The following is a 72,089-nucleotide window of genomic DNA, read 5'->3' on the forward strand; positions in this document are numbered from 1 at the left end:
TGTCAGCGTCACCCTGAGTGTTCAGGAACACCTACAATGTCTGTCGGTCCCCTCCCTCCCAGCTGTTTCTGCATCCTCGGGGAGAGGGGGAATATTTGTCACACAGTTCAGCAGCAAGTGCCCACTAGGCTCTCCTACTTTGTGAGAATGAGGCATGCTGGGGTGGACTCTGGTCATGCTTGGCTTGGCAGCATCTGCTTGAGGCGCTTCCCCAGCTCCGGATGGTTGAGCTTGTCTGCCCAGGAGCCTCGATGTGGTCTGCAGGCAAGCACCCTCCAGCACAGCAGGCAAGGCTGATTTGGGTCAGTAAGCCCTAGCTTGCAGCTCCATGCACAGACACCCAATCAGCTCATCAGTAAACCAACTGATCAAAGCACACACACACACACACACACACACACACACACACACACACACACACAGAGTCATAAGAGCGATTTAATAACGGGGCTCGATCAGCTTGGAAATGGATTGGCTATTTGGTCCGTAAATAAATGAATAAAGCAGGCCATGTTTGGATTTTTCTAAGGAGAGAGAGAGAGAGAGAGAGAGAGAGAGAGAGAGAGAGAGAGAGAGAAGAGCGGGCCCTGTGATGTCCTAGAATGGGTATTTTGGGAGAATGGCTGAACTAGTCAACCTTGAAATGTGGAGGTTTTCCTCCTTCTCCCCGCTGAGGCTCTGCAGGCTGCAAGGCACTGTCAGGGTGAATGAGTAGCTCCATAAACCCAGCCTCTGTGGCTTAAACGGCAGGCGCAAAGCATTCTCCAGCTCCTTGAGCCCAGCAGGGTTCTCTAAAATATTTATGGCAAGCAGCAATGTGGCAAGCCAGGGCTTGGAAATCTGGGATGGAAACTAAGGAAAGAGGCTATGAAGGGGCCAGACGGATCCTGTCCCGTAGATTTCTTAAGGACTTGGGACTTAAGGACTCCGCCCAGAGCAAGCAGGAGGTGAGATGTCATTGACCTGGCCACTGGCAGAGCAGTGAACAGCTGGCGCTCTGTTTCAAATGCTCCTCCAGTCCAGCAGCCCTTCCCTGGAGGCTGGGGAAGGCTTTCAAAAGGCTCTTCCAGAAGACATTCCCTAGCATCTCACTTGTCTAGAAATGTCTATAAATCAAAGAAAGGCGTACAGTGAGACTCAGTTACAGGAAGCACTCTGACCCCTGGGGATAGAGCACTTTCAGGCCCACAACAGTTAGCAGGAGAGCTGAGGAGTTGTTAGCGTAAGTGGTCTATGCCACTCAGGGGCTCAAGCCACAGTGAGGGGCCGAAGCTCCCCAAATGCCCTTAGTAAGGTTCAGCCACCGGGCCAGAGGTTGGGGGTGGCTTCATGGGTTTCTGCTGTGTTTGTACTGAAAGCTTTCTTCTGTCTCTGTGAGAATGGGGGATCTGTGTAATGCCCGGAATGGCCTGGTGAGGAGGTGGAAAGTCTTGGATCCACTAACAGGCAGATACATTGACTGGGTCCCGGGAGAGCTAAGGGAATGTCTGCTGTGAGTCTCAGAGCCTTTCGTGGATGCTTGCTTGGTCCACTACTCTGCACACATTGGGTTCAGTCATTTGGAATCCAGTTGCTGGTGTACAGGACAGGCAGACCCCAGCTAGACCCGAAGAACCCATATGGGGGTCTACTGTGTGGGAATCCATTCACCCAGACCCAATACCTGGAAATCTGCTTTTATTATCCTTTGTGTGTGTTTGATGCTTTAAGACAGTCTCCTGTAGTTCAGGCTGGCCTCTAACTCACCACATAGTTGAGAAACACTTTGAACAGGTTTGAACAAGCACAGCTGGCAGAAATCTGCATTTAAAAGTGGGGAGTGCAGAGGCAGCCATGAAACCCCTGTAAAATGCTGCCTGACTGTGTGGAGCATGCATGTGGTCAGAAAACTCAGAAGGCTGAAGGTAGAAAATGGATAATTCAAAGACAATCTTGGGTACACAGTAAGACCCTGTCTCAAAAACAAAACCTGAATGAATAGACTTTCAAAGCTCTATTTAAGGGGTTTTGTGTTTTGTTCTGTTTCTGAAATAGGCTCTCATGTAGCCTGAATGGTCTCAAACTTGCTGTGTAGTGAGATGACCTTGGCATCTGATCCTAGGGTCTCTACCTCCCAACGCTGGGACCACTGGCATGCACCACTGTAAGGAGTTTGACTCGGACAGTAGAGGATCGGGTTGAATTTCCTGGTGTTCATCTGTCTAGGTTGTGAGTTATTTCTCCCTGAATAAACATCTATTCGGCCTATTTGTTTATCCTGATCCTTATTTAACCGCGATACACCACTGTCTCTTTAATTCCTTCCCAGGCGAGACATAAAACAGCGACCGGACCGTCCCTCCTCCTAAGGTCCCAATGACAAATCGAGGCAACATTCCACCGTGTTCACTCTGGACAACCAGTGAGGTTGCTGGGCTTCCGTACAGAACATAGGTGAGGGGCACTTGGGGAGCGGTGGTTACTCCTCCCCTGCCAGGCTGAAACTGAGTCTGTCATTGGAGCCTACTCCCTCATTACACTCCAGCCCCTCCTGGAGGACCCGAGGCCATGTGCAATTAGGGTCTGGTGAGAGAAGGGCTGGGTACTCAGGTGAGGGTCGTAGGCCTCCCACGCCCTCCAGATAAGCAGGAACAAAAATCAGATGCGTTCATCTTTGTCAAGCAGGCTCAGCTGGACTCTTGAAGAGGACAGCAGTTCGCTGGGTGGATGGTCCCGTGCAAAACCCAGCATGCCTAGCTTATGCTGATGGCCTTGAAACACATCTGTGTGTGTGTGTGTGTGCGTGTGGTGTGGACATGTGTGTGTTTGTATGCGGGGTGTGCATGCCTTGTGTGCATGTGTGTGTATATGTGTCCATGTGTGTTGGAATGTGTGTATGTGGTGTGTGCACTTGAGCATATGTGTGTGTGTGTGTGTGTCTGGTGTGTGTGTGTGTGGTGTGTGTGTATGTAGTGTGTGTGTAGTGTGTGTGTGTATTGTGTGTGTGTAGTGTGTGTATTGTGTGTGTGTAGTGTGTGTGTGTGTGTGTGTGTGTAGTGTGTGTGTGTGGTGTGTGTGTGGTGTGTGTGTATGTAGTGTGTGTGTAGTGTGTGTGTATTGTGTGTGTGTGAGTGTGTGTGTGTGTGTGTGTGTGTGTGTGTGTGTGTGTGTCTGTGAGCTGTGCCACTCCTGCTATCTGTTGTCTGTAGCTACAGGGGCTTGGTGAAGAGTGAAGACACCCAACCCACCCAAGCCTTGACAGGGAGCGTGTGTGCATGGGCACTCACTCACCGGGCTTGCACAGGACCAGTTCCCAGTACTCAGGCTCACAACCAACTGCAAACCCAGTCCGGGGCATGTGAGGGTGCATCTGACAACCTGAGTCCCACCTTGCATCCCACGTGGTGGTGGAGGAAAGCACCGATTCCCGCTAGTGGTCCTCTGCGACTGCAGCGTGCTGCTGGCTGCATGGTGGCTTGTGAGCTCACCCCACCAAATAAGCAAGTTAATACAAAAATACAATCCTCAATCCGGGGGCTGCTGCTGAGCCTCGCTGCTGTAGGCTCAGAGCTCCCTAAAGTGAACCAGAACTGAGAAGTGTAACTGTTTGGATGCAAAATTGCATGTTGGGATTTCCAAAGGCGCCTCATAGCTGCCATTGGCTGGGGAATGAAAAGAATTGAGAGATGACCCAGCATCTTCCCGGCAGGGAGGGAGACCGCTTGGCGCCATCGCCCCCTCGCGGCAGCACTTGGGAACTCTCTGGCAACCGCGGTTGACCTGGCTTCCATTGTCTTCAGGCACCAAGGCTCTTCCCAGCTTCCAGGAAATTGCTTCTGCATCCTGCTGGGTCAAAAGGGTCCTCTGATCTGGGTGCCCGTTTGCCCCTGCCTGCCATGTCAGCGACGGACTTGGAACCACAAGCCTGGGACAAAGTTTACTGACATGCGCTTGTCGGGAGTAAGCAGTCAGAGATAATGCGCTACACGGGTAGCTTATCGCACTGTTCGGAATGCTGAGCAAAGCTGGACTTACTCCAGAAACTTTGAAGAAAATGCAGGACAGGGGTTGTGGGTGTGGGAAGGAAGGAGAATGAAGGCATATAAGGCTGACTCTCGATTCTTACCCTTCTGTGAGGGTAGAAGTTCAAGGTTGGTGGTGTGGCAGGCCATGCTGGGAGACAGTTGGGAAATCTAACCAGGGCCCTCCTGGAGCTGGCGTGTAGGCAGAGCTGGTCTCTCTAAAGAACATCTGATAATCCATCAGGCACATCTGGCTGGGAAGCTTGCCCAGCAAGCTGCTGGCAGAGCCGATGCCAGCCATGATGATCCAGGAGGCCCGGGAGGCTGGAAAGGTGGAAGATGAAGAAGCCAGCCAGAGCTGCCACACTCTTGCACTAGGTGGATAACAACAGCCATCTGAGATGGATGGCAACATCTCCTTTTTACAGCTCTGGGGGCAGCAGTAGGTGACCGAAGCCTCACAGCTGGGCAGTAGTGACCGATCCAGGGTTGAGCTGGTAGTGAGGGTGGGGGCTGGTCACAGGAGCAAATCCTGGAGTGGGGGTGGGGGTGGGGGCTGAGACAGGCGGGAGCCCTGGGCTGAGGCCACATTGCTCCCTAGAAGTGGGGTTTGGATGTGGAGCAGAAACAGAAGATAAAGAGATGGGAAGACAGGTCTGACCTGGACCACAGTCCAGGCTGAGGGTTCTAAACCCACACAGAGACAGCACGGCTTAGATGGGAGTTCCTGGGCTGGGTTCCTGGTCCACTTGAAGCATTTTCTCCTCAGCCTTCCTGCCGGTCTCCTTTAACACTTCCCTTGCATCCTCCCTTCCTACTCTCCTCTTCTCTGTCCTCTCCCTCCTCACAGCCAAACAGCTCATCCCCTGTGCTTCCCAGGCTGTTAAGGAGAAGCAATCCTTAAAGCACTCCCAGTTCCCTCCCGTCAGATACTCACAAAATTCAGGGGCTGTGCTCCGTTTATAACCTGCTTGCCTAGTGTGCTAGGGCTCCAGGCCCTGAGTTTGATCCCCAGCTCTGCACAAACTGGGTGTGGTGGGGCAAACTTGTAATCCCAGAACTCGAGAGACAGAGGCAGGAGGATCAAGGGTTCAAGATTGTGCCCAGTGTGATGGCCACACCTTCAATCACAACGCTCAGCACACAGAGACAGGCGGATCTCTGTGGGTTCCAGGACAGCCAGAGCTACACAGAGAAACCCTGTCTGGAAAAAAAAAAAAAAAGAGGTCGAGGTCATCTTTGACTACATATCGAGTCTGAGCCTATGCTGCATGAGACGCTGTCACAAGAAAATATCAGAATCAGAATCAGCCAAAATCCATCCCGGCCTTTGCACAATGCACACCGTGTCCCAGGCCCTCCTCAGCCCAGGAAGCGTTCTTTGCCCAGAGCAAAGCTCATCCTGGGCTGTGAGGAGCTGCCTGCAATTCCCTGTGGCAACCACACATACCCAGTTTTCATGTTTAATGCAAGCAAGCTTCTAAAACAGCAGCTCTTCAGGATGCAGCTAAGGACACACTGGTGCTGCCCTTTGCGGAGCAAATTCCGGGGGCAGAGCAGACAGGCTCGCCCGCCTTATGGTAATTGTGCACTCATCTGCACAGCTGTAAGCAAACCATTTCTGTCAGAAGACGAGAAAAATCTATATACAGAGGCCTCTGGCCTGGAGAGCCCTGGATCATCTCCACTGTTGTGAGCCTCTTGATGAGTTCAAAATGAAGAGAAAATGAAGAGATGCCAGTGTAAATTAAGGAAGGGGCAGTTCCTCACAAATATTTATTACCATCAACTTAATATTTTAACGCACAAAAGAGAGTGAAATAAAAACTGTCCTAGTTTCAAGATAACTACGGGATTTTTAAACTATCATCATTCATCTTGGACATCAGTAATGGGACACCGATATAATGGTGTGTGTGTGTGTGTGAGAGAGAGAGAGAGAGAGAGAGAGAGAGAGTGAGCATGTTTGTGTGGGGGTGTGTGTGTGTGTGTGTGTGTGTGAGAGAGAGAGAGAGAGAAAGAGAGAGAGAGCGCATGTTTGTGTGTGTGGGGGGGGTGTGTTCCTCTAACGGCACCCAGCTTAGTTTTTTCACACAGGGTTTGTCACTGACTCTGGAACCCTCCCGACTCCACCTCCCCAGTGCTGGGATTACAGACATGTGGCATCGTGCTTGGCCATGATGTGGATGCTGAGGATCCATACTCCAGTCTTCATGTCTCCATGGCAAGCACCTCGCCAACTGTACCATTCATTCAGCCCAATGGATGACTTCTGTTAGACCCATAGCCATCAAATCCTTCGGAAACCAAGCCAAACATCTGAAATGGAAATCCTGTGTGCGGCCGTATTCAAGCCCCACAACTGTGGTGATTGAGGATGTACTCCTTCTGGTAACAGACATTCTCGTCCCTGAGCAAGAGCTGCTCTCTCCACTTCGCCGTCTACGCTGGGTAGTTTTGACGGAATACCAATGTCTTCTAGCCTAGGAATGTGCAGGTTGGGAGAGTTTTGGCACAGCAACCCATCTCGGGCTATTTGGCCCCACAGCAGCGAGTAAAACATTGCCGTGGAATTGTTTTTAACAGGACATATTGCTTCTTAAAAAACTAAGGCACAAAACATGTTAAGTGAGCCTGAAACATCTTACAGTCCAAGGGAGCAAAGAAATACTCAAACCAGACACAAACATGCAAACAACCTACATATATCAAGAGCCCAACTGGACAAAGCTAGAACAATTTTTTGGGGGGGGGGGGAGTCAGTGAGGCAGCACTGGGTTCCCACCATAGTTTAAAATAAACGTCCACAAGTCCACACACTTAATCATGAGAGTGGGACAGACAATCTGTGTGGCTCCTTCACCTTCAAGAAGAAAACACGTTAACTCTCTGAAACATATACACAGCGGTTTGCTTCATATGGGAAGCAGGGTTGGGTTGCGGTGTGGGGGTCGACAGGACAACAGCATGTTGAATATTTACTCTTGATATGAGACAGTGAGATGGGAACTTTATGCTCGTGGCATTTGTGTTGCAAGCCTACAACCCTACTTTAACTGTGAGGAAGACATCAAAGGAATTCCGGTATTGACCAATACGCCTCAAACTTTTTGAGGTTTTACGGAATCTTAGTTGAAGATGTGTTACATTTGTTTAATGATGCAAAAGATGTGTTGCATTCCTTTGCGTTGCATCTGTGCAACTCTGTGAAGCTGTGTTACTTCGCCTGGCTAAAACACCTGATTGGTCTAATAAAGAGCTGAATGGCCAATAGCGAGGCAGGAGAAAGGACGGGTGGGGCTGGCAGGCAGAGGGGGTTGATGGGAGCAGAAGTCTGGGAAGGAGAGATTAAGGAGTGAGAACTGAAGAAGAGGATGAGGCCAGGAACCAGTCACCTAGACACACTGCAAGCCGTGGAGCAAGAAGAAAAACCAACAAACAAAACCAAGGTATACAGAATAGAGAAAAATGAAAGTAGGCAGGGTACTTTAACAAAAGCTGGCTAAGGCAGGGCATTCTTAAGTAAGAACAAGTCTCCACACATCTATTTGTTTGGAGCTGGGTGATGGCCCCAAAGAGTCACAAGAGTAAAACCCAACAACACCAAGGTCATCAAAAATAAAATTCAAGAACTGCTTGGGACACCAGGCCCCACAGCAATGGCCTTCCTGGGGTGTGAGCCTCAGCTCTGCAGGACGTCCTTCTCTGATCCTCTGTGTCCCTTAATGCCAGCTCCCTTTGACTCCTCAGGTCAGGGGGGCTCTGCTCTAATTTTCTCTTTTTGAAAAAAGATGATTACTTAAAAAGATGGTTATCTATCTATCATCTACCTATCATCTACCTATCATCTATCTATCTATCATAATCTATCTATCCATCTATCACCTATCTATCATCTATTTCCTATCTATCCATCATCTATCTATGTATCTGTCTGTCTATCATCTATCTATCTATCCATCATCTATTATCTATCAACCTACTACCTATCATCTACTACCTATTATTTATCTGTCTATCATCCATCATCTATCATCTATTATCTATCTATCTATCATCTATCTATCTAACTATCTATCCATCATCGATCTAGCATCTATCATCTATCTATGCCTGTGTGTGTGAGCCTGCATGTGTGTACACTTGCATACAGGAGCCACTAGAAGGCAGAAGAGAGTGTCTGTGACCAAGGCAAGGCTGAAGATTTGTTTAATCCAACACGTTTTTTAAAAAAAGAAGAGCACCACCAAAGTAATTGGTATGGAGGGGAAGAAAGAAGAAGAAACAAAGGAAAAAGCTCTTGTGTGGTCTCTGTTCTGACGGGGCAGGCTGATACTGTTTGACCCAGAAAGACCCTCAGCAGTGAGTCTGGGAATTGGTTTGGTTAAGCGCTTACACTTCAGGATGTGTTTGTTTGTGTGCGGGAGAAACTATACCAGGCACCACAGCACAGAGAGAGATGGTTCAGTCAGCATTCTCTGTGGTGAGACTTTGTTTGTACCACCAGCTCCCGAATAATAACGTGAAGAGTTCTTATTAACTATGAGAGCTTGGCCTTAGCTTAGGCTTGTTCCCAACTAGCTCTTAAAAGTGAAATTAGCCCATCTATATCAATCTTTATTCTCTACGTGGCTTGTTATCACATACGACTCAGCACATACGACTTCCTCTGCATCTAGCCGATGAATACCCCCACCTCAGATTCTTCTGAGTTCCCTTCTCTGTCTGGAGGTCCTGCCTATCCTGTCCTGCCTAGCTATTGGCCATTCAGCTCTGTATTAAACCAGTCAGAAGGTGCCTTAGGCAGGTGAGGAAAGACAGGGGCATCTTCACACAGTGTGACCAAATATCTGGCAACACAGGATGAAGTAGCCGCCGAGGGAGATGCTTGGTGAGATGGTTTTTCATACACAAACAGAATGAAAAAGGACAACAGGCAAGGGGTTTTTACTGCCCTTTGCTTACTCAACTGTACTAAAATCAGTCAGTAATTATATGTGGGTATCTGTCTGCTTTTTGGTTTTGAAACAAGGTCTCCTGTCTGGCCTTAAACTCCTGATCTTCCTGCCTGTGTTTCCCAAGTGCTGTGATTACAGATATGTGTCAGATTACACTATGAAGCTAATATTATAAATTATGAACACCAGGAAGACTGTCTACTTGGTAAAACCACCACAGGGATAGCTAGCTTCTGCCACAGCTATGAGGGAAATGTTAGGTTAAGACGGGAAGACCCACCTGACTGTGGGAGGCACCATTCTACGTGCGTGCTGCGTCCTGGGTTGCATCAAAAGGAGAGAAGCCAGCTCAGCACAGACGTTCCCTGCACACACACACTATGCTCACACGTCTGTAGCCCCTGCTTCCCTTGCGACTGCACCCCCTCAAACTGTGACACCTCAAATGTGAGCCGCTTCTCCAAACCGAATCTGCCCACAGCACCAGGCAAGTTTCTGAGACATGGGGGCTTCAGTTCCCCACTGCTATAGTTAGTGGCCACAACCGAGCCAGGGACAGTTCATGGCAGCTCTTAGGAGATCTCATTTTCCTTCTTAGCGGCAAGGACCAGTTTTACACAAAAACACAACCAGGAGGCTCGGTGGGTCATTTGGGGTGTAAACTGAACTCAGCCTAGCCATGGCGCTGATGTGAGAACGCGTTATGTGGAAGGGGTTTTCAGTGGCCGCATCTGGGAAGAGTCAAATGAAGTCGACGCTCTTAAAGCCGGATTCTCTCTCTGCCGATGAGTGCTTTCAACTTTTAGAACTATAATTGGGGTCAGATCGCAGGAAAAAGTAACGTCTATCAGAGGAGAAATTGGCTTAAACTTGACAGAATGCAGCATCTGACTGACTGCTGTAGGCAGCCGCCCTGCGCTTATTGTATGAACGGAGTCATGGACCATTATAAAATTGGGTGTGTGGAATTGCAGTCTGGATTTAGATGTGTCAGTGTGCACAGTTGCAAATGTCACTACAGCGTTTTTTTTTTTTTTTTTTTTTTCTCTGATTTAATGGACGATACACTTACTGGTAGCCAATGTCCAATAAACTGAGATCCAAAGTGCACTAATATAACAAAATAATCCACAGATGCCGGAAGGTAAGGGATGCAGGCATTTGTGGCACAGATTCCCACCATATCTCCTGGGGGCCAGGTGGTAACCTCTCTACTCCAATTGAGAAACGGTTATGGAGCAAAGTTCCAAAGTCCTTACAAAGCCTTGTGTGGGAGGGGGGGGGGGTCTCCTCCGGAGCCTGGAATCAACGGTGGAGAGGGTTGCCCTTGAGAATGGTTAGGAAGCAACAGACGAGAGATTCCAGCAGGGGATCTAACACTGAGATTTGTGACCTCAGTGGTGATGGGCCAGATGAGAGGGACCATTTGCTGAGCTCATCTGAAATAACTCAGGAAGCAGCTTCCACTACAGGGTTCTAGCTGGAGATGCTGGTGAGGGGCTCTGGGAAGACAGAGGCAGTCCTCTGGCGGAAACGCTTCCACTCTGCCACCTCGGAGGCTTAACGAACGTGGAGGGGTTTGAGCCTTCATGAATGCATTGCTGAGGTGACCCTGACAAACTCAGAGAAAGGAAGGCCCCTCTTTCTCCATCCCCAGGAAAAGCCAAGCAGAAAGCACCTTGGTAAAGAGACAATCCCATCTGTAGAGCAGAGCAAAGGAATACAGTACTGAGGGACACAGTACCTTGTGCCTTGTCCCTCGAGATGCAAATGTGGAACAGATAGGAGCTTCCGTTGCAAGCCTCTCCCCTTGCCAGAACCATCCAGCATTTAGTAATGTTTGCTGAACATCATGGTTGACACATTATGTCTCTGTTTCAGACCTCAACCTTACAGTGGCTTTCAAATGTAGGGTTTTTAGTGTCCAGTTAGAGATGTCTTCTCACTCCAAAGGGATCATTTAGGAAAAGTCCTGTCGGAGAGCAGAGCCCCACCCCTGGGGACATGGAATGACTCTTTGGGGTAAGTGGATTATTAAAAGGGGGGTCCTGAAGGCAGCTTATCTGCTCCTGAAAAAGAGCTTTTTTTTTTTTTCCTTTAAAAGGAAAAAGTTATAGCAGCCAAGTATAGTAGCCCATGCCTGCAATCCCAACATTTGGGAGGTTGAGGCAGCAGGATTATTGCAAATCCCTGGCTATCCTGGCCTAAGTGATCCCAGGCTATCTAGACTGCATAGCAAGATACCACCTCACTCTCCTCCTTCCAAGGGGAAAAAGAAGACAGAAGGAAACAACAACAAAAAACAAAAAAAAACAAAAAAACCCCAGAAGTCATTGTTAAGGGTTGGGAGCAGTTCCCACGGCGACTCTGAAGAGTTTGCAGAGAAAGGCATGACATAGATAGGGTCTGGGGAACTGGCAGGGGTCAACAGAAAAGTCAAGCATCTCGGTTTAACCAAGAGGTCCATGGAAGCTGAGCTGCTGGTGACACATATGTACAAAAAGGACCAACATGCAATGGCTTTGTGTCAGAAAGGACGGCAAGAGCGAGCAGCACAAACGGGGACGAGGAACTTTTAATAATTCGGAGGCCCTAACAATAGTGTTGAGATTGGAGTGCTCAACCCAGAATTATCTGTGTCAAATTAATTACACGTCCCTCATCTTTTCTTCCCACTGAAATAAAAAGAGATGATGAGCAACACCGCTCTGCAAGATGAGTATCAGCTTTCCCTCTGAAACATTCGGAGCTCAATGAATACCAATTATATTGCATACACACTATGCATGGAAAGATGCCAGACATTAAGGGCTGGGAAAATGCGTGTTTATTTCAACGTCAAATTTCAAAGAAAGACACTCAGAAATTGCCAGGCACATTTGCCTTTTCAGCTTTTTACTGTGGGGGTGTGGCCCTCCTGAACCAAGATCCCAGTGAGCCTCATGTGCAGCAGTGTGTTCAGGGGAAGGGTTAGCTGCTCCGCGTCTCACCAGATCATTCTGTGGGAAGCGAAAGCCTTCAGAGCATCAAAAGTGCTTTTTGTCGAGAATTCCGAGGGCCACGGACCACGAGCCCAAGAGCAAGTGCTTCCTCTGCTTCCGTTTCTGTTGGCTCCCAACACTGAGGCGGCTGGAGGGCGGTGTGTTTCCTGAGCACCACTAAATCAGGACGGACACAAAGGCCACAAGGGTCAGCGCATGTGAGGAGCCCGCGAAGCTCGCAGAGCTCACACTGCCTGCCTAACCTGATGATAAAAACAACAGAATGGTGGAGGTCTCGACAGTAGAGTGTAATGTAAACGGCTTTGTTTGCTTCTAGAATGTCCCATCCAGTTCAGGGTTCTCTAGAAAAGTCTAATCGATTGATCCCCCTCCATCCGGGCCTACTGGAGAACGGAAGGAGGCATGCACAGGTGGACCTCATCCTTCCGGCTTTGAGTAGTAACTATCCACGCTAGTGATGGGCGTGCCCTCTCAGTTTTCTGCAGGAACATTGCTTTTATGATTGCTCTCTCCTCAATTTCTGCTGGAGGCAGAGGCTGTCCGGAAGGGCCTGTGACGCCTGCCCTCCTCAGGGCAGGCAGCTAGGAACGAAGAAGGTTCAGCATTTGGGAGGTGGAACTAGGAGGATCTGGGTTGGAGGCCATTCTGGGGTACACGGGATCCTATCTCAACTACTGCCACCAACCAAGTTTGATCCAGACCTGAGCTTCAGATTTCCCCTTTTATTGTTTGTTTTTTGGTCTGTAGGTTCCATGTAATGTGGCTCGGCTGTCCTTGAACTTGCTGTGTTGCTAAGAGTGTCCTGGAACTCCAGCTCCTCTTGCCTCTAAGCTCCCAAGGCTGGGATAACAGTTATGCACCACCACGGCCAGCTCAGACTTCACTGTTGATCTGAAACACCACTGACTCCCACCGTCTTCCAGCCGCTTCCAGTTTCTCTAAGAGGTCACAACATAAGGTGTTGTACTGTGTTTGTGCAAACGCTAAACTGCCCCCCCCCCAGGGCTGTGGCTTGTCAAACTCAGGAATCACTTCTTGTTCATTTTCTGAGCATCTTGACCCAGCTTCACAGAAATGTCTCCATAAACCCTTGTTGAGTAAACAGAACCCTTGGGTGAAGTAGATGTCTTATTTATGGTACATTTTCAGAAATGACATAACACGGGGAAATCTCTAAGACACTCAGCACACAGGACGTCCACACTCATACAGAGAAGATCTGGGATCCCAACTATCTGGAAGACAACAGTAACAGGAAGTTCAATGGCTACCTGGGCTACAGAGAAGAGTCTTGGCAACTTGGAGAGTGCCTGTCTGAAATGAAGAGAGATCTGGGACTTAGCTGGGTGGTGGAATGTTTGTCCAGTGTAGACAAGGCCCTATGCTCCCCTCCCAGAACTACAAAAGAAAGCAAGAGGTGGAAGGCTCAGATGGATCTTCCTGCGGTGGGGAGAGGAACATGTAAGGAGCGATGTTAAAATTAGGCTTGACCCAAGACCAGCAAAGGCATGCCACTTCCCAGATCCACTGCCATCAAACACACGGGCGCGGCATGCGGCGTTTAGCTTGGTTGATCTTCTGTTTAGGAAAGAACTACTGCTGTTTCGCCAGGAAAGAAGGCAACTTTCAAACGTTTACGTTAATTCTTTAAATTCTCTTGGGATTATTATTTTCCAGATAAATCACTGCAAGACACTTTGCTGCAGTGCGGATGGGTTTTGGATTGGGGATCCGCTAATGGCTTCCAAAAGTGCTGTTTTCCTTAATTTTATTGAAAACAGACTTCTTTCATAACACATGTTCTGATTATGGTTTCCCGTTACTCCCCCCCACCCCTATTCAGATCAGGTGTGGCTTCAGCATGCATGAGACCTCAAGGCCCACTCTCAAAGTGACGCACTTCCTCCAAAAAGACCACACCTACTCCAGCAAGGCCACACCTTCTAACAGCGCCACTCCCTTTGGGGGCCACTTTTCTTTCAAACCACCACAGGCCTACAGGACTAAAACAAAACAACAACATGCCGTTCAGTGATACTGTTGAGTCCATTTTGTGTTGGCCACTACTGCCGGCATAGGACAGACCTTTACGAGCGGTTTGTCTTCTCCGTGAGACTGCCTTCGAGAAAACTGAGTTTTCATTTGCAAGTGGCTATCAATTGGAGGTGGCTCCTGGGTTAGGGCTGGGGCAAGCGTCTTCTCCAGTCTGCTCTTGGACCCCATCTGTGCAGACTTGTGCAGGCCCTGTGCACGCTGCCTCGGTCTGTGGGAGTTCGTACGTGCATAGGCCTGTTGTATCTACAAGGCCCGGGCTCCTTGGTGTTCTCCATGTCCTCTGGCTTTTACACTTTCTACCCCTACGTCCGCAGTTCCAAGAGCCCCACCAGGGAGAGTGTTCTCCGCATATCATTGGTTGTGGGTTTCCATATTTGTGCCCAAGAGGAAGTTTCTCTGGTGATGGCTGGGCAAGGCGTGGATCTATGTCCTTGGGAGCCATTTTATTGCTATGTTCCGTCAAAAGAACAGTAGCATTTGGTTTTCCCCTAGGTCCCTGGGCTATCTAGTCTCAGGTTCTTGGGTCTTCTATCAGATACCGGTTGGTTACGCCCACAGCTTTGTGCCACATTTCCAGTGCACCTCGCAGGTAGCACCATTGTAGAGCAAAGGTTTTGGAGCTGGTTTGCTGGGCTGGTGTTTGTTTCTCCTTTGACTGTGTGCAGGGACCTTCCAGTGCCATGAACACCAGGCCATGGGTAGGTGCTTAGTGAGTTGTGTAGGTGTCTTCAGCAGCGGGCTTTACCATCTTTCTGTTGAAAGCCACCAACGGCCTTGGCAACAGCCTGCGTTGTTTGGGTGCCCACACAGGACCCCTTTGGCCAACAATGACATGGAACCCATTCCTGATACTACGAGTTCTCTTTGAGAAACATCCAGTTGTGGCTGTCTCCCCCATTATTTGCTGATTTGATTTAGATCACTGTCATGTATTTTAGGAGGCCTCTCCTCTACTGGATTAAGTTTCCACACGAGCACCAAAGGCCCTTATTTTACCCCCCCCCACTCCTGTCTCTCCTCCCTTTCCCTGTTTAACCTTCCTGTTCCTCTTCCTAGAGACCCATCCCTCCCCCGAGTCCCTTACTCTCTACTTAATTGTGGTAACATGGATCGTAGCGAGCTTATCAATGACTTAACAGCTAGCATCCATATACAAGTGGATTATACGCACCACATTTGTCTTTCTGGGTCTGAGATACCTCACTCACAACCTTTTCTGTCCCATCCATTCACCAGTTTATTTTATTTCACTTTTTTTAACGGCTGGGTAACACACTCCAAGGTATAAATGTTAACATTTTCATTATGCGTTCATCTGTCGATGGACATCTGGTTTGTTTCCAGTTTCTGGGCATTGCGGATATAACAGCAACGAACATGGTGGCAGGACGAAATGTCCTTCCGGTCGATGCCCAAGAGTGGTAAGGCTGGATCTTGAGGAAGACTGGTCTTCTCTTTCTGAGGAACCACCACTGGATTCCATACCCGCTGTCGTTTAAGATGCTGCTTTCCTTTTTAAATCTATTGGGGGAAGTAGGTAATGGGGCTCCTTGTCACTCAAACAAACCTGCCTGGTCCTTCCAATCCAATAGCCCCAATCCCTTCCAAAGCTTTCTGGGTAACAGATTTTCCTTTTGGCTGCCCACTCCCTCTTCCCAATTAAGATATTTGGACAGACACTCAAGGAAATGCGTAGGTAGGGCTGGGGTCTGTCTTAAATGTCAGCTCAAACGAAAGGTTTTTAGAAGGTTGGAAACATGATTGTTTCCTATGGCTCCCACACACTTTGGGACATGCCTGTCAAGGAGGGGCTGGCTGGGACAGGTGGAACTCACCCAGGGAACCCATCAGACCTAAGTAAGCTCTCCCACGGGCGGGCACCACAGTGACATGCTGGCTGCCTGCACAAGGCGGGCCTGCCACACCCCATCACCGCACCCCATCACCACCGGAGGGGTCCAGGAGGCCTCCTGTTCCTGGAGGAGCTACCTGAATGGTGGGGGCGGGGCTTCTTTTCTGGTGTAACAACTGCCAGGTTGCCCAGCTCAGTAAGGAGCAGCACCAGCAGGGCTCCCGGCAGCAAGTCCAACCCCAGTGGATCAAAAGGAAAGGAAACAGGGCGTGAAAGCAGGGATGGGGGGTGGGGGTGTTCGGCTGGCGGGAGGGGGATGGGAGAAGGTAGAGGGGAGTGAAGATGACCGAAGTGTGTCAAAGAATAAAAACAAATAAATGTAGAAAGAATCGCAATTTCAGACTTAGCAGTGGGTAAAATACTTCCAGTTAGAATTCAGTAAGAAAGTAAGACCATGTTTTGTTTCAGTTACATTGATTTATTTTGCCGATTTCCCGCTTAGTCCTGCATGCACTGTTAGCACAGACCCTGAAGCTGACCGCCCCTCCCCGAGGGCGGTGGGCATACAGTCATCTGAGAGCTTCTCCATCAGCGGCCACCATCAGTGACCTACACGATGTTCATAGAAAAATGTACCAAATATCCTGTTTAATGTAAACAAGGCAGGAGGCCAACAGAGTATTAGTGACAATATTTTACAGGGCCACAGGTAGGGTTATCTGTCTTAACATAGCAACAGTCATGATGACATGCGTATTTTGCAACCCCGAGTCTACAATTACCATATCATCTGTGGGTTTAGCATTTCACTGTAACTTCTGTTACACGGTGAACTTAATAACTAAATGGTAACTGTAACGTAATAAATTATAGAGACGTTACCACGGAAGTACAAAGTCATTCTATAATTTGTGCCCTGTAAAAATAAATGGAACAATCTTTACACTAGCAACAGTGTAAGCAAGCTAAGGGTTTTGGTCCATATACATATATAGACCAAATATGGTCCATATACATATATACATACATTTATATACACTCATGTACAAACACAATTAATATACAGGTAAGCCAAAAAGCTATGAATCCACTCATAGCTTCATATTGCACAGATACATTACAAGAACATTACATAGTTATAAGGTGAACACTATAATAAAAATTGGCAACGACAAATCTGATTTTTGTCAAGTGAATAATGACTCATTACTGAAAATAAACCCAAAGACTACGGTAAGGAAGTTAAAAAAAAAAAAAAAAAAACTGCACACCTATTTCCTATTTTCCCAAAGGCGAAGCAGGCTAGAGATCAGTTTGGAACTCACATGGCAACCACTGGCTAAGGTGGTGCTTTCCACCCACAGAGTCTGTAGATAACCAGAAAGGGCCGGTCTCTGAGACCTCGAGCAGAGTGAGGCGGCGGCACATGCTTCCCCTAAGTCAACTTAGTTCCATGACCTGCGCCGACTCTAGGTCTGAATTAAATATGAAAAAGAAATCAAACTCAGAAGAGCAGCAGGGTCGGCCTAGCTGGTTACGGCAACACAGGGAGCCCTATTCTCAGAAGCAGCAAGCACACACACATCACAGTTAAAGCTTTACTGAGCTCAGCTGCATGGACAGGCGCTAGTCCTGCTGGGAAGTCAAGGGCGCAGTCTGGGAGGTGACCTCATGGCTGCCACACACCTACTGAGCACAAGCAACACACTGAGGCATATCCGATACTTCTCAATGCCTCGTTTTAAATACACCTTCATCAAAGTAGACTGCAGCAACGTTTAAACCCTGAGGTGTTGTGGTGATTCTTGCACAAACTGGTCAATAAATAACAACAAAACGAACCATTTCTCATCACTCAAAGCCACAGAAGGAAAACCATGCAGGCGGCCACTGTCTCCTGTTGTTACTGATTTACTTAACGGATTTCTTGAATGGGCAAAGAAAGATTTGCATCATGTTAGAAAGGTATAGTTGTTTTGACAATGATGGTCATTATAGAACTGAAGCTATTCATAGCTTTCGGTGTTTTGTTTCTAAGTAGCAAAACTGAACTATAAAAGGCTAGTAACACAGACCCAGCAAAGTGTCAGACATGCTCTGAGCACACGCCATGAGCTGGGGCTGTACACATACATTGGGTGACGTCACAGACATGCACTCGCCACGAGTGTGGGCTGCACACACACTTGGTGACGTCACAGAGGGTGAGGCAGGCCCTCTATGGCTGAGCCTCCTAACAGTGAAGAGGAAAGGTCCTGCTGTTTAACACTTCAAGGACAAGGACTGCACCACTCACCTGAAGACTACCAAGACAGGGGGACAGGGTGGCCTGCAGCTGTGCCCTGCAACTCGGCCAACCTAGGCATTCCTGCACTCACACACACTCCCTTTCCTCAAACCCTTTAAGGTGTAAACTGAACATGAAAAGACGTTTTAAAAATCTCTCTAGAATCTCTTAAGACAAAAGGCTGGGAAAAAGATGAGAAACAAATGTAAACATTAAGAGCCCTTGGCATTCTGATTGCTGCCTAAGAGTTATCAGTCCCCACCCGGACACGACCACTTCAGTAAAAGAATCAATTATAAAGCAATTTCATAAAGCGATTCTCAGAGAGGGGATGGGGGAGGTCAAAACTCAGTATGTGTTAATTAGCTTAAAAAAAATACTATTTTAGCGAACATTGCCAATGATGAACATCAATCTAATGCGATGCAAAAAATGACAGTTTAAGTGAACTGGGAGCCACACGTGAAAATCAACCACGAACATGGCCATGTGCACAAAAGAGTAAAGGAACGTTTCTTTAAAAATATATATATATATATATTAATTAATACTTTCTTTATCATAGTAAATTGTTATCTTAGAAAAGCTGAGGAAGTTGATGTCGCTTTGCGTGTTTCATGTTCTAGACATTCTCTTGGTGGCTCCTCAACTACGGTTTCTTTTTCTCATTTACAGTATGCTTAAATATTTTGTATGATAAGAGTCTTAACTTTAAAAAGTTATAAAATTAGTGATTTTCTTTTTTTGCTGCTTATTAATACAAAAGAGTATGAGCATTAGAGTCCCAGAGGATGGCAGATGCTTTGCCGCCTGGAAGGATGTTAAAATAACAGAAACCAACAAAGGGCTGACATGGACGCCAGAGTTCTGCAGCTTTTCAGTCACTGGGGAGGAAAGGCCGTCTCCTCAAGTCCTGATTGCATCCCAGGTTTCAACAACGTGCGATTTACACAGAGCCAGGGGAAGTGACATCAGGCGCGTTCACTCGGCGGATCTAATTCACCTATGCGGTCTTCTGTCCTCTCGTGGCTGGGCATAGCTGGGTCTTTTCGGATGAAATGTACGTACACAGTAATCTGGGTTCCCAGGGACCAGGGTGACTGTGGCCAAGGCATGGTGACATCACTCATGGTGTGGAGGAAGCGTGGTATTTCACAAACGCGATGGCCGCCAGCTCCTTGCAGAACTCCTCTAAGACAATCACCCCCTCTAGCAATGTGATGTGGTCGATACTGGAAAGGACAGACAGAAAATCAGGGTAACAGCACAACGCTGAGCTGTATCAGATTTCCGGATAAAGTGTGTAAAACACCAACTCACATCGGGCCTTCGGGCTCCAAGCCAAGCAGTCGCTTTCTGACCAGAAGAAGCTTGGGGGTGAAGTCTTGAATGCGCTGAATCCGAACCATGAGGTCACCTACAACCTGCACCAAGCCAGAATTCAGCTCCCGGGTGACTCTGCAGGGGCTCTCAGACTGGGGCACCTTCCTTCCCGTCACCAAAGAACCCTAAGTGTCACTTTTATCTCTGACCAACAACTCCTATCTAATCTTCAAAACATTAATGTCAGGGCGTGAGACGACTCAGTTGGCGCGGTCTTGCTGTGCCTGTGTGGGCACTGAGTTCGGATCCCCAGCCCCCACCTATAAGCTGGCGGCAGTGGCGTGTATCTGTAACTCCGGCAGTGGGGGGGGGGCACAGGACAATCCCAGGGGCTCACTGGGCAGCCGGCCCAGCTGAAAGGGTGAAGCTGTGGGCTCAGCAGAAGACCCGGCCTCAAAGTGGCAGGGGGACACCAGACATCGACCTCTGCCCACACAGTCAAGCACACCGGCAAATACACGCGTGCAACACGGGCACATGCTCACCCACGTGCACATGTATGTGTGTGTACACTACATAAATACAACAATCTGACACTTACTACATGTATGTACGTGTACCACACACATGCTTGGCTCCTCTAGACCTCAGAATAAGGTGTTGGACGCCCTGAACTGGAGTTAGGGATGGTTGTGAGCCACCATCTGGGGACTGATTCTGGGTCCTTACAAAGAACACGTGCTCTTAACCCCTGGACCATCTCTCTGCTTCATCAATCAACAGTTTAAATGGATTTTCTTAACTCTGATGGTTCAGAGAAGAACAACTATCTGCAAGCAGGAGACGCATTCTACGTTAAACTAACTGCACACTGTAAGGTCGGACACTGACCTGGCAGCTGATTGATCCCAGAGAGTAGAGAGTTAATGAACTCACCCTGACGATCACAGAGAACAGAGATCTGCAGCCAGAGGCCAGGTTCACATAGGGATCCAGAAGATACTCGTGGATGTGTGGGTGCGGGAAGAGAGACAGCCTGGACAGCACTGAGGTCACCTGCAGGTTCACGTCGTATGGCTGAGAGGAAGCAGAACACAAACACTCATCCTGTGCTTCCCAGACGCTTCAGTGTGGCTCCTCCACAGACCCGCCCCTCCCGGCCTCTGCGAGGGAGACACGGGCAGCTAAATTAGCTGACCATGGAAGTCCGTGCACTTACTGCACAATGCTGAAACTTACAAGACACAGACACCTACAGAAAGACAGAGCTGCAGCACAGCAGACGGCTGTTTACGTAGGCGATGCCGTCAACCCTGCCAGTTTGTCAGACACAGAGGACACAGCAGCCCACCTTCCCAACAAAGCAGGCGTGTCAACTGTTAAACACAGCGGTACAATCTCAGGACCCTTCTCCATGACTCAACATGTGTGTCCCTCGCCAGGCATCTCTTGCACGTAGTACCATGACATCCCTTGAACTTCATTGTTCATCACTGTTACAGGCCGTAGATAACTTATCATAACCAGCGTTAGAGAGGATGGTGTCTTCAGAACTTCCGAAGGGGACCACGCACACCGCTAGCTCTCTCCTTCCAGGCGGACACAGGAAACTGGTGGACTAAAAACTAACTACCTCGAAAGATAGACTTTCGAGCCTGGGACAGTCAGGGTGTGCAGGACCGAGTTGAGAAGCACAAGTGGACCCTGCTTTATTACCATTCACTGGCCACAGCAAAAACCGACGGCCAAACCCTGACACTCAGAGAACGGCTGGCTGGGCACAGGCCAGGAGACGGCAGACGCGTGGATGAGCACACGTTTGGGTACAAGGTACCCTACACAGCTCCTGGCTTTCAGTTCAACTGTAGGCTTTCTTACTCACTATGAACTCATAAACACGGGGATTTTCCTTTGAATCACCCTGTTTCAAAATCCTGCCTTTCTAAAAAAGAAGGATAAAGGATTGAGTTTGAAGTATATTTTCCTAGTTATTTACAACAGAATACACACACGCACACGCACGCGCGCGCGCACACACACACAGAGTCTTCTTTAAGAGACAGTCTATTGGCTGTGGGGATTCGCAGACTATGGACACTCATCTAACAGAAAGACACGATTGGCCAGGATGATTACTTCATGAGTCAGCCACATTAATGTGAAAATCAGTGTCTTCTGATGCATTACCTGATCAAGAATTCTTCCCATTCTGTCAAATAAAACTTTCAAAAAATGTCCTTCAAAGAAGGTGGCTTCTAAGTCGCAGTTCTCCAGTGGTTTGGGGGCGACAGGCCACTCCCAGCGTAAGCAGATGGCACAGTAGTCTCGGAACTGTGGGAAAGCATTACGGATCACTGGGGAGAAAGGACAGCTCAGCTCATCAACAGGCGGCCGGCACGGGGGACACCACACAGCACGGGCACATCGAGACCGGTGGGGAAACGGCGTGTCTGACCTTGTCAAGTCTCTCCATCAGCACCTGCTTTTTCCTGTAAGGGACTGAATCCTTCGGGCATCACGGCAGACTTGGGGAACGCTCATGAGGCAAGGTTCAGAGCCAAAGCCTCAGAGGTGTGTGAGGTGTAACATGAAATGGATGACGGTGCCCCATGACAAGCATGCTTACTGTTCTTAGAACATACAGACACCAGGCATGTCACTAGGAAAGGATGGGCCAATGCTGACCCTCAGAGTCTTGTGACCACCATCAGTGATGAGAACGGAAACGGGAGAGTTAGCACAAATAGCTTGTATATAATCTGACTAGGCAGTTTCATATTGGCCAATACCTGGGAGTTTTTTTTTTTAATTTATTTTCATTTATCTAATAATTCATTCCTTATTGTGTTTAATGAAGTGTCAGTATATGATGGTGGCAATAAGAACTAGTCCTGGAAAGCAATGGTGGCACACATATGTAACCCTGGCTCCTGGGAGGCAAGCAGAGGCTCAAAGTCATAAGCAAATTCAAGGCCAGCCTGGCTAACCTGAAGCCCCACATCAAAAGTAGATAGACAGATAGATGATGGATGATGGACAGGTGATAGATGATGGATAGATAGATGACAGATGATGGATAGATGATAGACAATATATAGATGGTGGATGGATGGATAGATAAGATAGATGATGGATAGATGACAGATAGATGATGGCTAGATAGATGATAGATGACGGATAGATGATAAATAGAAAGAAAGGAAGGAAGGAAGGAAGGAAGAAAGAAAGAAAGAGAGATAGATGATTGATAGATGGTGTCAGCAGACTAAAGTCGTATTTCTCAGGTGAGATACCTCTTTTCTCTGGAGTAATGATTTCTGGTAACTGGATAGAGTAATGGGAGGGGACAATGTGTGTGCATTTTACACCCTCCCCTACCCCAAAATCAGTCAACTTTGTCACGTACCTGCCTATGAGCATCTCTGAGGTAGGTGTCATAGCCAGTGCCCTCAACATGGTAGGATGACTTTGCTTCATCTGGTACTAAACAAAGGAAACTTAAAGGGAAAGGCCACAATGAGAAGTCTCCACTGCGCTCTTATATACTAAGCATGACACTACACAGCAAGCTTAACCAGCTATAAATGCATATGGAAACTTGAAAGGTCAAAGTAACACTTTTAATAATACAATCATTACACATAATAATAATACACATTGTTCTCAGTAAAGGTTTTATTAAAAAATCATTAATCCTGTATGTAACAGATGCCTAAAAAAAACCCTTAATAATGTCACAAAATTGGTTGCTTTATTTATTAATCTCAAAAAATTAGCTTTAAGTGATTGAACTTGAGATATTTTTATGGACTGTAATTTTCACATTTGAGCCAGATGCAATTACTTTATGTCACTTGCCAGGACCAGGCGTGTCACTGACAGCATTAAGAGCAAAGATACTAGAGAAAATTGTCATGAAGAGACATTTTAGAAAAATGTAAAAACACAAACTGACAAACAAAGTTCGATACTAGCACACATGCATAGAGAGCACAATTTGCCAAACTGGTGCTTGCCAATGTAGCTGTAATTGGCAACTGTGTAATGCTGAGTTGTCTCTATCAGAACTCTGGCACACTTAACCATCACCCCTTTTTCAATTATTCTTTCCACCCTCTGCTGCCACGCCAAAGGTCGACGGCAGGAGCAGACACAGGCTGAGAGAAACCCACCCACTTCTCTACTGAGCTGGGATTTTCTCCTGGCAGCAACTGTGGCCCCAGCTCTCACTTGCTACACACTGAACTGTAGAGGCTGAACTCAGAGACATTCCCGTGAGGGCCTAAGGGCGGAGCTGCGGGTTCAGACCCAGCCAATCCCGCAGTGGCTCACCTGTTGACGATTTTATGGACTTCCGTCTTGCCATCATTTTTGGGGTGGTCTGGGCTGGCATGGGGTGAACCAATCCATCCTTGGTTTGGCAGAGTGTTATCTGGTGAAATGTCAGCAAATAATGGATCTTCCTCCAGATCTCTACGTTTAATTTAATGATGTATAAAAAACAACATTTATTATGACATTTTCTAAACCAATAGATTCTTCGCTAGATTCTGAGAAATATTACATAATCTTTCTAATACAAAGAAATATGGACTGATCTGTTTAATATGCAATTTCCCATTTAACACTAACAATCTCCAGGGCTCATTGCTACTTTTGTTAACGGGCTCAACGAGTATTTAGCATGTCCTGACATTTACAAGGAGCGGGCTAAACTCCCTGCGGGGGGAGCCCGCACACTGGCTGCTGAGATGCTGGCACTTACACAGCTCCTGCAGTCAGCCCATTCTCCACCGCATCCTTGTCTTCCGGGCATAAAGGTTTGTATTCCGTATAGTTTCTTTCTTCAAGGTTTCTCAGGACCAAGTTATAAAGGATGTGCTCGTTGGGTTTTTGTAGAAGATGCTCAAACATTCTCAGGGTCATTATGCTGATCTGAAACCAAGGTTGGCAAAAGCCTCAGACCACCAGGTGTTAAAGCCACATAAAGAGACTCGTTTGAAGGATCACATGCAGAGGCCAGTGAGCAGGCTCATGGGTAACGGGGCATGACACCAAGGGTGATTACCCGAGTTCCATCCTGGGACACACATGGTGGAGGAGAAAACCGCCTCCCGAGACCTGCCCTCTGACCTCTGCCAGTGCACCGTGACGCTGCTGCCATCGCGCTGCCGCCAAATTGATCTCAAGTACATTAAAAGACAGCATTTCAAAGATGCATGGCTTACCTCATCAGATATGTGGTCACAATGTTCGATTAACCTATGTCTCAGGGGATGCCTGCTGATTTCTGACAGGGTCTCTGGCTCCCTCTGTTCCCCGAGGATGAAGACCACCATCTCCTGAAGCAGGACGTCCGAGGTCACTTGCCGGACAATGCGATGCAGAAGAGCCGTTGACGACAGAATCCCCATCTCAGAGCTAGGTGTGGCAGACAGGCGGTCAGAGGGAGAAGCGGTGGGAAGAGCGACTACTTCTGTGAGGGGAGAGGGCACTCACGTCTGCATCAGCTGAGGTTCCATGACACCGATGAAGAACCTTTCATGGATGGCTTTGGCCAGAGCAACAGCAGCAGTCTAGAACACACCATGGACATCGATAAATCCACCTGGGCACAGAGGCCAGGACCAAACCCGGGTCCTCTGCACGAGCAGAGGTTTGCTTTTATCCCACCCTACTCTCCCCAAACTAAAAAGAACAGAGGGGGAAGAACCCCCAGTAACTTTAGCGTAATTGACATCTCCCCGTGGGGGAAGCAGAGCGGGGCCATGGCTGCCTGGCGAGCGTTGTGAAGCTCGGCCTGTGACAGACACTGCCCCCGACACTTAAAGGCACAGCTGAGACCCTTTTGGTGTCCAGGTCCATAAAGATGGCTCTGCTTCATCTTGGCTCAAGGTTAGAGAGTTCAACCTTAGTAAGTCGTAAGAACTAAAGGTCTAAGGCGTGGCTATCGTGGGATGTTTGATCTTGGCCTTGGGTGTCTTATCTAAATAACAACAGACTTGGCATGAGGTGTGGTTACTCTTGACTCTCAAGGCCAGATAAAGAGAAATTAAATCCAAGGTGTGGTTACGGAATCCTTGGAGAATTGGGGAAGAAAGTTTGTTCCGTGTACACGATAAAGAAGTCTTTTTGCCATGCCTCCCTTTTGGTTAGGGTATTTAGGACTGGTGAAGAATAAACTTGGGGCCTTCAATATCCCCTGGATTGCCCTCCCAACTCTATCCTGTGTCTCTGTCTCTTGCTTAGCGTCTTTACCAGCCCTTGCTCAATCCACCCGCTCCCCCCCCCCCCCAGGTACAGACCGGGCTACGGACATACGGTGCAGCAAGACGGGGTTACTACAGAGGGCGACCCTATTTTGGAATACTGATTCAAGTTTTACTTAATAAACAATACATTTAAAAACTATCCACAAACAACAAAGCATTCAAACCTTCTGTGCTTCCTTGATGAGCTGATCACAATAATCAAACCAGGAAAGAAATGAAATTAAGGCTCGTTTCCCTGGGAAAGCCGATGCATCTTCTTTATGGCTATATGAGTCCAACCTGCAGGACACAGGGACAAACTGAAACCAGGGCAGTGCACACACAGCCCTTTGCCTCACAAGGAGAAAGGGGCACCTGAATGAACTCAGCCCTTACACAGAGCAGTGCTGGACCCCAGCCAGAGAGGTCAGGAGACAGGGGCAGGAGGTGTCAATGATGGGAGATGTCATTCTGTAAATACGTTTTCTCTTACTGGCTAATGAATAAAGTATTGTTGGCAAATAGGAAGGCAAGATAGGAGGGACTAGAAGACAAGGAGGATTCTGGGAGAGGTAGGACCAAGAGGAGTAAGGACCCTCTCTCTGCTAAGACCGTGTAAAAACACATATATTAGTAATTATGGGTTAATATTTAAGACAGACCTAGCCAATAACAAGCTCTAGACACTGACAGCTTTATAACTAATAAGAGTCTGTGTGTTATTTTGGGACTGATGCAGCTGTGGGACCAGGCTGGTGGAAACTGCTTGTAACATGTCCCTTCAGATAAAAGCTGTAAATCAGCTCTCTCCTTAGGTGGGAGAGGCTGATACAGAAAACCATCCAACACCAGGGACTTGGCCAAGAAGATAGCGGAAGACCTAGGGAACGGAAGGTCTACCAAAGCAGACAGTTCTTTCTACCCTAAAACGCAATGGGCTCATGACGGTAACGAGGGCAGCATGGACAGTCGAAGAGGGAGCTGGACAAAAATGGCAAAAGGTAAATAGACTGGAATACTAGGCTGATCGTAAACTGAGCTCAATGAATTTAAAACAGAAGGGGCTTAATGAGCTCAGTGGGGAAGAAGGCAGGGGTGGTCCTCGGAGGAGCTGGGGAGAAGGTGTGAATATCATCAAAATATTCTGTATCAAGTTCTCAAATAGTTAATACAAATATTTAACTTTTAAGAACAATGACAGTATTAGGCTGCTGGTAGGTGGCATGTTTGTTAATACTTTCTAATAGTTGCTTTTATTTTAAAACAGTTTATAATTTTTGAAGATTTTTATTTTTAGTGCTTGTGTGTGTTGTGTAGACGTGTACGTGTGAGTGCAGGCTCTGTGGAGGCTTGAAGAGGTGATCCCTGGAGTTAGAATTACAGGCAGTTGTGAGCTGCCCTGTGCGGATGCTGGGAACCGAACTCTGGGCTTCTAGGAGAACAGTGTGAGTTGTGAACTTTGAGTTGCCTCTCTAGGTCAAAAATCCTGTTTTCTATTGAGAAGACAGTGGATGAGTATGAGAAGAAGTCTACAGTGAAGCCACAGGACCCTAACCCGTCTAGGGCAAGGGGAAGTTACAGTTCCAGGCCAGCCTGGTCCATAAAGCAAGCCCCAGGCCAGCCAAGGCTACAAACCGAGACCCTGACTCAACAAAACAAAACAGAAGTCCCTTTTCTAAAGATTTCTGTTGTTAACATAACAACCAGTTACTGATCTTGACGTAAACCCTATAATGGGCAAAATAAAAGGAGCTGGACTCCATAACCCTGGGCTGTTCCTACACCACTTTGTCACCCCTAAGTGACGCATACAATATGAGTCTCAAGAAAACACTCCATTTAGTGATGACAGTCGAGCTGACTTCTCACAACTAAGCATCCCTGTCTCCGTAAAGCAGAAGACAGCTGCAGAGCACGGGCACACAGGCGGGCCCTGCGTGGGAATGCAGTGGCGCTTACCCCCAGTTAACGGCCTCCACAGTCTCAATGTCTAAGGGGTCCACTGACTGAGGTAGGGCCTTGTACAGGGAGGTGAGCCTGCCAGTCAGCAGCTCACTCAGGCAGGTGCTCTGAGCAAGGCACTTGGCAGCCGCGGGCTCCGGCAGACTCACCAAGAGCATCAAGCCCTCGCAAGCCTTCACGGCTATCCGGCCGTCCTGAGAAAGAACACACGTGTTATCTGCAGAACTAAACAGGAAAGGATTCAGGGTTCCTTATCAGGGGAGGAAGAATCTTGTTTGGGGAGAGCAAGTCTGTGACTCACAGGGCTCCTCGTCAGGGTCAACAGAGAATCCACTAAGTTGTAATCCTGCTTTGGAGGAAGGGCAGAGGCCTCCGGCAGTGAGGTGACATTGAGGTCGTCCAAGCTTGCAGACAGGTCATCCATCTGGTGAGGGAGCGCATCCTCCGATTCTGTGTGCCCCACCCCAGGAGCACCTGACAGCTCCTGAGGCTGGAGGCTTAGGCTGCTGTCCGCTGACGCAGGGTCCTGACTCTTGGGGGCATCTTCTGAGGTGACACTCAGGAGGCTTCCTCTGGAAGCCAGCGACTTCGACTTGTTCTGGAAAGGAAAACAAAAACCATGCTACAGGGTGAGGGCTGAGGGCCTCCTCAAGTGGACAAAGCCCAGCTCATACAGAAAACGGCCTCCTCCTTCCTTTCTGGCGTGCTGGCGATCACAGGCAGCGCCTCACTCGGCTACACAAGCTCCCGCCATCCCTGTGAGCTACATCTCCAGCTGCAGAAGATTTGGGACTAGAGGTGCTGCTGATGTTCGGGAGGCCCCACTGAGCTGTGCCTCCAATCCTTTCTTCAATTATTTATTTGGAAACAGGGCCTCATTTAGTTGCTCAGGCTAACCTTGAACCCAGGCAGGTCCTGAAATGGCAACCCTACCTGAGCCACCAAGAAGCCTTCCAGTAGCTGCTGTGTCACATCTGTGCCATGAGGCCCAGCATTCCAGGTGGCGGTAAGTGTTGCATTAAATGGAAATGTACAGAAATGTACAGACTCAAACACATTTTAGATGTGAAACTGTAGTCACGTGAAGTTACTGGCTTCCTACAAGCATCTGGCTCTGACCACACACTGAGGGACATTGGCCACAGGTACCCGACTACGAAAAGCTCCAGGACTCACAGGTGCCAGCTGCGGCTTTCTTGGTTACTTAGTTATTACAGAGACATCACCTCAATGTTGACCCCACTAGGGGAGGATGCAAAACCTCCAAAGTTCAGAGGTTGCCAGCATTAGACCTGAGGTTTCCACGGGAGCCTTAAACTTTCCTCAATCTGTAAGAACTTTTTACTAACGATTTTCAAAAATCTTAATGTCTGCTTAGGAAAACATGAGAAACTACTCTGAGGACATTTTTATTTGTGTCTCGGGATTCCATTTGCTTGCCACATCCACACACACAGACTCTTAACTGTCTTAACTGGAGGAAATCCTAAGTTCCAAGGCAAAATATGTCTTGCTTCCCATTTGGCATAGAACAGAAATCGAATTATTTGCAAGGTAAAGTTCCCCTGACGGCAGACTCACCACAGGCCGGTCACCACAGGCACGAGGAAGGCTGAACTGACTCATAGCCGTCCTCCCCAGGACGGTCCTCAGAAACCACTGCCATTTCACTAGCCCAGTCTTGAGACACATGAGCTCGTGGCACACAATCCAAACAACTCCGTGTAGTGAACAACTTGCCAACTGCCCACCACACCCACAGCATGTGGTACTTTACAAGAGCATCACTGGGGCCAGCGAGATGGCCCACAGTCAAGGTGCTTGTGACCTGAGTTTGATTCCCAAGACTCCACAGTGGAGCAAACCAGTTCCTACAACTTGTCCTCTGACCTCCACACCAATACCTCGGCTATGCTGAGAGTTCTAAGCCAGCCTGGGCTACTCAAAAATGAGTGCCAGCCATGCATGCAGGCAGAGGCGGAAAGGAACCTCAAGATCAAGGCTAGCCTGGTCGACTCGGCATGTGGGGGCCAGCCTGGACCACACAGTGAGATACTGCCTCAAAACACGAGCAAGGGGAAGAAACCTCACGGGCAGCCAAACTAACCTATTTCTTACACAAGCATTAAGAACAAAAGAACTATAATGCGGCCCAAGTAACATATGTTTGGAAATCCAGATTCTCGACTAACAGAACCGCTGAAAACGAAGACGGATAACAAAGGCAGACAATAACAGGAAACAGGCCTCCAGCAACCTAGTGCCTCTCACAGAATCAAAGCCACGCAACTGCAGCCGAGGCCTGCCAGCCTGCAGGAACACGGCAGACAGGAACCCAGATCGTTCAACAACAGAAGACAAAACAATACATTAGAATGGCAAGCACCGGGAACCTCACAACACCCTGTGACAGCAGGTCCACAGGCTGACAGGGAGCCAGCACACAACAGATCCACCCTCCCTAAAACACCCCTCAAGGTTCACTGCTGAGAAAACGCGGCCCGGGCAGCGCGAGGCTGTTAAAAGGCTAAGGTTCCCAGCTCCCACCACAGGGGGGGGGGGGGATTTGAGGGGGGGCGCTGCCTACAACCCCTGCACTGGAGACACACGGTCCCTGGGGCTGGCCGGCCACACAGTCTGTCCTAATTGATGAACTCCAGGTTCAGTGAGAATCTGTCTGTCTGTCTGTCTGTCTCTCTCTCTCTCTCACACACACACACACACACACACACACACACACACACACACACGTTTACATATGTAAACATACATTTAAAAAAAATCTAAAAAAAAACCCCAAGGGAAAAAGAAAGTGAACAAAAGCAGAAAGTAGACACACTTTATTTCCCTTTTTAAAGCTGTAAGAAAAATATCAATTAAAACAAACCATATCTTGGGCATGGCTATAAAAGTAGTACAAGGCACTGCAGCCAGCCATCCAACAGGGAACAGGGAAAGGAGCTGCTGGTACAGCCTGGCCTCCCCTGCACCCTCTGGCTGTCTCCCCCCCCCCCCCTCGCTCCCGGGCTCAGAGTTTATCTGGCTCAACTGCATTCCTTGAAATTCTCTTTCCATGGTGATTTCAAGTTGAAACAAACAATGATCTTAAATGAAAACTACTCCTGGTAGGCAGAACCTGCAGACCTGAATTGCTCCTGAGGACGCAATTTCAATTTTAGAAGGAGCTGTGAGCCCAGGAAGTGTAGCGTACCTCCAGAAAAAAGTTAACCAAGTAGGGGTCCTGTTTCAGCTTAGCACACACGATGCACAGGAACTGAATCTCTTCATTTTCCGTTGGCGTTGCAAGGACCTCGCCACAGAGTCGAATTAATTTCTGTCAAAAAATTGTTTTAAACTTGAAAACCCTGTGACATTATGGAGGTAAAGTAAAAAGAAAATGTACAGAACTTTACAGAGAAAGATAAATATGGTGAGATATAAAAAACAAAACAAAAATGTTTGCTAATGTCCATGTTATTAGAATAATTTCCTCCATTATTTTTACTCCTAGAAAAACAATTCAATATTACTTGTATACAGAGTTCAATGTGCTTTGAATCTGAAGTCAGGGAGGTGGATACCTGCACAGGCCTGTGTACGTTGATGTGTGGAAGCAGCGGCTGCCGGATTCTTCCTAGAAGCTTTGTGTAGAACAGTAAAACCTGCTGCTTCATCCCCGGAGGACACTGGACACAGGACAGAAAATATAGGCAGAATTTCACAGCAGGACAGAACAGGTCTGTCAACACAGCCCCCCTCAGACTCTGTCATAACGAAATTTCCCATGGATACTCATGACTGACATTCTAGAAACACAGCTATACACCTGAGACAATGCAGGGCACATGGGCCTCAGGCGATTGATCACACACCACGGCGAGCATGCACTATCGAGACCGGCATGCTTCAGGCCCCGCCAGACTGGTTACCGCTGGGACAACACGGCCCAAGAGAGCAGACTCCCTGCCAGACCAAGGGCGTATCTTGCTACTTACAGCAACGAACAGGTTATAACTAACACACAGACATTAATGAAAGGAGATCTTGTGCCCTGACTCCTTTAAGCTAACTGCAGAGATGCTTGGATTTTAAGCGCCACAAGGGACATTACTAGGAAGTTCTTAAAGCACGCTGGCTACTTTGCTGAAATGCAGTGATGCTGATGATCACTCTGGATTATAGGGACATGAGCCGTCACATGCCCTGTGATGAAGTGGGTGACACAGTCATGAGACTTGTGTGTGTCTGGGGAGCATCGCATACTGCTATCTGGTAACAGCCTAAAATAGAATCTTCAGCACAATGACCTTTATGAGGGGACAGCTACCTTACATTACTCAGATAAAATGCTAATGATATTTATAATCACTTGTATCAGAAGTAAATCTACTAGCAGTACAGTTGCTACCATCTTGCTGAAACATCAAACTAATTCAATTCAGGGTCATAAAACCCCTCACTCCAAAGGATGGGGGCAAGGGAGCAGGACAGGGTTCATGTTATTAGGGGGCAGATTCGCTCCTTAGAAAAAGGTGTACGTACGCAAATGCACCTCAAATAATTTGGGTATCACATAGACGTTGTCAAAAAAATTGGTCTTTAGTATGATTTACAACTACGTGGTATTAAAACGACTATCATTTCATTTTAGCTTTTCACATCACAGAAATTCACACAACCAAAGTTTCTGAGGTCACACAGAAGTACAGGTGTGCACTGGGCAGCACTAGGCAGCTTGTAAACACTACAGTGTCCACACCATGACAGAACCAGCCGACACATTCTCAGAACATGCCCTTGTTGCTAAGGATGCGTGGATTTGAAGCTCTTGTGGCAAAAAAAAAAAAAAAAAACCCTGTTTCTGCTGTAATATTAGATTTGCAAAGACTTTTCAAAATTCAGTAGGCTTAAAATTTGCACTGCATCCACCATGAAGACTCAGAGTGCCACAATAACCAGAGATATTTTAGCACCCCAGCCTCTCACAGGACAACTGTCTGTCCTTCACATTCCCTGCGGTTGTGAGCACATGTACTTGAGTTTATCCTCACAAACGTCACCCTGGGATTCTAAGCAGCTAAGCAGGAGTGTGGTCCAGAGCTCTGGTGGCTCTGCTCTTTCTATGGATGTCCTAGCTGCACAGGACACACACATCCCCCATCTCCCCAATCTTAGGCCAACCACCCCACGTGTCATTCCTATCTTGTATTTGAACTGCCCGCCTGGAGCTTTGCCTGTATTACATAGGGGAGAGGGGTCAGGGACTTACGTCTGCTTTCCCTAAGGTGTACAACGTCTCCAAGATCTTGTGGTGGAGCAGGTATTCCATACACGGCCCCGTCTCTCCAGATTCTCGCTCACTCTCTTCTTGGACCAGTATGTCTAACATCTGATCCAGGTGGGACGGAATGTTCGTATCAGTCACTGGGGCTTTATCATCTGAACAATAGAAAATTCATCATCAAATACTCGAAGAGCTTCCTAAACTTCCTGTGCACAACTACATTGGCCTCCTTGCCCCCATTCCAACCCGACTGAGCCGAATTCTGAACCAACTCACAGTGTGGCTATCCTTGTTAGAAAGAACACAGCCAAACTGTGATCCACGGCCTGGAACATGTCAGTGAATGCTCCTCTATTATCGTTTAGAAATGGTCTCTGAGTTCTGTGCCCTAAATGATTAATGTTCCCGTGCTCCCCAAAAACACTTCTGTCTGAAGTACCCCATGCTCTCCTCCTACGCAGGGGCTCTGACCACTTAGAGCCCAGGTCAGCCCTTGCCCCCTCCGACTCCCTTTCTCTCCATTGTCTACCTATGCCAAGACTCTACCTAACTCAGCATTTGGCCCTCCCTAGCTAATGCGCACACTTGCTTTTGTTACTAGATAGACAAAATCCTTTAAAGCAAGAATGCATTTTCTTAAAGGCCCCAAAAAAGTAAAACAAACTAAAACAAAACAAAACCCACAAAAGCTAACAGTAATATTAAAAGGTGGCTCTTCTCAAAAACAAAAACCAAAAAAAAAAAAAAAAAAAAAAAAAAAACCCTCTGCAGGTTGGCTGCTAAGCACTCAGTGCAGGTAAATTTACTTTAAATCTGAAGGGCCACACCCCAGCCTCCACTTAAGTACAGCAGCAGCACAGAGGACACACGCAGAGGAGACTACATGGAAGGACTAAAGTATGCTTGGTTCGCTAATCCTTAACGCTAATCTCCCATGTCCTGCTCCTCACCGATTAGAACAGCGCAGCCAGGAGGTAATTTATAAGGACAACGGACGGACAGCCGACTGCTGGCTACTCTGCCCTCTGCCCTGTCTCCACGGGCAAATCTCCAGAGGTCAGGCCCCCACCTGAGTAGCTTTCTCTCTTCCCCACTTAGTGGTACTCTCCAACAAACAACCCTTACTCTGGTACCTGCCTTTTCCTCCTCTGGATCCTCTGAAACTTATCTGTCCCTCCCTCCCTCCATCTCCTTTTTAAAATGCTGGTGCTAGAACCCAGCACCTAACTCATGCCAGGTGAGTGCTCTTCGGGGATATTGGGGAGGTGGCTCAGTGGGTAGAGTGCTTGACACTCAAGCATGAGGACCTGGGTTCAAATCCCAACACCCACTTGCAAACGACCCCAGTGGTTTGGGGAGGGAGAAGACGGGTCGGTATCAGGAAGCTGCTGGCCAATCAATCTAGCCAATCAGTGAGCTTCAGTAAGAAACAGTGTCTCAAAAAGTAAGGCGGAGGGCCAACAAGATGGCTCAACAGGCAAAGGTGCTTGCCGTACAAGCCTGACGACCCAAGTTCTATCCCTGGAGAGAACCAACCCCACAAAGCTGTATTCTGACCTCCACACATCCACCAAGGCATGCTTATTCATATCACACACACTCACACAACACACACATACCACACACGCACGCACGCGTGTGCACACACATTCACACATCTCTCACACACACACTACACATCACACATCTCACACACACATCACACACCACACATACACATCACACACACATCACACACACATGTCACACACACACACTCACACATCACACACCACACATACACATCACACACACATCTCACACACACTCACACATCACACATCTCACACACACACACTCACACATCACACACATATCTCACACACACATCACACACACACATCACACACACACACACACACACACGTGAGGGGGAACGACACAGGGGACAGAGGAAGAGGAAGACTGAGGATGCCCGGTATGGTCGTCTGTCCCCCTCACGGCCCCCTCAGGCCTCCTTACACAACACTCCTCAGGAGAGTAAGCCACACACATCTATACATCTCCTACCCAGTGTCTCCTGACTTTAATCACTGATCATCTTTCCTCAGTGACACTCAAGAACACCAGCGAGGGGCTAGACGGACGGATCACCAGGAAAAATCACTCAGTGACGGCCCCTCCAGACAGACACGGCCGAGGGCAACGCAGTCTTGTCTAGACTGAAGTAGCCATCTGCACACACCCAAACACACACCGCCACCCCCATCCTGCCGGCTTCATGTCCCCTTAACACAGTGGACACTCACACAGGTGCTTCCGTTTACTGTGTCCCCGCCCCCAGTCAGTGCTCCTTCAGGGCAGGAGCAGCTGCCGACTGCTGCGTGAGAGAGAGAGAGAGAGAGAGAGACTGTCTACTCAGTTCCCAGACACCATCTAGACTGGTGCCCAACACAGAAGATGTTCAAAGGGGCCAACTACAATGACCCTAAAAGAGGAACCAAAGGTAAAAACTTCTCAAAGTAAAACATCTGAAAACCCATCTTGCAGCAGACCATAGGCATGAACGCTCCTTACCTGAAGTTTCTATGTAGTAATGGGTAATAGCCTTCCAGTGATAAACAAAATCTTCTTGTAATGGAAGAGACGGTGCAAGCTACACAAACACAGAAGACCACAGAGAGTGAGACATTAAAAACTCTGCAAACTTCAACATCACACTTGTCTGTGATGCAAGAGAGGCGTCAAAATGAGGGGACATTATGTCAGATACCAAATAAAATCAAAATGAACTGACTCCAACGAAGCAAAGTGATTTATTAAGAAAACCACCTTGATCAATACTATTATTAGACTACAGCACTCAACTTCCCCCCATCTCTGTTATCACATGGCTTCAAACGTGACTAAACCAGAGCACCATTACTCCATGACTGAGGAGACCGATGGCAGAGGTCTTTGTACCTGGGACTTTGGAAGGGGAAAGGGCGATGAGTAGCTGGCAATGGCTTACACATCAGCGCAGCAAACACACAGCACCGAAACATGCCGTCATAATCAGATTAAACTGCCCCTCCCCCTTCCGCCCTCCCCCCGACTCCCCGTGGCTCTATGACGTATATCTTTTTTCTTTGTAAGCCTGGTTCAGGCAGTGTATATTTTAAACAAAATAACTACACAAACCATTACCAATTCAAACTCTACCAAATGTGTTGCATCGCAATCTCTGAAACACACTTGGTTAGTTCTAAGGCCAGATGTACAGCCCTCCAGCCACCTTGCTGCAAGCAGACCAGCATTAGAATGCATGTTAGATGGAAGAAAGGGGGAGGGAGAGGGATGGGGCACCCTACAGGTGTCTTCACTGCTGGAAGTACAGCTCTGACCCTCTGACCCGCAGTGGTAGAGGCTGACAGGCTAAACAGCATCTCATGCTCCTTCTTGAAGCGCCCAGAGCATCTGTCCAGCCCTTCAAGATGGGGCCAGCTGTGACATCTACAAAGCTCACACTTGAGAATGCAGCTTTTTTTGAGTACACATATGTACACACACAAACAGGCACACACGTGCACACACCTTCAGCAAGTCTTAAGAAGTCTATGGTTTTGTGTTGGGACAAATTCACTGCTTCCCACATCTGCAGGCTGGGGTCACCCACCAAACGACCTGCTGTCAGATCTCTCCTACACTTCCACTTGTATTGTGTTGACCTTTTGGTTTCCCAGCTAGTGACCTTGAAGTTGACAACTCCGTCAACACAATTTCTTAACTCTTGTGCAACTATGGGTCAGTCAGACATGTTAAGTGGCTCAGTTTACAAGGTGAAATGCATTCATGGAAAGAAAATGGAACCGAAGAATTTCAAGCCATCGTTAGCTTCTTAAAGCTGATCCTTCCTACATTTGCCTGTGTGCAGAGTACTTGACGAAGAAGGTGGAAATATCCAGCGCAGCTGTGAAAGTGTGGGCAGACAGCTAAGCTTTGCTTGGCTTCAGGGAGTTACATTGACTAAAATGGGGCAGACCCGGGAGGAGATGGTTGGGTTTTAACGCAGTAACTATCTCACCTTTTAGGTGGTTACACAGTATCCTTCCCCTCAGCAGCCCCACGGCGCAGGTATCCAGCCTGGAGGCTCTGCCAGGTGTGCATGGGTAGCCTTGCCATAGAATGCCAGCAAATCCCAGGCAGGATGGCGCTATCAGGCCAGTGCAGGAGGGAAAGGGTGGATAAGCAACCATCTCATTCAAACACGAACATGTGTCTTTGTGAGACTCAGGTCAACTTGCCTTTTCTGTCACTAACATGCAAACGACCTGTTGGCATTGCGTGCAACACTCATCCTCTGAAAGGGATGTGTAAGTCAATAGCAGGAGATTGTAATTTAACTTTTTCGTATTCGGAGATTAAAGTCTCAGAACTCTCATCTCTATGGCCACCCCAAATTGCCAGGATACCTATCTGTGACTTCCTGTTCACCTCTTTTGGACTTCCTGTTCTCCTACCTAGGACTTCCTGTTACCCTATCTGGAACCCCCTCCTCTCCACTTTGAAGTGCCGCTACTCTGAGGCTCCCTTCTAGCCCTGACCCCCAACTCTTAGCACCGTTTAAATGCTTCTCTCTCTTAGGCTGGGCCTGGACAAGGGCTGGGGTGGTACCATCCTTTTCGTCACTTAGACTCCTGGCTTCAGCTCGGTGATGGCGCGAATAGCAAGGATGAAGGATGGGTGGCCCAGCAGGTGCCAACATTCGATGCGGCGCACTGTGAGGTTGGTTAAGCGCTGCACCAGTCAGGCACACCAGACCAGTGAGCATTCACGGGCAGAGCTCTGGGTCAAACCCAGGGCCTTGCTGAAACCAGCGCTCCATCAGGCCACACCCCCAGCATGCTATTTACGGTTTACATTACAGCTGGGTCTCACTGTATATCGGAGGCAATCCTCCTGCCTCAGCTGCCTGAGTGCTGGGATTACAGGAGTGTGCAACCCCCGCGCCATGCCCAGCCTAAAACGGTGCTAACTTTTTCTCATTTGGAGTTCCACCAGAGGCCAAAAGGCCAACAGGTCAGCTGACTTGCCTTAGGTAACAGTGCTTTTTGCTAGAAACCTGGATACACAATACACTAAAGAACCTCCACCAACAAACAGGACAAGACCTTCCAGCCACCACCTCTGCTTTAAAAGTCAAAAAGCACATTCCAGAAGATCTTTTAGAGTGCCCCTTTCTACCCAGAACTTGTTTTGTCTTTGATTTTGAGACAGGGTCCTCTTGTTGTCCCAGCTGGCTTAAAACTCACTATGTAGTGGGCCTTGAACCCCTGGCCCTCTGGCTTCCAGCTCCTGGGGTTCCAGGGACTCCACAGGCACCTAGCATGCATCAGGTTCATACACATACATGCAAGCAAACTCACACATATGAAATAAAGTAAATCCAAAAATATTAAAAATTAAATAAATAAACAAAACCTTAAAAGGGGAGGCACCTGCTGGTGTCTGACCACCTGTGTGTAATTCCCTAGGACTCACATGGCGAAAGGGAAAGATGTCCTCAGACTTCCACCTGATCGAGTAAAATGGTGACACACACACACACACACACACACACACACACACACACACACACACGATAAAAATGTTCAGGAAAGGCTGGGGTTGGGGTAGAAGACTGTGATACAATGTCCCCCTAGCATTTTCCAAGGCCCTGAGTTAAATCCTCGACACCAGAAACTAAACAGGAAACAAAGCACCAGCCTGGGGTCCCAGCTCTTGGGAGGCTGGGGCAGAAAGAGGAGGAGTTCAAGGTTATCTTTGGTTATTTAGCAAGTTTGAGGCCTGGCCGGGACCTTGACTCAAAAACAAAACAAAAACCCCTAACTCCTTACCTAACCTCATCTAGATAAATGTAAATCAGAGAAGGCTTATGTGACTGAATATGGACACTCAGACATGACAATACCAAACGGCCAGGAAGGACGGAATAGCGCTGAAGATACAGGCAATGGCAACTGAGAAGGGACCCAGTCACCTGCAGGGCCCGGGCTCCCTCCCTCACACTCTGCAAACCCAGATGAGCCTCTTCACTGGAATGTGGCATCAGAGCATACTTAAGGAATGAGAAGACTTGTTTAAGGATTAAAAACAAGCAAAAAAGTTAACATAACCAGGAACTAATCTTTGGAAACAATTCAACTACCAAAGGATGGCTAATTTATCATTACCTAGGAGTTTTTCTCAGGAGAATGTTGAAGGGGGCATCAAAAAGACACACGAGACCAAGTCTATAACCTCAGTCCATGGGATTCAGAAAGATTTACAACTCTAATCTGTTAGCTGACCCCCCCCCCCAAAAAATCAATATTTGATTTTTTTTTCCCCTTTAAGAAGTCATGTGAATTTGAAAGTGATTAGGTCAGGGCCAGCCTGGGCTACATGAGACCCCATCTCAACAAAAAAGCAAAGGGGAGTCAATCAGACTTCAGGAGATGTACTTTCTCTTGGTAAACAAGCACTGAGCAAACAAACCTGACATTTCCACAGGCCACACATTTTCTCCAGCCCCCCCTCCCCCACCCCCCTGTAAACCCACTCTCAATGAGACACCGACCACAGCTGACCAGTGTCACTCAGTAGATGTTAATGATACATGCAATTATAAAAAGATTACAACAGAAAACACAGGCCTTAGGACAAAAAAACGAGTCTATAAACCAAAAGCCCTGGCTAGGTTTGGTGACATGCCTAGAACTTAACACGCCAGAGGCTAAGCCAAGGAGTTCAAGGCCAGCCTCGGAAACTTGGTAACACTAGATCTCAAACAATAAAACAGAATAAATAAAATCCAGTGGGAGAGCTTTTGCCTAAGAACGTGACTGGCCCCAGGGTTTAATCCACATGTTATTCCTAATTATCTCTTATTTATCATTATGTTGTTTGATGATTCTTTTGTCTACGTATAATTCAAAACATCAGTATAACTGTTGTTAAAATTTCTAAATTATGTTACAAATGCTGCTGCAGGTTGACTCTATATTAAGCAGGAAAAGTAAAAGCTGTGTCTTGGAGCCCTGTCCTCTCCACCCATATGTCAACACTGCTCCTCAACTGTCCCCCCCCCCCCTTCTTTCCTGGTTTTCTGTGTCACCAAGGTGGGGGGGGGGTCAAAAACAAAAGATGTAAACTCCTCGTACTACGTAACTGGCACTTGTATTAAAGTTTTGTCTCCATAAGTGAATAATTTTGTTAGCTGACCCTTAACATCGCCATGGTATTTGATTTTTTCCCCCTTTAGAAAGTCGTGCCTGTGAAGTTGAAAGTACTATTATTAAGTCATTCTCAACACGTAAACAAAATGCCATTTTTTTTTTAAAGATGAGCAAGCACTAACTTTCTTCACACAAGGTAATACTCAACCCAGAACCAGCAAGTAAAATAAAGCAACGGTCTGTGCTGAGCAAGGCGTTCTCTTTTGGGGTTCTTGGGGGTCTGTTAGATCTGAGTGACGTCCCTCTGTGTCCTTTAAGACCAGCCTCAAAGCACCGCGGCCGCAGGCTGCACCCAGAGCGTCCGGGAAGCGCATTATTACAGAATAAAGGGGAAACAGAAGGCGTGAGCCGGGCGATCGCGGACCCGCAAACTCCTGCAGACCCATCACCGGGGTCCGGCCGAGGCGAGCCACCGGGCCCGAGCGAGCAAGCCAGCCAGCCAGCACCGGCGTGGCCGGGCCCCGCGGTCCCACCGCTCCTCTCCCACCCGCACCGGAGCCAAAGCAAGCCCAGGCCCTGCCCGCCGTTCCATTGTCTGGCGCGGCGCTGGCCCCTCGGGCCCGGGGGTTAACGGCCGGGAGGCCCGGGAGCCGCCCGGTCCCCGGCGGGCGCAGGCCTCCCCGCACCCCGCAGCGCGATCGGCCGTGCCTCCCCGGCCCCGCCGCCCGCCCGCGCGGCCTCACCGCCTCCACGGCGTGCTGCAGGATGGACGTGAGCTTGGAAAACATCCTGTCCCGGGACTGCAGCAGCCTCTCCCGGGACGACCTGGAGAGCTCCTCGATGCGCCGCCGCCGCCCCTGCTGCGGCTGCCCGGGCCGCTCCAGAGTGAAGGCGGGTGCGGGCGGGAGCGGAGCGCGGAGGGCGAGCGGGAGGCGCGGGGCCGCGGCGGGCGGCTCCGAGGTCACTCGGCTGGGACTCGGGGCCGGCGGAGCTCGGCGGCGGCGGCGGCGGCGGCGCGGACACCGTGGCAGAGGCTCGGGCTCTTCCGGCCGCTGTGCCCGCCGCGGCCTGCAGGGGGCGCCCAGGCCTCCGCCGCCTGCGGCGCTGGCGCTGGCGCTGGACGTGGGGCGGGGCGCGCAGCCGCCGCCCGCCGCGGCGGGCGGAGAGGGCGGGGCCGGCGGTGCACCCGGAGCACCGGGAGCTGGAAGCTGCTGGCGCAGTGTGCGGCGTTTGCAGGCACGCGTTGGCATGGCGCTTACGGGGCAAGTTTGCAAGGCCGCTAGGGAAATGGCAGCATCCCCATGGCCGGAGCGAGCGGTTGGCCCACGTGCTAGGAGGAAGGGGCAGGTGAAAAGGCTCCGCTGCGCTGCAAAATAGCTTAGTCTTGGCAAAACAGGAAGTGCCCGGTGGACACGTGGGACGAGGGGTGGGTTCGGTTAAATAAGTCAGGAGAGTGACTTAGGAGTTTTCAGTGCGTTCCTGGAAAGGAAAGGGATCTTCTGTTGTGCCTACGGGTTTCCTCAACCTGCAAAGAATGTGTGTCTCCCGACTGCAAAAGCAAAAGGTTTTTATTGCTAAGAACCAAACCAGCCCTGGACCTCACTCTACGGGGAAGAGTATAAGGCGCCTGCTTACAATTGCGAACCGTTTTTAAAGGGTAAAGGGAGGCTTGAGACTGCTAGTCTCAGTTCACAAGGTTTCCAAGGTTACAGACGTTTCTTAGAGTTTCTTTACAAGGTCCTATGGATAGGCAAGATTAGAGGGTGCTCTCTCTCTCTCTCTCTCTCTCTCTCTCTCTCTCTTATCTCCTGAGAACAGCATGTGGGCTCTGTACTCTGTAGTCAGGGACTTATCTACTGGCAGAAATTCCTGTTCTATTTTCCCTTCTTGCCATAAACCCTAATTTTTAATTTTCCCATCACAATTCAAGATGCCCGAGACTGAGGAGTGGGTCTACAGTGTGATAAGCACTGAGCTGGACGCTTCCGAAAACACTGCGCAACAGTGTCTTAATCCCAGAGGAAACGCTGACCCGCCTGGACAATTTTAAGATGAAAGAGCCCGGAGAACTTTGCTGAAAGCCGATATTAGCATTTCACCCAGAAAACCGATCGGGGAGTTCTGATCTAGAGTGGAGTCTATTTCTCATAACCATTGGTAAAAATACCCATTTATAGTAGAATCCCCTGAACACGACAAATAAGGGGCAGATGAGGTCCCCCTTTAGCCAGGTTAAGAAGCCAGGCCCTGGAGCTGGGTGTCTTTTGGGGTCCAGCTCTGCCACTCTTGGGTGTGGGCTACACGGGTTTTCACAGACTTTCCCCGTTGTCATATTAGTAACAACACAGAGTATGGGAAACCAAGGAATAAGTCAGGTAAGGGGGGACTTGAGTCTTCTTCTGTTTTTTGCTTGTACTTCTGCTGTGCTCAAAGGCCAGTAAATGTGACCTCATTTTCTGTAAACTAAAATGTCGGCAACATCCTCTATTATTTGTTGAATACAAATTCAAGCTCCTTGTTCCTGCTCCAACCCAGAGTACATAATGTTTGTTGTTATTATCAGTATTATTCATACTATTTAGGAGGTTTGGACATTCTATTAACTATAATAGTTTTCCTGGCCTAATTATATGGCATTTTGTATTTTCATATTGCCTTACAACCACAACTTGTGTGGAGACATATGTTTAAACAGGCTCAGAGTTGTATGTGATGGGCACTTGACTTTGCATACTTATTATAAACACAATAAAACATGTTTGGTTCTGGGTTAATACCAATACTCAATGATTGATCTACCTGGTCCCTAATTTCTGAGATGCACAAGTTAGCTAGAACTATAACTAAGCCAGTGGTTGCATTTCCTATTCTTACCCCGGGGATGCTTGGAATGACACTAATGTACAGCCTGCCTAATGTGTGGGTGCAGTTGGACTCACCTCAGTAACTGATTTGAGAAAACTCAGGAAGAAGCCTTTCTTACCCTTGGAAATGCCGTGATTGTCTAAAATTCCTTAACTGGAGCCTTGCGTGTTTATTCCGTTTACTTAAGGCAAACAGTGCATTGTCCTTATGAAGACTGAAGTGGAGCTGGAGTGACGGCTGAGAAAGCTTGCTGGTCTTCCAGGGTACGCGAGTTCAGTTCCTCTTATCTGCTTCAGGTGGCTCACACCCTCTTGCTAGCCCAGTTCCAGGGAATCCAACACCCTCCTCTGCCTCTCATGGGCATGTGCACATGCGTCTACTTGGAAGAAGCACACAAGCCCAGAGAGCCTGGGAAACTAAAGCCCAAGTATAAAGAAGCGAAGAAGAAGAAGAAGAAGAAAAAAAAAAAAAGAAAAGAAAAGAAAAGAAAGAAAGAGGAAAGAAAGATGATGCTAATTTTCAGTGTTTGGTGATTTCTATTTCAGTGGGTGGATGGGAAATTTACTTCACAAACCCTGCTAAACTGAGTAAAAAGAGTTTCTCCTCTACAAACCCAAAAGGACAAGGAAGTCCGTTAGAAGAGATGGTAGCAGAGCTAGGAGAACTGGAAGGGGGATAAAAGGCAGGAATCAAAGCAATGTATTAATTCCAAGAACTGCTCGTGGTTTAGGAATTAGTAAAAGTGTGGTTTGCATGTGAACTGTTCACCTCTGGACACTTTCGTCCCAAGCTGGTTCTGCTGCTTGGGAGAGTTAAAGACCCTCCAGGAGGCGGGGCTTGTGAGTTAGAGACCCTCCAGGAGGCGGGGCTTGTGAGTTAGAGACCCTCCAGGAGGCGGGGCTTGTGAGTTAGAGACCCTCCAGGAGGCGGGGCTTGTGAGTTAGAGACCCTCCAGGAGGCGGGGCTTGTGAGTTAGAGACCCTCCAGGAGGCGGGGCTTGTGAGTTAGAGACCCTCCAGGAGGCGGGGCTTGCTGGAGGAAGTGCACACTGGGCTGGGAGCCTGGATTTTATAGTTGCCCCCCCCCCCCGCCCCCGCTTCTGGTTTCCTGTCTGAGCTCCCCGTGTGCGAGTGAAACAGGATTTCCTGACTGCTAGGCTGGCCTCAAGCTTGGGCTGTCATCCCCCCCCCTCCCATGACGGTCTGTCCTGCCTGGTACCCTTTCCTCCCTAAGTCTCTTTCCGTTGTGGTGTTTGTCACAACCACTGAAAGGCAACAAAAGAGCAGATGGCGCAACCAGGATCCAAAATGGTGGGACCGGTGAAGTTTGTTGAGAACTTGGTAGATGCCTCCCTGCTCTGTGAGGGGCCCCTCCCTGCCCTTCTGCAGTCCTTGGAATAAGATTGCTTAACTCAAGAGAGGGTAGAAACGCCATATTGGGATAATGATGGAGAAAAGAATGAAGTGAAAACGGACGACGAAATGGACACATCCCTAACAGACCTCTTGTCTCCAAGGATCATCAAATCAGCCTGGTCCCCTCTGTCTTCCAGGACAGTGCCATCAGTCTGGGCCTGCCAGATGGAAGAAAGGAGACTCTGGAAAGACCTGCAGATACTGACAGGGAGCCCAGTGCAGACCCCTGAGTTCCTGCCACATGCTCAGAGAGCTCACTCAGTCCTATGTGCCTCTCCTAAATGGATCAGACACCACAGGGTCATCACAAATACGAGGAATGTGTGTAAGATCCATGATAGAGACCAAAAAGGATGTGAACCAGAGGAGGGGCTTGGAAGAGACAGTTTGTATGGAGCAGATGGAAACTAAAACTCAAGGAAAGACAATGTTACCACCACTCTCCAAGAACAAAAGATATTGCATGAAAAGAAGGAATGATCTGTTTCTAAAAGCACCATAGCTCAAAGAAAGAAGGGTTAGAGACTAAGAGTAGAACACAGAAGTTAAAAACAAGAATAAAAAGATGGAAACATTTCCCAAAGTGTTTCCTAAAGACCAGCCTGGGTTACACAAGATCCTCTTTGTCTTAGGTAGGCTCTCTATTGCTGTGGCAAAACACTGACCAAAATCAACTTGGAGAGGAAAGTGTTTATTTTAACGTGTAACTCTCAGGTACACTCCATTGCTGAGGGAAGCCAAGGCAGGGACTCAAGCAGGGCAGGAACCTGGAGGCAGAAGCTGATTCAGAGGACATGGATGGGTGCGGCTCACTGGCTTGCTCCCCATGGCTTGCTCAGCCTGATTTCTTATAGAACCAACCCAGCACACTACAAAAAAAAAAAAAAAAAAAAAAAAAAAAAAAAAAATCAAAGACAATAAGAACAAGAGGCCAGTTCAGAATTATAGGTGAAAAAACTGTTTTTAATTAGAGGGCCCTTCTGGAGGTAACAATAAAGTGGGGAATATTTAGCAAACAACTCAGTTAATATTAATTTCAAAGCATGAGTTTCCAAGTTGAGAGCATCCACTACCTATCAGAACAATGAATGAAAATAGGCTCAGTCCATCAAACACTTGTAAAATTTCAGAAAACTGATTTCAAAGAAAAATTGTATAATACTTCCAATGAGAGGAAACAAAAAACATGTCCTTAAAAAGCATCAAGGGTCACAGTGACATGACAGTTCCCAGCAGCAGCATAAAGCAAGAAAGTACTGGGCAATGCCTTCAGAATTCTGAGACAAAATTACTTCTAGCCTGAGTTGGACTAAGACGAGGTTGTATTGAGTGTAAGAATAAAGGAAGGCATTTCAGATGCAAGGGACGGTGCACACCATTTCTGGGTGTGCTGTCTCGGGAAACTGAGATGTATCCTATCCAAACTCGGAATATACCAAGTGGGGTGGGGTAAGACAAAGAGGTAAGGAAAAGCAAAGGGAATTCTGGGACAGATCAAAGTCAGTCTGATCAGGGATGACAGCTGCTTGGGAAGGACCGAGCAGTCCAGCTAACAACAGTCAGAAGATGTTGGGGGGTATGGGGATGGAGTTGATAAATGGAATATGTGTGTGTTAATTTGATATTGGAGTATTAATGGATTAAAAACAAGACTGCTAAGTATTGGAAGTGTTGGCAGCAAGAGGAGGAGGAAGTTCTTAACACAGAGTGGTTGGTGCATGTGGTGTTGCAGAATATTTATTTACACCGTAGAAATGTGTCTTTGCCAAGGCGCCTTCTGATTGATTTAATAAAGGGCTGAATGGACACTAGCCAGGCAGGGAGAGGTTAGGCAGGACTTTCAGAGGCAGAAAGGACTCTGGGAAGAAGAAAGGCAGGGTTACCAGCCAGATACAAAGGAAGCAGGGTGGGCAATGTGGAGAGGCCAGGAGGCACTGAGGAGGTCAGGCATGGTAACTGAGCCACAAGGAAGAACATAGATTAACAAAAACAGGTTCAGTTATGGGAGCTAGTGGGATAAGCCTAAGCTGCCAAAGTTTTCGTTTTCTTTTTTAAATGCATTTAATTTTTACATTCCAATCCCAGTTCCCCTTCTGTCCTCGCCTCCCACTTCCTAGTCCCCCCCCCCCCACTCCACCTCTCATCTGCTCCTCAGAGAGGGTAAGACCTCCCCTAAAAAGTCTGCTAAGTCTGTCCCATCATCTCGTTAAGGCAGGACGAAGGCACCTCCCTCCACACCTCCATGTCTAGGCTGGGCAAGGTGTCTCTTCACCCCCAAGCCGAGCAAGGTACCTCTCCATATAGAACGGGCTCCACTAAGTCAGTGTGTGCATTAGTGTCAGATCTTGGACCCCCTGCCAGTGGCCTCGTATATCGTCCCAGTCACACCATTGTCATCTGTACTAAGGGAGTCTAGTTTGTCTTACGCAGGTTCCCCATGTGTCAGACCTGAGTCAGTGAGCTCTCACTAGCTCCTGTCAGCTGCTTCTGTGATTTCCCCCACCATGGTCTTGACTCCTTTGCTCATATAGTCAGTCCTCCCTCACTTCGATTGTACTCCAGGAGCTTGGCCCATTGGTTAGTTGTGGATTTCTGCATCTGCTTCCATCTGTTTCTGGAAGAGGGTTCTAGCTTCTCTGGGGTTGGGGATTGTAGGCTGGATATCTTTATGTCTAATATCCACTTATGAGTGATTACATACGATATTTGTCTTTCTAGGTCTAGGTTATCTCATTCAGGATGGTTTTCCTCTAGCTCTATCCGTTTGCCTGCAAATTTCAGGATGTCACTGTTTCCTAGCGGTGAGTAGTACTCCAATGTGTGAATGTAGCACATTCTCTTTATCCATTCTTTTGTTAAAGGGCATCTAGGTTGTTCCCAAGTTCTGGAAACTATTAAGAATAATGTTGCTATGAACATAGTTGAGGAATGTCCTTGTGGTGTGAATGTGCCTCCTTTGGGTATATGCCCAACAGTGGTATTGCAGGGTCTTGAGGTGGGTTGATTCCTAATTTTCTGAGAAATTACCATACTGGTTTCCACAGCAGCTATACAAATTTGTACTCCCACTAGCAATGGGAGTACATCCTTTCCAACATAAGCTGTCATTGGTGTTTTTGATCTTAGCCATTCTGACCAGTGTAAGATGGAATCTCATAGTGGTTTTGATTTGCCTTTCCCTGATGACTAAAGATGTTGAGCATTTCCTTAAGTGTCTTTCCACCATTTGAGATTGTTCTGTTGAGAATTCTGTTTAGATCGCTACCCCATTTTTAATTGGCTTATTTGATAGTTTGGTGTCTAATTTCTTGAGTTCCTTGTATATGTTGGAGATCATCCCTCTGTCACATGTGGGGTTGGTGAAGATCTTTTCCCACTCTGTGGGCTGCCCCTTTTGCCTTGTTGACCGTATCCTTTGCTTTACAGAAGCAACTTAGTTTTAGGAGGTCCTATTTATTAATTGTTGCTATCATTGTCTGTGCTTCTGGTGTTATATTTAGGAAGTGGTCTCCTGTGCCTGTGCATTCAAGGGTATCTCTCAGTTTCTCTTCTGTGGGCATGTATTTATATTGAGCCCAAGCTTTCATAATTAATAATAAACCTCCATGTTGTTTGTGATCTGTCAGCTCAAATAAAAGTCTGACTGCAACACAGTGTACAAACACGGCACTCAGTTCACATGGCACTAATACACATGGTCAGTGCACATAACATTAATGCACATGGTCAGTGCACATGACATTAATACACATGATCAGTGCATGTAACATTAATACATGTTGTCAGTGCATATAACATTAATACACATGGTCAGTGCACATAACATTAATACACTTAGTTCATGTGGTGCTAATACACTGGTTAGTTCACATGACACTAATATACACCATCAGTCTACATGGCACTAGTGCACATACAATTTACAAAACTGTCACAGTGTAAACTGTGAACACTGGTCCAGTTAAGGCAATGACATTGTGTGTCAGGAAGATGAAAGGATGGCTTGGTGGTGGGATGGGTGTGCGTGTGCATGCGTGCGTGTGCATGCGTGTGTGTGCACGAGTGTGCGTGCGCACGAGTGTGTGTACATGTGTGCATGTGCATGCGTGTGTGTGCACGAGTGTGTGTGCATGCGTGCGTGTGCATGCGTGTGTGCATGTGCATGAGTGTGCATTGCACGAGTGTGTGTGTACATGTGTGCATGTGCGTGTGTGAAGACTGAATCATCATCTCAGTGGGGAAACATTAGCAGCTGCAGAAGAAATGCCTTGGTGCTTAAGAACACATACTGCTTTTGCAGAGAATCTACACACGGTTTCATCACCCACGTGACTGCTCACGGTCAGACCTGTAATTCCCACTCCAGAAGATCTGATGCCTTGTGGACTCTGCTGGCACCTGCACATGCATGCACACATACAAGTTAAACAATAAAATGAGGGCTGGGGGGCTTCCAGAGGACCCAGATTTGATTCCCAGCACCCACATGGTACACAAGTGGCTGTAACTCCCCTAAGCCCCCAGGCATATGAAGTCTCCTTTTGGCCTCCCTGGGCATCAGCCCAGCATACGATAAAAATATATACACACAGGTAAAAAGACAGCCATACACCTAAAAGTAAATAATCTTTCAAAAGTACCATATAAGCATGTTTCCCAAAGAAAGTAAGTAAACAATGACAGAATCCTCTCACAGTGTTGGAAGAAGGTGCCTCTGTGAAACAGGAAACTGGGAGTTGGAAGAAGGACAGGCTTTCATAACATCCTGTAAGGAGCTCTGAACGAAACTGTGCTGGTGTAACTCGAAGTTTGTTTGGCAAGGTCAGGAACTAGAGTCACTCTTAATGCTTCTTACAAAAGTTCAGACAACCTCAAGTTAGTAACTTGTCGGATAGGAGGAGCAAAGTGAACTCGGAAACCGAGCTAAGGTCAACCAAAATTTTCAGGTTACAGAAAAACATGAATGAGAAGGAGAAGTCATCTATTACCGAGTTTCAGCTTGGATGAAGTTAGCACAACTGTCATTATTGAGACAGTGAATATAAAGTCATAGACATTGAGGGGCTTGGGAGCCCGGTTGATAAAGCGCCTTCCACAGAAGTGTGAGGACCTGAGTTCAAATCCCAGGAAACAGAAAAAGCCAGGTGCCGGGTCAGCCACTTGCAGTCGAAGGACTGGGGCGGGGAGAGAGGACGGTCCCTGGAGCTCGCTGGCCAAGAGGCCTCGCCCAGGCAGTGAGCCCAAAGCCAATGAGGAACCCTGTCTGTAGAAACAAAGTGGGGACCTCCTGAGGTTGACCTCTGACCTACATGTACACACGCACGCTCTCCTGCACCACACATGAGCAATACATGTGCACAGAAGAAAACGGAAGAAAGAAGAGGAAAGGATTTTAATATGGAGGTTTGACGAGCTGTACAGTTGCTTGTCTGTAGAGATCCCTGGTTTCAGGTAATAAATTCAACCGAAGAAGTTAGAAGAGAGATTGGGGCTTCGAGAAAAGATATGGGAACCATCTCTAGAAGGCAGAAAATATACAAGAATAAAGACAGTTGGGTATGTGGTCTAGCCAAAGGGGGGGGGGAGACAATACAAATGAGATCCCCCATAACTAATAAAGGACTGGAAAGTAATTCTCTTTTTAAAATGAGAAGTCTGAGACAGGGGAATGTATTTTACGGACGTCCAGAAAGAAGAGTCAGATTTCAATCATCTGGTTCATACTGCCCTGGTGACCTTGATCCTGGCATCAGGCTTGGCCCGCTGCCGGTAACTGTACAGTTGAAACAGGTGTAGCTTGTATATAAACTCCCCCCCCCCAAAGCTCATGCATTTACAGTATGGCTCTGCCCTTGCAGCCAGTGACGGGTTCACGGGGCCTCCAACTTCCTCAGTGGGTCAATCCCTTGGCTGGGTTACTTCATGGTGGCACAGGTATGATGTGAGGCCTAGTTGGACAAAGTAGGTCACTGGGGTGTGCCCTGGAAAAATAATACTTTGTCTACACCCTCCCCGGAGTTCTACTCTGCTGGTCTTATATGTGCAGTCTGTCTGTCTGTCTGTCTCTCTCCCTCCCTCCCCTCCCTCCCCCTCCCCCCCCCCCGTTTCCTAGCTGTGGGCTCTATTGCAGCCTCCATCCTGTGATGTTTCATCACAGGACCACAAGGATGCACCATTGACCTTAAACCACAGTCCCTGCAACTGCCAGCCAAGAGAAATCCCCCCCCCCCACCCAGAAACAAAGGGAAACCAGGAGGTGGATCTCAGAACCATGCGCTAAAACCCCCAAAACCTTGCTGTTGGTGTGACTTCTAATTGCGTAATAACCTTTTTTTACACTGTGAAGAAGTGTCTTTGCCAAGGCACCTTCTGATTGGTTTAATAAAGCGCTGGCTGGCCAATAGCCAGGCAGGAAAGAGATAGGTGGGGCTTCTGAGGGGAGAGAAGAAGGAGATGAATCTAGGTGAGGGAGAGACGCCCGAGGACACAGACAGGAGACAGGAGGGGCGAGATGGAGAGAGGTAAAAAGCCACGACACAAGGCGTAGATTAACATAAAGGGGTTAATTTCAGTTGTGCCGGAATTTTGCCTGCATGTACCGCCATGCACCGTCTGTATGCCTGGTGCCTAGCGAGCCAGAAGAGGGCATCAGATCTCCTGGAGCGGTAGTTACCGGTGATTGTGAGCTGCCTGCCATGTGGGTGCTGGGAACCGAACTCGGGTCCTCTGGAAGAGCAGCCAGGATTCTTAACCACTGAGTCCTCTCTAGCTCAGTGCTCCCTCTCCAAGATGATCCTAAGAGAGCTAAACCGCCACCTGGCGGCCACACTGGGGCCACACCTGGGGCCAGAAGGGAGAGAGGAGCACCTCCCTGGTCTCCTTAGGGAGCACTTCCTCACAGCCCACACAACTGCTTCCCTTCCTCCCTGTGACCGCAGCTAGAGGTTAGGAAAGGAAATCAGGAAATGAAATGTTCCCGTGCGTGCGGGTTTTCCTGTGCCCCGACAGCCACTCCCAAATAACCACAAAGAGACTTATTATTAATTTCGACTGCTCTGCCGATAGCTTAGGCTTGTCTCCAGCCAGCTCTTACGACTTAATCTAACCCTCGTCTGTCAGTCCGTGTGCCGCCCCGAGGCTCGCTTACTCCATCTATGAGCTTCCCACGCAGCGTCTTGCCCTTCTGGCTCCTGACTCCTCAGACCCTGCGCTTCTTCCCAGCATTCTTATAGTCTCCTTCTTCCTTCCCTAACCTTATCCCAACTATAGGCCAGTCAGCTGCTTTATTAAACCAATCACAGTGGCTTCACATGGTGCAAAGGAATATCCCACAGTTCAGTTCTGGGTAACGACCAGGAAAAAAAAAAAAATGATCTCACAAGGTATAGCAGTCAAATTCAATACAAATTTCCCCCTCAATCCAGCAGAACGAAGCAAAGGACAGAACAGAGCGTGACTCTTTCTACGGTGAAAAATGTGAATGGCTTTCAATCAGCCACTAAGAGTCAGAGGGTTTTAAAATAACACCACATTGAAACTGTTTTCCTCGTTTGAGACCGTTACTATTCTTTCATTAGCATTTTTACCAGGGCACCTCCTACGTCTCCCACTTCCTCCCTGGCCCCCTGGCCCCTCTACCTCCATGCCACTCCTTTGCCCTCCCTTTCTCCGCAGACCTGACCCCCCCTCCTGTTCCATTTCCCAGCTTCATGACCTACATACACACACACACACACACACACAGACAGAGGGTTACACAGGGAGAGTTAAAACCAGACTCTCCACACGATGCCTTTCTTATTCTGCGCTGCATCCATTTCCCTCAAAATTTCATTGCTACACTTTTCTTTATATCCTGCTGGGACTTTGTTGTGTATATGTAACATTCTGATTGTCCACTCCTTTTTTTTTTTTTTTTTTAACATCCTGCGACCTGTGCAGCAATAACCCTGGATGTGCATATATCTGTGTGGCACTTAGAATCCTTTGGGTATAAACCCAGGAGTTTGGTTTTATTTTCAAAGCTCAGTCATATTATAGTTCTATAAAAATTTTGCACTATATTGTCTAAAAGGGGTAGATCTAAAAGAGAAGAGATGGGCTCACATAAATAAAAAAATAAATAAGAGAAAATCAGTTTTTGTTTTGTTTTGTTTTTTAAAGCCAGTATAGGGGCTAGGGAAATTAAGAGCATTGACTGCTCTTCCAGAGGTCCTGAGTTCAAATCCCAGCCACCACATGGCCACTCACAACCATCTGTAACAGGATCTGGTGCCCTCTTCTGGCCTGCAGGCAGAACACTGTATACATAATAAATACATAAACCTTTAAAAAAATGCTAGGATAATAATTGTGTCACATGCTGTCAGACTGGTGTCACACACCTTCAATCCCAGCACTCAGAAGGCAGAGGCAGAGGCAGACGGATCTCTATGAGTTCGAGGCCAGCCTGGTCTACAGAGTGAGTTCCATGACATCCAGGGCTACACAGAGAAACCCTGTCTTGAAAAACAAAACAAAACAAAAAAAGTGTCATACAAAATCGGACCAAAGATGCAAAATCTGGTAGAGAATGAAGACCGGACATAGAGTTAAACAATTGCATCTCAAGGAGACATGGTGTCTTGTTGCTGAAGGTTTCTTATCCTGCCTGGTACCGCCTAGCCCACAGCCGCTTTGTCCCAAAATAAGCACACAAAGACTTTTATCAATTATTAAAGTTGGCTGATGACTAGGGCTACTTATTGGCTAGCTCTGTCTTAATTATTAGCCCATTTCTATTAATCTGTGTGTTTCTGTGTGGTCTTGGTTTACCAGAGAATGTCTGGAACTTCTACTCCTTTGTTGACTACATGGTGACAGTCTGTGGCGGGCTCCCTCTGCCTACCTTTCCCAGAATTCTCCTCGTCCCTAGCCCCGCCTATCTTCCTGCCTTATTGGTCAACAGTGTTTTATTCATCAACCAATAAGAGAAACATATATACAGAAGGACATCCCCCATCAGTGTCTGGGCTTACACACTGCTAAATGTATAGGCACAAAGTAATCAGGCAGAACAACATTAGCATATAAATTTGAATCTAGACTGAATAGGAGAGAAAACATGAAATATTTATTCTTCTTAAGTTTGCCTTACTTAACATAATGATCTCCAGTTTCTTACCAATGTCATAATTTCATTTTTCACTACAGCTGAATAAAATCACCTCACCATGCCTCACATTTTCTCTCCCCGTTAAGATGTGGGTGAACTCTGACCTCATAGCTTAATTATTGCAAAAACTGCAGCATTAGCCAGGGATATAAATGCCTCTTTCTGCTGTTGCTGATAACAACAGTGTGCCTGTGGGTACACACCCAGGAGTGGCGTGGCTGGGTCACATGGTGGCTCCGTTATTATTAGTGTTCGTGCTTTAACCGATCACACATCACACACACACACACACGCACACACACACACACACACACACACACACACACGGAGGTTATATCCACCCGAGAAAGATCAATATCGGAAATTATTGTCGGAATATAATGTTATAAAAAAGAGTAAACTTGAGTAAGGGGATGGAAGTTAACTTGGAAAGTTACTATTGACATTGCACGTCCAGGACTGCGGGTGTGGTTTGTTGGTAGAGCGTTGGAGTCGTGTGAAAATTCTAAGTGTCTCTGAGAAAACTCAAAGAAAACAAGCGTTTTGTGGCCTCTGTTTCTTGCTCTCGGAGTGTGTATTTTGTGTCCCTCCCAGGTAGCAGGTAGGAGTGAGTGTACTTTCAGCCGTTGTTAGTCATGTACCCCGAAAACATGTTTGTGCCATGTGTGGCCTGTGCTTGTGATCGCACACTCCACTTAAGTGACTCCTCTTCATCCTCAGAGCATACATCGTTCTGAACGGAGTTGGCTACCGCATGGGACTTTAGCCCACCTCGATCTCCCAGGTTCACACCACGCACTAGGACAGTACTGCAAAAATAAGTCAATGAGTCAGTCAGTAGATAAGGCAGGCAAACGAGGAGGTGTGGAGTGAATAGATCAAGGTAAGCAGAACGCCTCTGCCGGAGAGGATCAATGAGCGCAGGCGTCTGTGATGGGAACGCTCTGGGCATGCCTGAGGAAGCCTGGTGTGGAAGCCACAGAGAAGCGAGTGTAAGCTTACAATGACAGAAGTCACAGCACATGTAACAGTATGAGCCCTGTCAGATCCCCCTTTATGCCATGTAGGAAGGGCGATAGAAACAGAACACATGTATGCTGACATCTTAGGAAATGTCCCATGTTGAGGAATTGCCCATTTCCAGATGCTTGCCAAGAGGTTTGCCTTTGTGCCCCGTTGGTCCAGCCTGGTCCAGATCTTTAGCTCCCAGGCCAAGTGATGCTTTGGGAGGCTCCTCATCCCGTGAGCGTCCTGATCAATAACTCGCCAGATCGAGTCATTTCTGCTGCCATCACAACCATCTCTCCTAGCTTGGTGCTTGTGTGGGTGCTACTGTCCGGCCACAGCATCCAGTCAGCTCCCAGTCGGCACTCAGTGTCTCTCTGCCGCCACACAGCCTAACCCAGCGGCTGACACTGTCTCACCGGGCGCACTTCATCCCATCAGTGCACAGATGCCTCCTTAAACGCCCGAAAGACCCAGTGTGAGCGGGGATGCAAGTGTGCAAATTAAAAATGAGCTTCACATTCCTTCATGTCTATGCCAAGAATGTTCCGACATGTCGGTTTTATGGAATGCTGAACCCAAAGTTCAATCAACCAACCAAGGAAAATGTCAGGGCCTCTCCGGCTACACTAGCACTCAGAGATCAAATGTAAAATCACTCCTAAATGCATCTGTACGAGCACACTTGAATAATCTAACTTTGACTTATTTCCTCCCTAGAGTAGCACTCTTCAAATTCATTGACAACATGTTCCTTGGGTTTTTTTTTTTTTTTAATCTCTATATATTCTAGAAAAATATGGAAATTCTTTCAAAATATAAGCCATATGCTCCTGGGCTAAACTTAGCATTGATTCTCTTGGAGCGTGTTGAGATCTGACTCTAGTTACAAGTCTGGAGTCGTGCATGGGGACAGAAAGGGACAGGAACCTTCCTCAATGAGACCTGACTTCCCCATCAATCAGGAGGCCTTAGATCCACAAGCAAGCCAAGTTTAGGAGAGTAGATTTGGAACTGATTGGATGCAATCATTTGCATTTTAACACACACATAGAGACCTGATTACAATAAAAGGCATGATGAAATAGTCATGTTTTAGAGTCAGCATGAACGTGGCAGCTATAAACATATTCACACAATACTGGGGCATGTTCAAAGTGGTGTGGCCATGGATATAAATATCCATGTAGTGTAGTCCCAGTGATGCAAATTACATGAGTGGCCGTGCCAAGAATAAAGTAATTTGCCAAGGGGGTGAGAAACTTTTGGTAATATTCAAATAAAATAATGTATTGTTTTTCTCACCGAGCAGCACAGTCTTGAAATTTTACTGCATACTGAACAGTCCAGCAAGGGCAAATACTTTTATCTATATGCATATCCTTCCAGAAATTGAAAAGTTATGTAGGAAAAGAGGTGATTATCAATTTATGGGTGGGTACTGTATATTGCAAAAATGGCTCTCCACAGGGTCCCAAAAGAACTGCTAAGAGATGGAAACGCCATCGTCATGAAGCCTGACCAACCAGAGCGTCTCTCCGGAACACGGCATGAAGACTTCGTATTTCATCTCGAGTGAAGCTGGAAGCCGGGGGGCTTTGTTGGTGCTGGTTTCTTTGTCTGTTTTTGTAGGTTCTCAATATGTAGCATAGCTGGCCTTGGATCCTGTCTTCCCCACCTTTGCCTACTTGCCGCTGAGATGGCGGGTGTGTTCCACTGGGCCCCACTTACCGTGGTGGGAGGGCGAGAATGGAGAGCCTAGACCAGAGGTCCCAGTATCCCAGAGTAGTTACTTTGCTGAGAGAACTCAAGGAATGGGGAGATTCAAATGAATAAATTAAATAATAGCAACACATGTAAAAAGAAACTAAAGGTTTGGGAGCATAGCTTCCCGGCAGAGCACTCGCTGCGCAAACACAAGGTCCACGGCTCCCTTCCTAGCTCTGACCATAGATAGAAGCCTACACCAGTTACTCTCATAGTTGCTGCCCTATGGTCAGAAAACACAGAACAAAGGACCTTGCTCTCCTGTTCCGACGCCTTTGCTCTCCCTGCCTCCACACGACTCCCCCTCAGCCTCTATGAGAATGTAGGAGGCCCCTCTGCTGTCAACTAGTGGGCGGCTTTGGAATGTGGAGGCCATGCGGCCAGTCTGTGTGCTATGGGGTTTTCTTCAGTGGCCACGGGAGGCCCGTTTTTGGGCAACACAGATACACTTGAGATAAGATACAAGTGTGGGGGGCATTTGAAATCAGTCAATTAGAACTAGGATTTTTATTTTTATTTTATCACCATTTGAAGAGTGGCCAGCCAAGGTGATGGCTCTTAAAACTGATCTGAGGACCAAGGACTGGGAGCTGGCTCGGTCAGCAAAGGGCTGTGTGAGGAGCTGAGCATGGAGGTTCATATCCTCAGTGACTCAAAGGTAAAAGCTGTAGAGATTTTTTCCATGAGAGCAGAGATCGGGAGAGGTGGGACTGGGAGAGAGGGGTCACTGGCCAGAGAGATCACATGGCTCAGTCCTCACTCCATAGTGGAGGAGCCCGAGGAAGGAAGTGTATCAGTGTCTGAGATGTCTCGGTGGCCCTCACCTCCTGACGCTCACACTCCGACCCCAGGGTCTCAGGATCTGCTTACAGAAGGCAGACCGCAGCGGGACGGGTAGGGAGCTGAAGCTCTTGGTGATGGAGTTGCGAGTGAGCCTCCAGCCCGAGTCACCCCTCAGATGACAGAACACTAGCTCACTTCTCCCTTCCCGTGGCTTGAGACCCTGTGAGAACACCAGCTTACACACGGCTCAACTGGCCTCCGGAAACCGGAAGAATATGCATGCTCATTGTGAGCTGTTACAATTGGAGAGATTTGTTAGGCAGCAGCAGGAAACAACAGAGAGTCGTTGTCATTGACGCAAACCCACAAAGCTGGTTAGCAGCGGGTTTGAAGCGGAGCACAGAGCTTCTGACTCCCAAGCTCTGCACTCTGTTAAAACACACTGTGCCTCGGTTACCTTGCGATTTGTGTCACTGGATGCACTGGCTGGTTTTGTGTGTTAACTTGACACAAGCTAGAGCCATCAGAGAGGAAGGAGCCTCAGCTGAGGAAATGCCTCCATGAGATCCAGCCCTAAGGCATTGTCTCAATCAGGGGAGGCCCCAGCCCACTGTGGGTGGGGCCATCCTTGGGCTGCTGGTCCTGGGTTCTATAAGAAAGCAGGCTGGGCAAGCCAGAAGAGCAAGCCGGTGAGCAGCTCCTCACTGTGGCCTCTGCATCAGCTCCTGCCTCCAGGTTCCTGCCCTGCCTGAGCTCCTGTGCGGACTGCCTTCCTTCCGCGATGGACAGCGAAGCTGTAATGGAACAAGCCTTTTCCTCCCCAGTTTGCTTTTTGGTCACAGTGTTGGCAATGGTTAACATCAGTTGCCAAACCCACACGGTCTAGAGCCAACTTGGGAAGAGTCTCAGTGAGGGATTATCTGGGTAGGATTGTGGGCATGTCTGTGGGGGTCATCTTGATTATATTAACTGATGTGGGAAAAGCTGCCCACAGGGGGCAGCACTATTTCCTAGGCAGGGGATCCTAGATTGGCAGAGTGTAGAGAGTGGGCTAAGCACGGGGTGGCAGGCCGCGGTCCTTCTTTTCGCTTCAAGCTCCTGCCATGCTCCATTCCCGCTGCAATGGACAGTGAATGTGGTGCTGTAAACAACAACAGAAAAAGCAAACAAACAAAGCCAACTCTGCATCCCCTGTAGAGGACTGCATCTTCCCTTAGGCACCTCTATTCACGACAAACCCAAACTGAGGTTTGTGGCCTGGATGAAGTTCAGGGCAACTCAGTATGAGGCAGAACTGCTGATCTAAGGGACATTTCTTTATAACACAGATCTGAAGCATACCGGTTAATAGGAACAGGTAAAGGATGAGGCATGTCCATGTACGGATGTCTCAAGGGGTCGCTCTTAGGTTTCAGATTCCCTGGGGCTGGATTTACAGATGGCTGTGACATCTCTGTGGTTGCCAGTAGGCTTCCCTCCCCCATTTTAATATTACTTCAAGAGTACTGTTGGGAACAAGGAATAAAGGCTCATGCTGCCACCCTATGGCTTCCTCTCCCTCACTTGGACTTTGCATCTGTGGTCGGGAAAGTTTAAACAGAGCTGAGGAAATGATCCATGGGCGAAGAAAAGTAAATCCTATGCCATGCTTCCTCCCGGAGTGCTCGGCAGCAAAAACATTCTCTGAGTCCCCAGCAGATGGCCATGCGTAAGCATTTCTGAAGGACACTTAGGGCTTTGGGGCTCTGGAAGTGTGCAATAGCTCAGTGGGAAGCCAGAAAAGCGTTTCTCCTTGGCTTTTACCCATGGCAGCAGTGGGCTCACATACCTGGGTATTAGTTACGCCTTTTAAATTCTCGTTAAATCTGCCCTTCCTGGACGTCGAATCGATGGCAGGATCTGGTGTCTGCATTTCTGCCCGTGACCCGTAAATGTTCAGAGAAGGGCAGGTTGCCAAAAAGGCACTTTGCGGCTTCTGTCCCTATGCCACGGCATCTGCAATTTGTGTGCAGACGATTGATCGTTATGTCAGGGAAAGGTCTCTCAGATCTGTGTGACCCTTTGACTTCTAGTTTGGATATCAGGTTTAAAAATAAAAATGCAACTATACCACCTTAGTTTCCCCTGCCTTAAAAATATAACTAGACCTGCCTTTAAAATGCTTATCTTTGGCCAGGCAGTGTTGGCACACACCTTTAGTCCCAGCGCTCGGGAGACAGAGGCAAGAGGGTCTCTGTGAGTTCAAGGCCAGCGAGTTCCAGGACAGCCAGGGCTACACAAAGACACTGGTTTTGAAACAAAACAAAACAGAGAATACTTGTCTTTGTGCCCACAGAGGAGTCAGCTCTCAGCCCCACCAGAGAAACCTCTTTCTGAGGTAGATAACGGATAATGCAGAGACTCGCAACTGGCCTGAGCGCAGAGTGTGTGTGATTGTGGGTGCTTAACCCCAATGGGAGATCTGAATCACAGGGTTATAAGGCTAAAGGTTATAAGGTTATACAGGTTATAAGGTGAAAGGAACCTTTACAGAGAGGGGAGTGGAAAGATCTCAGCTAGAGATTGGGAAGAACCTCACAGGTCTTCAGACTGCAAAAGAGCCTTTGTGTGCATGAACTTGAAACCCTAGGTTACTTTAAGCCAATGATCAGGGGAGGGAGGGGCACCCTCCCCCCCCCCCCTGGGAGCTACTAGCCCCTGGTGATTGCTGGGAGAGGAAGACCCATTCTCAGGGAGGTGGCCCCTGGTAGGTTGCTGGCTGATGACTCTCCACTTGTGTTCATAGAGGATGTGCTCATTGGACTCGGTGAGTATGGCTGTTTGAAGAGAAATGTCCCGTCTCGGCCACTTGCATACTTGCTCCCCAGTTGGTGGCATTGTTGGGGTGGTAGCTCCAGGCGGGGAAACCTTGCTGGAGGAAGTATGTCACTGGCGGGGTGGGGTGGGGCTTTGGAATTAAAAGTCTTGGACACTTGCGGTTTGCTTTGTGGTTGAGGGTGTGAGCCCTCAGCATCCAGCTCCTGCTGCCATGCTCACTCTTAGCCCTCGGGGACCAAACGGTCCCATCCTTTCCTTCTATAAAAAATGCCCCGATAGTGGTGTTTTATCCCAACAGTGGAAAAGTAACAATTGCCGTTGGTTATTGTTTAAAAAGTACTTAAGAAATTGGAGAGGGGAAGTGGTGGGGAGTCCTGGAGGAGTTGGAAGGGGACAGGGCAGGGGGTGGATGAATGCAACCAAATTACGGTAGTATGTGTGCATGGAGTTCTTACAGAATAAAAAACGTTACAAGCAAAAAAAAAAAAAAAAAAAAAAAAAAAAAATGTGACTAGGAAAGTATAGCACAAACCAGCCTGGGTTTCAGTGGAATACGCATGTTTTAAAGATAAATTTCAGGGAGTGTAAGGCTCTGACATCTTTCAATCTCACAGAGTTCAGATGTGTCCAATTACCGCCCATTGCAGTCAGTAGTATAATGTGCTGTCATGTAGTCTCAGCTGTAGGAGTCTTGAATGTTTTCCTGTTTTAATTTTCTCTCTCTCTCTCACTAGGCTTGGGAGAAAACCAAAACAAAACTTGTCAGCCTTCCCTGAAAGCACTTATAGTCTTGAGAGTCACAGACAGACAATTTTTACTCCCTTGACATTGAACTCTATCCTGGCCAGAACCTTGCTAATTAAATATTGGATGAGCTTACTTGAGATAAAAATGTCATTTCATATTTCACTGTGAACAAGTTAGTGACAAGTATGTAGTTGAACTATTGGATTACAAATCTACGACATAGTTTCACATATGTAGTCAATAAGAGGGAGATAGGACCATGTGCCCCTTTATCTTATTTCTTACTTTTTAGTTTTTCAAGACAAGGCTTCTCTGTGTAGCCCTGGAACTTGCTCTGTAGACCAGGTTGGCCTAGAACTCAGAGATCTGCCTGCCATTGCTTCCAGAATACCAGGATTAAAGGCATGCCTACCACTGCCTTGCATGCCTTCAATTAAGAGAGAGAGAGATTTTATTTTAAGTATATTAGTGTGTTTCCTGAATGTATGTCTGTGCACATGGTGTCCAAGGAAGCTAGAGCATCAGACCACCATGAGCTGCCAGAGGGTCACTAGGAACAGAACCCTGGCCCTCCGCAAGAGCAGCAAGTGCTCTTAACCACTGAGCCATCTTTTCATGCAGCCCACGCCTTCAACTGCTGATGGTACTAACCTTTCCAGTTGCCTCAGAAAACTCAGATGTTGCTAATCAAACGTGGGCATGTGAAATCTTTTAAAAATAACCCTACAAATGTTTTTCAGCAACAATGTCTTCATTTATTCATTCTATGACATTTGTTGAGTTAACCTATGTGCTGGGGGGCATGGAGGGTTACAGTAATGAGGGAAAAACAAATTCACAGAAATACCATATACTGTGTTAAATTGTAATGAAACTCCACAACGGAGAATATGGCCGAACAAGAGGATGGAGAATGCCAGACCTGGAGGAGAAGGTGTGGCATGTTACGTGGAACAGAGGCGTTCTGGAGGTGAGGGCAAGTGCAAAGGCAGTCACACCATGGTGGGTGGGTGAAGAAATGGTCAGCTGACTTGTGTGGCAGTAGAGAGGTTGGCAAAGAGGAGGTTGGAACTGTAGGGTGTCGGTGGCCAGGATGTGTATCATCTGCAGGTGCTGGTGTAGCGTTTAGCTTTAGTTTGAGCATGTCTGGCTGCTGTCTGAGGAGTCTGAGAGGCTGACTATGGAAGCAGAAGAACCATTAGGAGACTGTGTTAGTCTGGGTCCTCCATGATGCACACATGGCATGAGACACTCAAGAAATGTAACGGGCAGGATGTCTAAGAAGAGAACAAGGTGTCAGACTAGGCTCCTTCTGACTTCGATGCAGGTCTGGCCCCTGAGGAGGATGGAAGGAAGACAAGGAGGGTCAGATGGAGAACTCTGTTACCAGTAGGGGTTTCCTGCCAGCCTGGACCCACCGCGGCGCCAGCCCCAAATAACACACTGAGATTCTGTATTTGATATAACGCTGTTGGCCAGGTACTAGTTTCTTATCGGCTAGCTCTGTCTTAATTATTAACCCATTTCTATTAATCTAAGTATTTCCACGTGGTCTCATCTTACCAGAAATGAATATAGAAGACTGCCAAACCTTGCCAAGTCAGGGTAAGACAGCCATTCTACCTCCGTGTTGTTGTTGTGGTCTGTCAAGTACTCTTGGCCTTAGCCAAATCTGGGTGTACCAACGTTGCTGTGAGAAGTAGGGTGACTGTTCAGGTAGCTTGCTGTTTCTGTCCTTGCTGCACCTTTTGGAAGTTGCCCATCTGCACTTCCTGTCTATCCTAGTATCGTTATTTTCCTTCTCAGGTCTTGATGAGGTTGAAGATTAAACTATCACAACTATTATTCTCTCTTCCTAGTTAGATATATTAGGTACTAGACTTAAGTTTTCAAGCTTAGGACAACTCTATTGTAAACTCCATTATGCCTTCACCCTAGGACTAGATATGTAGGTCGTTTTGTTCTTGATTTTCCTTTTCTTAGAGCACACTTGTTATTCACTGTTTTGTATATGGTTTTGTATCTGGTCTAAATCTTTTCTTTAGACTAAAAGGGGAATTGTAGTGAGATAGGTACATTGTCTCCTTCTGTGGCACTGACCACGCCCACTGGGAGGTGGAGCCAGGGGCGGAAGTGACTGGCGGAAGGAGGTCTGAGGAGGAGCTGGGGAACAGTCTCTTGCTGGCAATAAGAGGAGAGAAGAGCAATCAGCGGAACCTGCTGGTGTTCATCTGTCTATGTTGTGAGTTATTTCTCCCTGAATAAACATCTATTCATCCTATCTGTTTATCCTGATCCTTAGTAAGCTGCAATAGAACTCTTAGATTCTGGTAAGTTCTAAGAAAAATCAGCAAGGCTAACAGAGCCCTTGAGTCAAATCCACACATCTGGGAAGACCCCTTGTCCTAGGAGCTGACCTGCTGTGTGAGTTGGGGAAGCTACGGAGAAAGTTGGCCTCAAGGAAAACACCATGATGGTTTCTGAGTGTAGACACTGAGGCCATGAGCCAACAACACACTCTTTGGGGGACCTGAGAGGTGCGCTCTCTTAGCCTTCACAGAGACCCTTGCTCTAAAGCAGCAGGCAGAGGAGACAGTGGTCTTCTGGAGTATGGTGGTAGGAGGGCTTTTTATCTTTGCTAATGTGGATATGTTCTGAAGGTTAAGGTGACTCCATTTCCCAATAGGTATGATAGAAGGACAAGAGATACAAGTGCCTCCATAATTTTCCATTGTATCAGGAGCATGGCTGCTATTTACTGAGGCCGTGCAGAGAGTGAGAATATTGGGAGGGAGAAATATAGAGTTCACTTTAATCTTGTCTGCTCTGATATGTTGACCAGGCCTTCAGATGGAAAGGTGGGGAAGCCAGATGAATGTACAAGCCTGGCGTCAAGGAGGATATCTAATCTGCAGACACAAACCTGAAAATCATCCGTGCTCACACGTTGTTTGGAGGCTCAGGGTTAGCTTACTTTTAAAATGTGTCTATGGTGTGCCTCTATGTGTGTGCACATGTATGTACGTGTGAGTGTGGGCGCCCATGGAGTCCAGAAGAGGATGTTGGATCCCCCGGATCCGGAGTTACAGGTGTTTGTGAGCTATCCCCAAGGGAGGCTGAGAACCAAACTCAGGTCCTCTGCAAGAACAGTGTGCATTTTTCCCCCCGAGCCTTCTCTCCAGCCCCTAACGCGGTTCCTCTGATATCGGTAGTCAAGAGTTTCAGGTAATGCCGACAGGAAGGAGTCACCTGCAAAACCGGGAAGAGAAGCACCCCGTGGGTACTGTGGGCACAGAGAGCAGAAGTCAGTCACAAACTGTTTCTGGAACAAGAGATGCTCATGATCTAACCTACTGTTTTAATTCTGTGGCTATTGGTCTTAGACAATTGAGAAGAACACACAGGTTATAAGCACGATGGGCTTCTGTGCTGAGTCCTAAACCTACATGTATCAGTCACTGTGTATCTCTGGACTGGTTCCTTAGGCTCGGTCTGCTTCTGAGTCCTCTTTTCTATAACGGGAACTGCAGAATAGCCAGGGACACTGAGTTAAGGATTGTCAGCAATGGCTGAGATGAAATCCAATGAAGTGTACACAGCCAGACCGCGCTTCCTGTCTCGGTTTGCTGACGGGCGAAGCTATGATGAAAGGGTTCAATGGGGTGCTTTCAGATTCCACTGCCCTGCCCTGCCCTGGCTGTTCTGTCTTTCCTTTTTTTCAGGGTGCTGGGGAGACATACCCTGCCCTGAGCTACACTCCCAACCCAAACTCAGCCTTATTTATGACAGGGCCTAATGCAGCCCAGTCTGGCCTGAAACTAACTTGATATGCAGCTGTGGCTGGCCTTGAACTCCAGATCCTCCTGCCTCTAGCTTCTGAGATGTGGGATTATAGGTGTTTGCCACCGTGCCCCGCCCCAGTACTCTTCTTTGTTATTTTTTTTTCATTTTGAAGTAAAAGTAATTTTGAAAACCTGCACACTTCCTTATCTCTGACCTCTTAAACCCAGTCACCAGCAGAGGAACAGTCTCTCACTCTTTCTTTTGAAGTTTTGATTCAGGGTCCCTTTGTAGCCTGGAGAGGCCAAGAACTCACCATAGGGGCAGCAAGGAAGGGTAGTGGGTGAGAGGAATTGCTGTATATGCATGAAGACCCACGCTCCCTCTCCAGTACTTACATGTTAATAGCTGGGTGTGGCCACGTGCATGATGACTGCAATGCTGTGGGTCGCAGAGACGGGCGGGTCCCAGGACTTACTGGCCAGTCCAGCCAGAAAAGGTGAGCCCCTAGGTCAGCGAAAGACCTCGGTCTCGAGGGACTAGAGTGGAGACTAATGGAGCCGGACAGCCAGTGCCTTCCTCTGCCCCCTGTGAGTGCCATGCTTACATGCATTGCCCCATTCACTACATGACCCAGGGTTACCTCCGTCCTCCACGATGCTCTAGCACAAGCTTCTAGAATGTGAACATGGGCCCGTCGAGGTGGTGGCACACGCTTTTAACCCCTGTACGTGGGCAGCAGAGGCAGGTGGATCTCTGAGAGTTTGTGGCCAGTATGTCCTACAGCCAGAGATTTATTTAACTAACTAGAGATTGCTTCACAAAACTCTGGTGTCTGAGCCTTTGTGGATTCTCTGTCCCTTTGGAAGTAAGATGACAGCTCTTCCAAAGACTGAACCACAAAATAAATGCACATACAGTATACAGATGCACACCCAAACAGTTGTACATCCCCATTCGTTTGTACACAAATACAAGAGCATATACATGCATACACATGCCCTTCATATACACATGTATACTACACATGCATAAACATACGGACACACATATACACACAAGGGTATATACACACATGCATACATTCACTCATACATGCACACATGCACACATATACACAACCATGGATGCATGTATACACATGTACATGTGTACATGCAGACATACATACACACAAAAGCATGCATATAAATATATACTTGTATCAACATATATAGAAACAATAACATACACGTATACATACATATACACCTATTGACACAAATACACATGAACACAAACATATGCTGGCATACCCAATATGCATGTCTCATATATACACACGCAAACACACTCATGCATAACACATATGTGCACATAAGAAACCTATGCACTCACAAACATGTACACAAACATGTACATGCATACGCATAAACATTTGAACACATACACAGACACATATATATGCACACAATAAACACATTTACACATACAAGTATAAACACATAGACACGTATACATACACTGGGATTGCAGGTTCTTCTAAAAAACTTTTAAAATCAAATGTATTTAATTGGGGTGATGGTGTAACAAGTGCCGGGTTGTGCACATGGAAATCTAAGGACAGCTGTCAGCTTCGTGGTAGGCACATTACACACCGAGCCAACCCATCGACACCCGGTCATTCTTAATGCAATGACTGACACATGATAGCTTTATTTTAAAAATAAAGTCTCTAATGAACATGTTCAATAATTGATGTCATTATGGAGTTTTTAAAACAAAATTTCTGTTGATTCTCTGCTTCCCTCTTCTCCTCCATCCCCCAGACCTCTTACATGCTTCCTCTCCCAGCAGGTACATGTGTATGCACGCTTGTGCATGTGTGCACGTGTGTGTGAGTTCACACCGTGTGTTTATGCGTGTTTTATCAGTATGCATCAGTTGTACAAAGCAATGTGTCTATTTTAATGACGTTTTCCCACAGGCCACATGGTAGTTGGAAAGTCTTGATGGCCGCCTCTGTTTTCTGGCACCGGCAGGTGGCAGTCTGACCCAACAAAATTCATGGGAGCTGAGCTGCGGCAAACTCTAGTTTAATGTGATACGCAAGTAACACACCTAAGACACTTTAAATACACACACATGGGGTTTTCACAACAGAAAGATACATTCTGAAAGTGCACCAAACAGTGTAATTTACTTCTAATCTACCGTCAAACAAATTCAAATCCACATGTGGTCCAAACTCTAGCAAGCCATAGTGCTTTTTATACTTCCCTGGATTTTTAAAGATGGTGAGTGGTTTTTTCCATGATGCAGCTATTGGTCCTGCTTTGGATTTGCTTTGCACTCTGCTAGTCTGCTAGTCTAGACATCTGATGGTCTACTCTAACATTGTGAGATATCCTGTCAAAGTATCTGTAAATCACACATGTTCCTTTTTATTTTCAAACAGCAATAACACTTTTTTTTTTCTACTTCAAAAAAATTAAATATGGGACTGGCGAGTCTAAGTAGGTAAAGATGTCTTCTGTCAAGGCTTCCTGGAAACTCCATGGGGGAAGGAGAGAAAAGATTCCCCTACCCAGGGTTCAGGTTGTCCTCAGACCTCCACACATGCTCTTGACATCCTCACTTACATACATAATCACATATGAACACAGAAAATAAGTAAATAAATACATGTGTTAAGGAAAAACACAGTTCTAGGGGCCAAGGAGATGACTCAATGGTTAAGAGCGCTGGCTGCCCTTCCAGAGGACCTGGGTTTGATTCCCAGCACCCACATGATGGTTCATTACTGTCTGTAACTTCAATTTCAAGGGATCTGTCACCCTCCAAAGATACCAGGCATCTAAGTGGTGCAGGCCATACAGGCACAATGCCCATCCACACAAAACAAAATTAATTAAAAAAAATCCCCCAAAACAAACACCTATGGTTCTATAGTCATTACACTCCCCTGGCAGGGGGAGGCCATGATCATGAAGATGGTTTTCTCGGGGAGGCTCATCCATTGCTCTGTGGGCCACTGCATTTCCTCCAAGTCTGGGACACTCGACTGCATAATTGTGACAGCTTTCACTCTCCCCTGAAATATGAAAAGAAAGAAAAGCTATTCCTATTGGTATAAGATTTTACAGTCACTCACGACTATTATTATTATAAATGATTTAATACTAGAGTTCAAAATGCATGAATAATCTTATAATGGTATTTACACACAAATAATACAGAATTATAGAAACAGGACCCTGATTATGTGCTGCATCCATACCCTGCCTCCCATTAAACCAAGAGTCTTTCCTTCTCTCTTCCCCCCTTCCTTCCTCCTCACCCCCTCCCTCCCTCCTTTTGAGACAGGTGTCACTATATATGGCTGACCTGGAATTCACCTTGAGCCTTGAGCCTACAGAGATTTCCTGCCTCTGTCTCCCAAGCCCTGGGATTAACGGGCACACCACTACACCGGGCTCTAAACTGTACATGTTTATTGTCATCCCAGAGCCCTATTGTACAAAGCCAAAGTCCCAAGCACGCCCATTAGGTGAAATCAAGACTCTAATACTTATCCCACCATTAAGAATAAGTGTAACTTCTTATTTTACTTTTTGAAAATACAATTCCTTTTGGGTTCCAATACAATAGCTTTCAGATGTTTACCCCAAAATGACACGGCCACCGCCCGGTTTGTTTTCAGGATCAGTTCCAAGGGACAGGACCACACTTCTGTAAGCTCGGCTCAGTCCCCGCCCACATCCCACGCTGTGAACCAATGACGAGCTAGGACCTAGAGTATGAGCTTTCAAGGTAGCACCTTTAGGTGTTTACATTCACAGTTATTTTAATGTGTGCTGATTCATACGCTGTAAAACGTTAACGCAAATCAAAACATTTACTTGAGACGAATGCGTTCCACTAGGTGGCGCGGTTGGGCAATGTGCTACTTGGATTGGATCGTGTTTTTTTTTGTTTGTTTGTTTTAGTATTCCGAGGCAAGGTCAGGTGTAGCCTGACTGTGTGTAGCCTCCTGGTTTTGTGTCTTGAGTGTCAGAATCACCGGTGTGAGCCACCACATCTGCTGTGCAACAAACAGTTCTGTTGTGCTTTGTCATATTCCACCGTTAATCTGCAGACACTGAAAGACAGCTCAATATGAATTTTAAAGGAACAAGTTCTTAATTTAAAAATAGGGGACGACAGATGGCTATAAACAGAAGACACACCCTTAATTTTATGTTGTGATAGCTTTTGAATTTTATTTATGGTTCGGGAGCCTCTTGGAGTGGAGCCTGGGTCACCCCCCCTCACTCTCATAATAATTGCAATCAGATTCACAATCTCATTGAGCTGTAGTTCTGTGTGTGTGTGTGTTTTGTTGTTGTTTTGTTTTAATTCTGATTCTTCCTTCTGCTATTTCCTATTATTACTTTAGTTAGCATGGAGATTGATGGCTTTCATTATGAATATATCTATGATCTATCTATATCTATCTATCTATCTATCTATCTATCTATCTATCTATCTAACTCACTGTATTTTGTTTGTATTCACCTACCTTCTCTTCTGTCCCTCCTCACCTTCCTGGATGACTCCCCTTCCCTCCCCCAAGAGTCCCATTCCTCTTTTACATCATAGTTGTAGATAAAGATATAGACTCAACAAATAAGAGAAAACGTGCAACATTTTGTCGTTTTTGTTTTGACTTCTCCATTTTACTGTTAGGAAAATGCAAATTGAAACTATATTGAGATTTCACCTCATCCCAGTCAAAACAAATAACAAACTCTGGGAGAGGCATGGGAAAAAAAAAACGGGGCCCTTTTTCACGCTGATGGAAAGCAATGGGTCTTATCACCTGTGCTGGCTGATTCTGTGTGTCAACTTGTCACAAGCCACAGTCAGCACAGGAAGGAGCCTCAGCTGAGGAAACGCCTCCATGAGATGCAGCTTGAGGCATTGTGTCATTTAGTGGTCAATAGGGGAGGGTTCACCCCAAAGTGTGTGGTGCGGTCCCTGGGCTGCTGGTCCTGGGTTCTATGAGGCAGGTTGAGCAAGGCAGGGAAGCAAGCCAGTAAGCAGCTCCCTCCATGGGCTCTGTACCAGCTCCTGCCCTGTCTGAGTTCCTGTCCTGACTTCCCTCAGTGACGAACAGCAATGCTGAAGTGCAAGCCTAATAAACCCTTCCCTCCCCAGTTGCTTTCTGGTCACGATGTTTCATTGCAATAATAGAAGGTTCAGGACACCACCCTTTGTGCATTTGTTTAGGCCCCTACTTCCATAGCCTCCCCCCAAGCATACACATGATTCTTCTCATATGAAATATTGAGATAGCTGTCTTTCCAAGTCTGGCTTATTTTACGTAATGTGGTAGTCTTTGGATCCATCCATTTTCCCTGGAAAACCCCACATTTCACTCATCATCACAGCTAATGAAACTCCTCTATGTATAAATGCCACATTTCTTCCCCATACCCTCTGTTGACAGGCACCTGGGCAGCTTCCTTTCATAACTGTTGTGAATAATTCAGCAGTGAACATGGATGCACAAACGCCGACCATGCTGCTTGTATGGCAAGCAGGTCATGGGTGATTCTATTTCAGTGTGCTGAGAAACCTCCACGCCATTGAGGAACTGCACTGCACCCTTCAGCATGAACAGGGCACCCTCTTCAGCCAGCATCTGCCAGCGTTTGTTATTTGTTTTTCTGACCGGGGCGAGATGAGATCTAAATATAGTTTTAATTTGCATGCTCCTGACGGTTAAGGATGTTGAACATTTTTCATGTATTCATTGGACAATCTGGCTGCGCCGTAATCCAGCAATGGCCCTTGCTGACGTTGCCAACAGTGTGCAGGCTGCCAAATTCAGTTTCCCTGTCTGTGTCTCATGCTCATCTCGGGGGCAGCGTTGTCCTGAACCGGAACCAATGAGAACTGACAGCTAATAGTGTACATTTCTTTCCATCTGCAGGGGCAGCAGGCACAGTGGCCTGAGATCGGGGAGAGTAAGCATTAGGGGACAGTATTTATGCCACGGAAAGCAGCTGCTGCTTCGTGTCGGGGCCCTTTTCCTGATGGCCGCTTGTTCAGTTTACCTGACACTGAGGGATGGCGGGCACCATCTTTACAGGTCCTCTGCCACTTTAGAGCCTCTGTATTAGCCGACTCACTGCTTTTTGTTAGCATTCTGGAGTCAGTCCTGGGTTTCTCCCTTTCAAGCATTAGCTAGCTTTAAAAACAATCTCACCAATCCCTGCGCATTTAAATACCTCCCGTACACAGATCACTTCCAGATGGGTGCTTCTTTGCTCCTTTACTGTCTCTTGTCCCCCCCCCCCACTGCCCTTTATTTAGACTCCCCCACCAGCGAGCTACAAACCTCTCCTGCAAGAGTTTAACATCAAACCATGGATTTGAATTGCGTCTCTCAGACAGACAGCTCAAATGTGTGGTCAGAGCAGAGTTCTAGACTTGACTGAACTAAGTTTCTCTTCCTTCTCTACCCCACCACCCTCTGACCCTCTGGTTCAGTGAGAGCATATCATACACTCTTCTGGTTGAAGCCATAACTCAGAGAGTCAGCTATAGAGCTGTAGTTCTCCTGATCTCTTGTCTACTCAAAAAAAAAAAAAAAAAAAAAAAAAAAAAAACAAAAACAAAAAAAAACCCTGCCAACTCTACCTTGTTGCTGGAGTTTCTTTCCCGCCTATCTGCAGCCCCGAATAAGCACACAGAGACGTTTATTAATTTATAAACTGTTGGCCGATGGCTAGGGCTTCTTACTGGCTAGCTGTGTCTTAATTACTAACACATTTCTATTAATCTGTGTATTTCCACGTGGTCTTGGCTCACCTGAGAATGCCCAGACCTGTTACTCCTTTGGCAGCTAATGGCTCCTCACGGCGCCTCTCTGCCTCTCTCCCCAGCATTCTCCGCGTCTCCTAGCCCCGCATCTTCCTACCTCTACTGGCTATTGTCCAAACAATGTTTTACTCATCAACCAATAAGAGAAACACATATACAGAAGGGCATCTCCCAACACTACCTCTCAATTGTCTTCAACTGGGTGTGTGTGCTAGTGCACGCATGCACAAATGCACATATGTGCACACACGTACACTTTCTTCCCATCTCAGCATGGGCTCCCAGCATTCTTCAATGCAGTTGGTGTAAGAGCCCCCAAACCCGTGCCTAATCTTCCCTTCTTCCCTCCAGTTCATTCTCTGTGGAGCAATCTACAAGCGTGGTGTCAAGGAGTGTAGTGAGATAGTCCTTCTGTGGCACTGACCACGCCCATTGAGGGGTGGAGCGATGGGCGGAAGTGACCTGTGGAAGGAAGTCAGAGGGAGAGCCGGGAAAAGCTCTCTTTCTGGCGTGACTCGGACAGGAGAGGTTGAATTTCCTGGTGTTCATCTGTCTAGGTTGTAAGTTACTTCTCCCTGAATAAACATCTATTTGTCCTATTTGTTTATCCCGATCCTTATTTACCGCGATATCTGGTGTCAGAAGTGGGATTAGGATTTTCACGGGACCTGGGTTTCACCCAGGCGGCAGACCCGCTCTCTCCTTGAAGCCTTCAAAGGGCTTCAGTTTCATGCAGCCAGAGAACTACATTTCA

At 47.5% G+C, this 72,089-nt stretch overlaps 1 protein-coding gene across 1 annotated transcript; it reads right to left on the minus strand.

Annotated features, from left to right (window-relative positions):
* Nucleotides 1-16,338: 16,338 nt before the first annotated feature.
* Nucleotides 16,339-40,963, minus strand: Fhip2a (FHF complex subunit HOOK interacting protein 2A). The gene is made up of 17 exons (XM_051199789.1): nt 40,897-40,963; nt 35,532-35,610; nt 32,961-33,130; nt 31,273-31,377; nt 30,903-31,025; nt 27,993-28,289; nt 27,689-27,885; nt 25,915-26,029; nt 24,978-25,054; nt 24,707-24,899; nt 24,244-24,413; nt 23,811-23,951; nt 22,885-22,975; nt 21,666-21,809; nt 20,415-20,555; nt 19,476-19,579; nt 16,339-19,387 (listed from the first exon to the last, which is right to left on the minus strand). The coding sequence occupies exons 1-17, from the start codon at nt 40,939-40,941 to the stop codon at nt 19,282-19,284; spliced, it is 2,298 nt and encodes a 765-aa protein (XP_051055746.1). The 5' UTR covers nt 40,942-40,963; the 3' UTR covers nt 16,339-19,281.
* Between the last annotated feature and the right edge of the window lie 31,126 nt (nt 40,964-72,089).

The sequence above is a fragment of the Phodopus roborovskii genome, unplaced genomic scaffold (assembly GCF_943737965.1).
Source record: "Phodopus roborovskii unplaced genomic scaffold, PHOROB, whole genome shotgun sequence".
Lineage (NCBI taxonomy): Eukaryota > Metazoa > Chordata > Mammalia > Rodentia > Cricetidae > Phodopus > Phodopus roborovskii.

Coding starts and splice junctions, on each gene's coding strand:
- Fhip2a (XM_051199789.1), bottom strand. CDS start 40,941: ATGTTTTCCAAGCTCACGTCCATCCTGCAGCACGCCGTGGAGGCG. Junction 24,414..24,706: donor GTGACCACATATCTGATGAG/GTAAGCCATGCA, acceptor CCTTGGTTTCAG/ATCAGCATAATGACCCTGAG. Junction 21,810..22,884: donor TCAGAGATGCTCATAGGCAG/GTACGTGACAAA, acceptor GCTTTCCCACAG/TTCCGAGACTACTGTGCCAT.